Here is a 72,089-nt window from a genome sequence, read left to right on the forward strand (position 1 = left end):
TTGGCTCCGCGTCGAGCTCGTTCATGGTCGGTAGGCACTCGATAGCATCAAGAGCTAAGGGGGACACTGTGTTCTGTCTGGAGTAGAGGTCGGAGTAGTGTTCCACCCATCTCTCCATCTGCTGGCCCTTGTCTGTGATGGTTTCCCCAGTGGAGGATTTGAGGGGTGCCGTCTTGCTCTGAACTGGGCCCAGTGCCTTCTTGATGCCATCGTACATCCCTCTGATGTTCCCAGTGATGGCGGCAGTCTGAATGTCTTCACTTAGCTGCATCCAGTACTCGTTGGGGCAGCGCCGTGCCGTCTGCTGGACTTTGCTCCTTGCAGCTCTGAGGATCTGAAGGTTCCTCTCGTTTGGGGTCCGCTTGTACTCGGCGAGAGCAGCGCGCTTGGCTTCGATGACAGGGGTCATCTCAGTCGTCTTGGCTGCGAACCAATCATGCGACTTGGTGGTTTTCTTCCCAAAGGTAGTCAAGGCTGTATGGTGTATGGTGTTTCGCAGCTCCTCCCACCTCTTCGTTGCAGATTCCTCGTGCCCCAAGGTGCCAAGCTCCTTCTCAAAGGCGGCGGCGAACTGCTCCACAAGTTCTGGTTGGGCCATCTTGCTGGTGTCAATGCGTGCCTTTCCTTGCTGTCTGGCGCGGTGGAATTTCTTTGGCTGTATCCTGAACTTGCAACACACCAGTGAGTGGTCTGTGTCACAATCCGCACTCTGGTAGGAACGGGTCTGTAGCACGTTCTTCAGGGAGGTGCGTCTGGTCAGGATCATGTCCAGCTGGTGCCAGTGTTTGGAACGCGGGTGGCGCCAGGAAACTTTGTGTTGTGGCTTGGTCTGGAAGTAGGATTTGGTAATGCACAAGTTGTAGTACGTGCAGAACTCCAGTAGACGCTGTCCGTTTTCATTCATCTTGCCCACACCAAATTCACCGAGGCAGGACGGCCAGGAGTCATGATCGGCGCCCACTCTGGCGTTGAAGTCGCCAAGCAGAACTAGTTGTTCTGTGCTGGGGATATTTCTGACAGTGGCTGCTAGGTTCTCATAGAACTCGTCCTTGGTTTCTGGGGTGGCGGCCAGCGTTGGGGCGTAGACACTGACGAGAGTGACAGGGCCTTCAGTGGTGTTAAGGCGGAGAGTCAGGAGTCGCGCAGAGCCGTTGCTGCCTGGTTCAACCATCTTCAGCAATGTATTCCTAACTGCAAAGCCCACTCCGTACTCCCTGGGCTCGTTGGAGCCCTTTCCCTGCCAGAAGAACGTATAGTCTTTCTCTCTCAGTGTGCCCGAGTCAGCCAGTCGTGTTTCCTGCAGGGTAGCGATGTCTACGTTCAGTCTCTTCAGCTCGTCGTTGATGACGGCGGTCTTCCTGGCGTCGCTGATGTGTTTGAGGTTTTCTGCGAGGCCGGTCATCATAGTTCGTACGTTCCAGCTTCCCAGTTTTAGAGCTGGTATTTTTCTTTGTTTTGTTATGCCTGGTGCGAGATTTGCAGTCTGCCGTTCAGATTTCTCCTAATCCCCATGCACCCAATGGGGCAAGCAGACCGTGGCGGGACAGCACCTTATTGGCTTGGGGCTGCCCAGCTTGAGGCGGGCGGTAGCTGTCCAATGGCATCCGAAAATCCCTCCCACCGTCGAAAGCAATCCCTGGCGCCAAGCTCTACGCCAATCGAGCGATGACTTATAACCGGTATCTATTGCTTCCCGTGTTGTGTCGACGCCGAGGGCGAAGCTGGAGTGTCCTCTCCAGTGTATGGTCTGGGTTTTGGTACGTTGTGGTAGGATTCTAGCCTGGGCAGGATGATATGGAGGACGGGCTGTTGCCCATGCAGCGTGTCCCCCCTCTCCACGTCGTTGGTGGATCCAAAGGAACAGCAGGCTGTTACAGTTTGGCACCAGCGCCGTCGCAGGAGCTGCCAGAACGAGGTTGAAGCTAACGACGAACTGCCTTAGGGGCTCCAACTCCGGATTTTTCCTCAGGGTTGACTCCCGAAGCCTTTCCAGTGAACGGGTATGCCGCAAGGCAGCGGAGGTTTGAAATCAGGGTTTTCCTTCCCCTAGGTGGACTGCCTTCCCAGGCTGTCGAGCCCCACCTGCCCGAAGCAATCTGGTTTTAAGGCGCCAGAGACCCGCCTGCACCCCTTCTCCTGTCAGTAGAAGCAGTCCAGCGACGAGCACGCCAGGAGCTGGACTTAGTTGTCAGAGGCTATTTGAGCACGCACGCCATATGGGAGCATTTTATAGGTAGTGGGAGCTTATCCCCAATACCACCCCCGGCTATGACAACCTTGGAATATATATATATATATATATATATATATATATATATATATATATATATATATATATATATATATATATATAGTGGATCTAGGAAAGGTTGTCCGAAAATATATACATATATACAAATAGTTGTGACATGTGACTACATATTTCCATCACGTGTCATATCTAATTACGCATGCAAACGCTGCAAAATTGCTTCAAGGTTATTGCTTAGTTGGGATATTTTTGTTGTAAAATGCCCAAGCCGTATTCAGACGATATAAAATGGGGGATTGTGTGGCAAAAATTATTTTATAACAGGTCTTCAACCAGAGTTGCTGTCGATGTGTTTGTTTCGCCAAGGACAGTAGATCGCGTTTTCAACCTGTTTATTAATAGGGACCTTAAGCATGTAGGACGGCAACAGGACGACGACGCGGCTGAAATTCTCCTTTAAATAAATGCTATGGCAAAGTGGTTGTTGTATATTATTAATTGTACCGATTCAGTGAGATATAAGGCGTTAAAAACATTGTGTTTATGTTTAAGGACAATTCTATAGAGCCTAATTCGAGGGAGCTAGGGCTCGCTGGGCCTGAAATGCAACCGTTCTAGGCAAGATGTAAAAAACGACGTTTTCCCGTTGTAAACATGCAGAACGAAGACGACGTCTAAAACCCATCATGGGTCTTTAAATATTCATTTCTTTTCAATGACCCATTGTATTGATAGCCGTCGTCGTCGCGTTCGCGTTCACATGCTTAAGGTCCCTAATACTGGCAACGTTACGTCGCCCCATAAGTTTGGCAGGCCTCTTTGTAGCACAACACTTTACCAGCATGAGGAACTGGCAATATTTGAAATAATTCTCAGACATCCAGAGCTATAACTTAGGGAAATCGCCTATTAATTAGAAAACGCTGACATTCGGTGATAAACAGGCTCTCAGATAAAATAAATGAAGGTATATTTTACTAATAGCCTGTTGTCACATTGTTTACGCTGTGCCAGCTGTGGATTTAACGAAGCGTTCGCAGCGTTTGCATGCGTAATTAAGTGCGACACGTGATGGAAATAAGTGGTCACATGTCACAACTATTTGTATATATGTATATATTTTCGGACAACCTTTTCTAGATCCACTATATATATATATATATATATATATATATATATATATATATATATATATATATATATATATATATATATATATATACATACACCTATTTGCAAAAACGTTGGCCGTAGATGGATAGATAGATAGATAGATACTCGAAGGCTAATTAGAATTGCATATCATTACATTAGCATGGGATTTCTATAATATTACACAACATATGCAATTCTAATTAGATTTCAAGTATCTATCTATCTATCTATCTGCGGCCAACGTTTTTGCAAATGGGTGTATATATATATGTATATATATATATATATATATATATATATATATATATATATATATATGTATATATATATATATATATATATATATATATATATATATATATATATACACATATACACCCATTTGCAAAAACGTTGGCCCCAGATAGATAGATAGATAGATACTCGAAGTCTAATTAGAATTGCATATGATTACATTTGCATGGGATTTCAATCATATTACACAACATATGCAATTCTAATCTGCGGCCAACGTTTTTGCAAACGGGTGTGTATATATATATATATATATTATAGGCTTAGACATTCTTTAGACATTCTTGAAATTCAGGCTTACAATATTAATGACGACATTGCGTACACAGCCTTAACTTAAACAAACACTCCTGCGCCTTTCATTGCAAGTTAACATTATCCGCGCAAAGATAATTAACATAAGGCCTGGGGTCCACTAGCTTTTTAACTTTGGTAACACCAAAATGTATTCTTGCAAATCAGTTCAATTGGCAAGTTATTCTGAGTAAAATGAAAGGTTTGCACGAATGTGCAGTGTCGCAGAATTCACTGGTTTCGTTCAGTATAAATTGACCTGCACACGCTGGTTTTACGTTTATCTTTAATTTACAACAATTTTACATAAGAATTCTCGTACAACAATTTAAACAATCTAAAACAATCTGAAACAATCTCCCATAATACAGCTCTACACATTTACTTATAGTCCCGGTTCGGAAACCGTTCCGACGTACTTAAGCTTCGTTTACCTCAAACCACTAACTTGGCACAAGCAAAATTAATAGTTTGGACATCGTGCCCGTTTTCATATATTTTGGCAAAAACAACTAGCTAATACATTTAGAATCGTTTCCTGTTATTTTTCGTTATTTTACATTCATCCTGTTTGTTCCATGCATTAACACCATTATATAGTAAATGTATTTATCGTTAACATAAACACACTGACAACCACGCATATTTACTAAGATATACACACATACAAACAAACACAATATTTCAAACATGCAGTTAGTAGTTACGAACACCAGACACACCGAGCGAATGACCACGATATATAAACTAACCAAATTTAGGCGCTAAAACTGATTTAAATTCTAGAACAACTGAATCTTGTGCAATAATTTTACCGTCTGGAAGCAATTGGCACTTGTCATGACATTTTAGGTTACGAAGTAATACCTTTATGGTAAGAATATTAGGGCAATAAAGCTGAGTCTAGACCTAAATAAGCATTAGAAAGCTTTTGACGGAGTTGAATCATGTTACATGATCAGTTGGAAAGGCTGCAGGCGTGAAAGGGTGCAAGTTATGAGCTCTTCAACTTATTATGAAGCAACTGCATTACAGATAGCTATATATGCCTTATTAAGAACGGTCTACGTCGTACTGTACCACTTAACAATTTTTTAAAACAAAATTTTTCACGCAACTGATAAAAAAACTGAAAGACACAACTCTCGAACATAGAAAGTCAGGCGGTTGTAACTGATTTGCATATTTTAATTTATTGACTTAGATTTTTTAATGATGACTGATAACGTATTGAGGATTTTGACGTTCACGTGCATGTACCTGCGTATGCATGACCGCACTCGCTGGACGCGATTGTTAAAAATAACTTGAAAGCCTATACTAATTCCTTCCTGATCGCTTAATGTTTCGTTGTTTTGTCTAATACGATGAAGATTTGATTTTTAGATAAAATATTTTACGTTTTATTTCGTTAGGAATTTTTTCAGGTTAGAGTTCCGGATCGAATTAAGAGCAACTGTTCTCTAAAGCGCCTGGGTGCGAGGCTGACGCGAAACGCTCACTTTCTACTGTATTTATTTATATATATATATATATATATATATATATATTTATTTATATACAGGGTGTCCCAAAAAAAAACGAAAACTATTGAAATCACCCATAACATTGTAATTGTTAGAGTTTGAAAGCCTAAGCACTCTGTTGGGACCCACAAGTGTGTAAATGTTCGCCATAAGCATTTTTATGCATGCATATGATGCAGTAAAATTTGCTCGTACGCGAAAATGATATTTATTAACAAAATTTAAATGTGCATCTCAATCACCATGAGCTTCGACATGTCCCCTTTCTCTTGCAACACAAAGCATTTATAGCATTACACTTAGTTGCATTAAATCCCCACGGGTTAAAATTCGTGCACACGGCATTTAACAATGAGTGATTTAAATAGTTTTCGTTTTTTTTGGGACACCCTGTATATATATATATATATTTAGTGTTGTTTGATACCCTTGGTCTGATATTCATTGCTTCCGAGACAAACTTTTTATATATATATATATATATATATATATATATATATATATATATATATATATATATATATATATATTTATATATATATATATATATATATATATATATATATATATATATATATATATATATATATATATATATATATATATATACATATATATTTGAGTTCACTAGTCTGAAGTCAGTAAAAACACCAGACACAGTACTAAAATGCGGTGCCCGCAATGCTCGCCTAGAAATAAAACGTCCGCTCATTTCTAACGACATCACCAACTTACATTCTCCTGTCGGCCGCAGCCTGCCTGGTTGGTTGGTACATTAAGGTCAAAATTGCGCCGTTTTAAAATCTTCAGAGATAAAATATTTAGGCTAAAAATACTATCTAAAAATACTATCAAAATGAAGAGAAACGTGAGACGAATAAACTGGTGTAGAGCCGGAAACTAGAAAAGCAACGATACAGAAGTCTAGGATTAAGCGTACTGCATTTTTAATTTGTTTAATAATTTTGAGCGATTTGTCATAAAGTTCGCTAATTGAAACTATACTTTAAAACCTTCGAAATAGAATATATTTGGCTCAAAGTACTATAAAATAAATCGTAATGTAAGACCGATCCACTTATTTTTGGACGAAAATTAAAAGAGAAAACCAACGATATGAAAGATATCAAAGACCAAACTTACTATTACTAGTAAAGTATAGCATAGTAATTTTGAGCGATTTGTCAACAATTCAATTTCGTTTGTCTTTCAAACGTCATAAATCGCTGCGAATACTCTTGTTTAGTAATATATTTAAGACCTGTTGGTATTTTTGTCCTTCTTGGGTGCATAAAGCAGAGATACACGCAATTATCAGAGTTTGAGATTGAAATTGAAAAAAGAACGTTCCTTTAAAAAAGGAATTTGGCAAACGTACAACAAGATTAATGGTAATAATTAGGAAAAAATTCCAAGCATTCCAAGCATGTGCAAGGAATTTTTACTAGGCGATTAAGGAAACGTATTGATGCGAACAAACAAACTCACAGGCAGAATATAATGCGGTGCCAAACTTGGCGCGGGCACCGCAATTTTTCGCGAAGCTTGGAATCACGCGACACCTAGAGTCAGTAAACAGTAATAAATTTATATTTATATTCCCCGAGCCGGTGCGGAGCACCGTGCGAGGGTACTAATTCCGCTCGGATATTTACACCCACGATGTGCAAAGGCGAAATCAAAGTTGTCCGCCATTATGCAATGGACCTCACGCCATGGACGGTCTTCTACGTTATGCGCATGCACGTCAATGAATAACTGTCATTTCGCAAAATTTTGATGAAATTTATAAATATATATTTTCATAAATTTGGAATACATGTATTTTTAATTAAATTAGAGGGAAAATCGAATGTGGTCAGGACTTTTCACGGTTTAACAAATAACAAGACCAAATTTTCGACCGAATTCACCGTGTCCGTGTATAATGAAGTCGGAAGATTTTACACTTGGTCTTGATAATATTTCACCCGGCACAGCTTTAAAAAGTAATTCTTTTGTGATTCTCAAATGTATTTCACTATATTTAAAATTTGAATGTGTTATGTGATATACGACATAATGACAAAAAAGAAAATCAAAACATTCCCGTGCAAAAACCAGTCGAGACGTAAAAATAAAACTTCGGAAGTCGTATGAGAAGTCTGATGCTATATTTCATGCTAATTAATATTTAAGATAATTTACCATAACACTGAGTATAGATGAGTAACTTAACTTCGAGAAAAAGGTAAGAATCTTGTCGTATTTTTGCCATTTTTCACAAAAATACGAGGGTAAACTTTGAGTGACTTTGATTCTTTAAAAATATACGGCCGTTGCGAGTTGCTATGACTACAGTGCTTCCACGTGCAGAAAAATATTTCCATACTTTTCTCAATTTCTTTTTCTTACATACCATGTACCCTCCAAAATCCAACCCACATAAATTTGCTAACAATCATGGTACCATCCCTATGCTTAACTAATTTCGTTTAACCGAGGCGAGGGGTTTCTGCATGCGTGTATTTCTAGTAATATTTTTATTTTTAATAAATTTATATTCATGTTATAATCATTTTACTGTATATAGCTCAGTGGTTGACAGGAGAATCAATCAACGAGAGAAATGGAATGGAGTCATGCTGTGTACACAAATTTGCCTTGGGCCTGTTCCCCACGAATATTCGAGAAAGCGGAGAATCCTTATCAATCTAGTACGAAGGAACGTTCTTTAACCCATTTTTTTGTAGTATATATGCAGAAGATCAAAAGAAAAGCCTTATTGTGTATAGCAATAGTGGTTTGAGAGGATTTTTTACCAATTTTTTAATGCCCGACTGAAGACGAACTGTTAATCTGCAACAATCCATACAGTACTGCACAAAGATCAAATGTTAATCGGTGAACTGTCGATATGGTAAGCGGATTATTTACTTATTTTCTTTAAAAACGTCAGTAAAAAGCTCAAAAGGAGACTTTAATCACAACAAATGTTCTGTATATTCGAAGAATCGTGTAAGTCAAGGGGTAATCTCGAGGGTAATCTCTTTGTATTATAAATATTATATTCCTTGTTTGGGTTGGGCGAAAATATCTCTCCAATGTCACAAACAGAGACAATTGCGTGGGGTCCTATAAAATATCTATAGAAGTTTTTATAACAAAATTCCGCGACTACTCGACACTAAAACGATATGGGTTTTATACCGCATTGAATACGAGTATTGTCGCGTTGGATGTATCTCAAAATTTGTGTGTCTCAAAATTTGAAAAGACATTTCATAATTATATCTGTTCCTTTCTGGTAGACATTTAAACTATTCAAATACGTCAACTGATAAGGAAAACATGCGTAAATTTACCTTTTGAAATGGTTCAAGTGTTAAGTAGGATTATCGGTCTAGTGAGGGTATGACAGATTACTGCATGAAAGAACTGAATTTGGTTCCTGTACTTTGTCTAATGACTAATGTATGTCAGAACACATGCACTTCTTAACAGGCTAAGACTCTATATGAAGAACAGAAACACATCTGTCACAAAATACTGCGATGTTGTATGCACTTTGTAACAAAGACCTTTAAATACAATATTTATGGTTTTAAATATGATTTGGCAATATAAAATTAAAGTGATCCAAGCATAATAATTTCCTTATTAAAGCAATTCAGTGAGTCGATGGAATAAGTTTGACTAATCTTGGTGTAATTTCCTCCCTGAACTATGATGAGAGCAGTTTCCCATTCATAAATGACGTATCTGGCTCTATGGTTGCATAAACTCAACAGCCACAGCACACAGTCACACTGTTTGAACAAATGTTAAAGGCCTAACAGATTAATGCTTCAGATTCATTTCCTACCAAAATAATAGAAAAAAAAAGCTAAAAAACATGACTATTTTGAACTTTACGAGGTGAAGCACAGATCTGTATGAGAAAGTGATTCTCACAATGGTAACTTTTTCTACCTAGGCTCCTAGCATGCATGTCTTAAATTAGGATGGGTATAGATTTGACTATTCCTAAACAAGCTTCACTGCTATTGCTTCGAAAAAATATATCTTTAACAGTATTACAGTCTTTAAATGTAACCAGTGGGTATAGGCCCAGACCATTGGACCTGCGAAAAATTGGATCCTGGATCTTTAGAAACAGTTGCTTAACAGCATACTTAGTTAGCATTTTGTAATTTTTTTTCAATATTACTTTTGAGGACTCTTATTCTTAGCAGCATATGATGGTTTACACTGGGTCTCAAATGGATCCAAACATTTTAAAATTATTTCTAAATAGAGATGGTGTAATTTATAGTGACATTGAAGAATTCAAAGTGTTAAGTCAAAATGTGTGTTGTTTAGCTGTGTTGAATTTCTACTTAACAAAGGTGCACAAATGCTCACAATTTCTTCTTAACAAAAGTTAATTTCTTTTTAACAAAAGTGCACAGATACTTTCAAATTTGATAAAAAACCCAAATATCTGACTTTTCATGCAGGGTAAATTTTGAACACACGCTAGGAGAGAGCTTTTTTCATCTCTGATCAAAAGTGGGAATTTTTTTTTAGTTCAAAGAATATACGAATGGCCTGTATTCTTTCTCGTAAATTATTGCTAAACAAACTTTAATAACTGATAATTGCTTAAAAACTAATGTGAAATTTGTTATGATAGATTTTTCAAATTAGAAAACGTCGTTAGATTGCAAAAAAAAACTGTTTTGCGGATGAAAAGTGGCGCCATTGTTGCCGTTGTTTTTCAAAGGCTCTTTTAAATCCAGACCGTCTGGTAGAGACAAAGGAGCTTTGCAGGAGATTATTAATATTTACGATTTTGATGTACAGCATTTTTTCTCAGTTGCGGATTTTCGTCACCAGAAACATGACCACCCGCTATAGACCCGCTTTTATCTCCCGCTTTTATCACGCTTTAGGTTCAGGCCCTAAAATACGTCAATGGTTTTTACCAAATTTTCATTCATCAGTTTTATGTAATTTCATATCTGCTCCCTCCATGCAGAAAACATATGGTAGCATTGTTTTGAAAATATATTGATGTAAAAAAATGTCGTACATTCTTGCGTAAATGACTATCATGTGGCCAGACGATTTTAATACTGAAAGTGTGCATCCTTGGATTAGAATATATGGTTTAAACGTTTCATTAGCTTTAGTGTTTTTTTTTTGAAGCTCAAATCTTTGTTTTGACTAGAAATTAGAAAAACATGAAATTTTAGACAACAATAATAGTGTCAGACAATAATATTAGGGCTAATATTAGTGTCAACCTCAAGGGTGGAAAACAGAACTTGTGTTTACATACTTTGATTAAAATCTTGTTGTTAAAAATTGTCCCAAGTAACTATAATTTATACATACAGTCCATGGGTTATGTATTAACGCTCGTTTCGAAATCTAGTAGCTACGACTACGAGATCTCTTCTTTTGACAATCTGCTGTTCCAGCTTCGCCTCGTCCTTCAGTTCGCACAACACATTTTATAAACAAAAGATATTATGTTCCGAGCAAAAGATATTTAATGAATCTCATTGTTGTACTAAATTTCGTAGTCGTGCCAAATTGAAATTTACTAATTCTAGATGAATGTTTTGAATGTACATGCAGTCGAATCTTTATTATCTTTATTTCGAGTTTATGTTTACATGTCGCGAATCGCCATTTTAGGCTATAGACACAAAACATAGCTACATTTGATACACATATATAAAGTGTGGGTCAACATTGTATTTTTTTTTGACAATTTTTGTTTATAAATATCTGTTTCAGGATTTTCTGCGATTGCAACTCATGAAGAACAGATGATGTGCATGGTGTTGGCTGCGGTTTAAATTGTTAGAACTATCGAACAAAAAACGAAAATACTGCTCTTCTAACGGCGAAAATGTATAGATCTAAGAAAGGTAACTTGCTTAATATATAGATATAGCTACTACCCATGCACCTGTATATACAGACCTTACAGAATTTTAAGGCTTGTGTATTTCGGGCCGCTTTGTTGTACACGAGTTTCGAACGTAAAAGTTTTTTTCTCTGAGCCGTGCAAAAGGGAGTAGAAACATGCAGAAAACGTGTAAAATTGTCTGGAATCTAATTTAAACGTGTAGATGATCTGTTGTCTGTGATGACCTTTAGGGTATATGCTGCTTCGAAGCAGCATAGCAATTCCTGATAGAGATCTATACTCTATGTTGGGCGACATAGAACATATGTCACCCGTTATAAAGCCTTCTTTTCATTCCGTTGTGCCTTGCCGCTGTCACGGCATGCGGCGGATGAAAAAGACTACAAGAGTTTCGTGCAGTAAATATGATTACATACATATACCCCACACAAAAGACAAGAGAGACTTAGGTCGACACACACCAGACGGCAGACGCGATCCACCAACTCGACGCGATTTTTTGAATTTTTTCGGTTTTCAAAAGCCTCTAATTTTGACAATGTTATGATATTCGATTGATGGTACATATATCTGGTACCCATATCTCTAAACACGTTCTTTCAGAGTTGAATTTATTTAACCCTAAGACAATCTTGCTTACCGTTTGGCGCTTTTAATAGTATTAGGTCAGAAGTAATTGGAGACTTGGTTCAATGAACAAGTATTCTATAATCGTCACAGTAAAAGATAAGAGGATTGTTATACTCTAATACGAAGATGCACATATAGATCATGTAGATAGATCATATACATGCATGTAGATCCAAACGCAATAAAAACTCAAAAAGGTGACGCCTTTTTCTAGCTCCTAGATCTCTCAGGCTACCCTTCAAAAATAGCAGGCATTGAAAACGATAACTGATTTATCTTTATATAAAGGAAATCAGCCTTCACTTTAATAATACAAAATCGGATGTATGAGTGTCTTACGCATATTCAACTTGAACAATGGAACATGATATCATAGGGCGTGAATTGCATTACAATTTACAAATAGATACGCGCTCGTTAATTGAGAATTTCTTAGTTTGTTGAACGCCTAATGCATACAGAAATATTGTCTTTCCTGTATTTGTAATAGTTCTGTTATTTCATAATTCGCTCGAAAATTGGGGCGTTGAAGAGCATATAAATCAAGGGTGGGTATTTCCAGTCTGTGAGCCATTTCTGGTTCATTGTATGTGTATAAAACGTGTGCATAAAAATACATCATGATTTGTTATTGCTGTAATTTACTAGTCACCCATGCAATGATACAAACATAAAGATAGATTAAATCAGTGGACGGTTCCGGCAATTTTAAAACTGGAAAAATGCCGAATCTGGAAAGCAAAATTTAGAGAAAATCCATTTTTCGACTTATGCACTTCTCATCGACTGCAGTAAATACCATACCCTTTTCGATGGCATAAAGTATTTCTGAAATACGTACAATACCTCCACCTTTTTCCGAAAAAAAGACGATGTTTATCGCTCAAATGCGTCGTTTTCGAACATGATGAAAAAGGGTACCCTTTTTCGTCGATCTTGTTGTTAAGAAGTAAGACGATAAAAGGTACCCTCTTCGGTCTAATACGTCATTACATCGTTCGATGAAAAAGGGTACCCTTTTCGATGACTTATGACCTTTGTAATAAGACGGAAAAGGTACCCTCTTAGATTGGAATTTGATCTGTTGAATTCAAATAGGATTATATAGAAATGGTGTGAAATATTTATACCATTGATATCAAGGTTGAGTGTATAATTTATTCTCTCTTGTTTTTTATTAAAAATGGCAGGGAAAATATCGAATATATGCTAAAGACAATGTTCAAAATAATTATACTTATCAGAATAGCGCATATTGAAACTGCACTGTTAATTCAAAAGAATCATTTTGACTCCTTCAAAGGAGTCGTTTTCTTGACCCCAGGACGACTCCTTGAAGAGAGTCATTTTGACTCATTTTGGGTTGACACCTGTAAAGAGTCATTTTAACCCTTTAACTGGAGTCATTTTGACTACCCATGGAGTCGTTTCAAAATGACTCTTGCAACAGTTAAAATGCAAATTAACTCCTCAAAAGTGTCGTTTTAAAAGAGTCATTTTGATTTTTGACTCTACTTTGGCATCAATTTTACTCTTATTTGGAGTCATTTCGACTCCTTTTTGTCATCAATTTTACTCTTATTTGGGGTCATTACGACTATTCTGTGGCATCAATATTACTCTTATTTGGAGTCATTCGACTCTTCTTTAGCATCAATTTTACTCTTATTTGGGGTCATTACGGCTATTCTGTGGCATCAATATTACTCTTAATTGGAGTCATTCGACTCTTCTTTAGCATCGATTTTACTCTCATTTGGAGTCATTTTGACTCCTTTTTGATATCGATTTTTCTCTTATTTGGGGTCATTTCAACTCTTCGTTGGCATCAATGTACTCTTATTTGGGGTCATTTGAACTCTTCTTTAGCATCGTTTTTGCTCTTATTTGGAGTCATTTCCACTCCTTTTTGACATCAATTTTACTCTTATTTGAGGTCATTACGACTATTCTGTGGCATCAATTTTACTATAGTACTGTACACCAATATTAGTTTCATGAAGCTTGCATATAATACAAAAGCAGAGTTTGAGTAAACGATGTTTAATAATGTATATGCAGTGAGTATTACAGCATACCATACATGCATCCCGCAAAAATGTTTCTTTGAAGAGAAATTATGTATAATAAATATCTATATATAAGCATGCAGGCTTTAAAATATCGGCCAACAGGCCGTCTATCAAATGTCCGGTGTCTTTAAAAAATGGGTTGGATATACATTTTTAAAATTAAAATATGGTAAATGGCCATATGTTAGCAGCAATTAATTAAGTAATGGTTTAAAATCGAAGTCTAAACGTCGACGGCTAAACGTTTTATACTTCATAGACATAGTGTGTATTTTTATATCAAAATTAAAATTACACTTTCAAAAACACTTTTTGAAGTTATAGCAAAGGTGTAATAGCCTTTCACAGGTGTATCCGTTTGCATAAAAAGCTGAAAATTAAACAAATAAACGGCATACAAAGCTGAAAATTATACAAATACAGCTCATCCTTACTGCGAAGCAAATACGAAAGAAACAAAGTAAACACGCACCCTTTGAAAACACTTATAAGCTTGCAGATTATGAATTATTTCTCTTACACGGCTTTCGGTCTTGATTGTATCCCTGTTCATCTTTGCTATCTGTCATGCTTCATATATCTTGTTTCTTCCCGTTTTACTTTGCACAAAGTTTATGAAACGCTTTTACAAAAAGGTTTACGAAATGACAGTTAAATTGCTGACGTTCTCGTTGAAATTCAAACTTTCTGTCTTAGCCAATCAGAACGTTTGTTGATTATTTGTCATTTTTTATATCAGCATATACTACTTTTCAGCATGAGTCAGAACTATTAAAATGGATTTATGTATAATATATTTTCATGTGTGCACATCCTGTTCCAGCTGACATTTTCAAGAAATATAAAACCTATATACATGCAGTGTAATATATCTTTTATATTTATTTTATTTTATAAATTGCCATGTTAAAAAGTTAAAATGAACTACACATAAACTACAAATGAACTACACACATGCAATGGCTGGAATCACCACACAGAGATATGTCTCCAATAACGGGGTTCCACAACTAACTTACAAATAGACAGACACAAACATACACATATAAGCAACTTAACAAATTTATAAGACTTTCTCGATACATGAAGAAACGATAACAACTAATATCAAGTGTATTTGTGTCATAATAATTGAGTATTTTTTTAATGTGCTGACTGGTTATTTGCTTCAAATACAAAGGATTTGTAATACATGTAACATGCCTAATGACTTCAATTTAATATTTTAAACATGCAAATTATTTGTTTTGTATATAAATGGCTGTTATAAAACCCAGAATGACTCTAAGAAAGAGTTCCACCACTCCAACAAAGAGTAATATGGCTCCAAGAACGAGTCACATGACTCCATGTGAACTCTACTTAAGAGTCTATTGACTCTTGCGAGAGTCTTGCGACCCTTCAAAAGAACTAAACGAGTCCTCCGAATTGTCATTTTAACCCAATGTCGGAGTTAAAACGACTATTAGAGTCGAAACGACACATTAGAGGAGCAAAAATGACATTTTGAATAAAGGTGTTGAAATGACTCGCCCTGGTCAAAACGACTCTTTTGAATTTACAGTGTGGATTTCCCTGAGGCTAGTCAATGTTCCTCGAAGGAAGCTTCTGGTTCTTATTCTGTTAAAGGCCTAAAACTAGGCTGAGAAACTAGACATTTTTAAGGCGACACAGCCAACACTAGAGAATGCATGTGCCGTATACTATCTGTGCCGCACGCTATAGAGTGCGCTGTATATACAGAGTAACTAAAAAAATAATTCTGGCCATGCAGTTGATGGAAACAGTCACATTGCATGGGCTACAAAGCCAAAAATACTTCGCTGCCTGTCTCTGCATGCAACTATAGTCTATCAAGTTATCAACTATAGTCTAGCCATAACATATATAATCTAACCATAACATATGTAGTATACGGTATATGCCCATTATCATAGTTATTATATCCTTTTCGCAAGGGCTATATGAATCTGTGGACAGGCTACACTTATATATAATATATATATCGATCGATTTAAAAAAAATTATTATAGACTGTGAAATAATGGTGTCCTCTTGCCATGCTTTAAACAGGATTAGCCGAATGCTTCTACCGAAGAAACTTAATTAATTAACCTCAGGGAAATCCTGCTTGAAGGTGCGCTAATCTGCCGTTAGTAATAATTATTTTGGACATAGTCACTCTTTCGCATATACAAGCGCTGGTACCCTTCAAAAAGACGAAACCTGCATACATAATTGGTTAGTAAAAGAGTTCTTTGGTTTGTTTTGCTTTCACTCATACGTGTCAAAATATATGAAATGATTGAAATCCCAGAGGCACAGAAATGTAACAAATACATAAATACTTGCGCAGGTTCCGTTTTTTTAGACATCTTGGATTTTTGATATTTTTCTCTAACTACTCTTTTTTACTGATAAATAAATTATACACTCAACCCGTAGATATCAATGGTATAAATATTTCAAACCATTTTTAATCCTCTTTGACATCAACAGATCAAATTCCAATCTCGTTATTACGGAGGTCATAAGTTCATCAAAAAGGGTACCCTTTTTCATCGAACGATGTAATGACGTATTAGACCGAAATGGGTACCTTTTATTGTCTTACTTCTTAACAACAAGATCGACGAAAAAGGGTACCCTTTTTCATCATGTTCGCAAACGACGCATTTGAGCGATAAACATCGCCTTTTTTTCGGAAAAAGGTGGAGGTATTGTACGTATTTCAGAAATACTTTATGCCATCGAAAAGGGTATGGCATTTACTGCAGTCGATGAGAAGTACATAAGTCGAAAGATGGATTTTCTCTAAATTTTGCTTTCCAGATTCGGAATTTTTCCAGTTTTAGAATTGCCGGAACCGTCCACTGATTAAGATAGCGGTGATTATAAAATTGACAAAGGAAAAGTGAATAAACTCAGTTTGTTGTTTTAAAAAAAAGCGGCGCCTTTAATAACTGATGACATATATATGCCAACGGGAGAATTAGGTTGTTGAAAAATATGAATGATGGAATAGAAAATCTTATAACGCTGTAACAAAGTGGTTTGCCTCACGCGTATTTTATGATAAAACACACACACTCAATTAACAATTACAATACAATTTAACAATCCCTGAATTGTTTTTTTTTGTTTTTGGCGCGAAATATACTAGTATTTGAAAAGTGTTAATAAAAGTGTAAATTGAAAAATTCGCAATTTTGGCTCCCAACAGTTGTAGTGCACAGCTCCAAATCTCTGACTAATTTTCCGCGATTTGATTTCGCTCATATGATACGGCAATTCGATCCTTCAAGAGGAACAAATAACCGTTTTTTTTTATGCTGTTCGATTAAGTTTAGATTTAATTGGGGTCAGAATATATTTAATACATGTAGATTCTGGTCCTATTTTAATAACATCGTTGCTATTTCGCTTTTTAACAAGATGTGGTCGTGTATGGGCACGTTGAAATGTCAGTTCGGCACAGGGATGACTGTCACGTGCGTCGTGGGTAAAGTCGTGGGTCATAAAAGCTTTTCCAACCAAATCAAAAGTTGTTAAACATTTAAATAGCTGGGTGGAACACCCTAACCACCTTTTTGTATCAAAACCAAAAGCAGTATTCATAATGTAACCCGTTCATCACACCTGCATGAGGCTATCTGTTAAACAAGGAACGGGGAATCGGGGAAAGGAATGGGGAAAGGAACGGGGAACGGTAAAACCAGGAATGAGAAAAGCCGGAATCTGTAAAACCAGGAATATGTTCAATATAATATAATAATAGATAATAAATAATAGTAAAAGGAACAACATAATTTTATATTTGTATTTAGCATTTTTTATAACCAGCAAAAAGTCTTAGATACGTCCGGTGATTCATGATCGAAGACACCTATTGCGCGCAAATCTTAGCGAGGTTCAGATTTGACTCCCACTAACCACTACCATTAAAGGGAACATGATCCAATCAAATGCGAAAGAAAGGTAGTGGTAGTGGTAGTGGAAGTCAAATGTGAACCTCGCTAATATCGACAATCAAAACGAAACAAACCCGCGTAAATAGCTTCAAAATTTTAGTTGTTAAGCAATAAGTCTGCCTATACAAGTAGGCTATTATGTGAGCGGTAGCTGTCTCACACCGGGATGTTTAATCCAAAATTTTGCGTCAATCGATCTAAGTGTTTTTGCTTAAGAGATGCGTAAAATACTGGGCTAATTTGAAGCAGACCAACATGGAACGTAGGATATCGCAGCAAAATACATTCACGTCGAAAATGGAAATGGACGTTTTGCACTTCCGCATTTCTCATCAGTTGTCCTGTTAATCTATCTCGGTATTCCCGAATATCGCGACAAACGACAGCAAGATCATCTGGACAGTGCTGTGGCGGATTTTGGATTGCAACACCACATCTATATTCCATAGCACCTTGTTACTTTCGTCCCTTGTAACCACTTCAACTGAAAGGCACTCGCGGGCAAACGACTCGGTTGATTAGTCACAGGACAAGGTTTATTATTATTAGACTATGGTAATAATATAGAAGGGGCTTGGCTGAAATATTTTAATGAACATAGTAAAAACTAATTAACTAAAATAGTCATACTTGCATGCATTTTTACAAAGCTGTTTTATAAATAGAGTATATATACCAAAGTTTAGATATAGGAAAATTTTTATATATTTTATAGAACTGATTGATGTAAATTCTTATAATATTTTTAATGTAATACCGCTGTAATTCTTTGCCAAAGGCGGTAAATAAAATCTATTATTACTCCGGCGTCAGCGACGGAGTTGTTGTTTTGTTTTTGTTTTTTTTTTTTGTTTTATTTTTATTTTTCGTCGTCGCAAGTGTGTAATGGCGCGAAATATTACTTGTATTTAAAATGTGTATGTGACTGTATTTATCTACGTCCCAGTCTTACCTCCCAAGAGTTCTGGTGCACAGCTTTGGCTAATTTTCCAATGCGCGATTCGATTTCGCTCGCATGATACGGCAATTTCTCCAAGAGGAACAAATAAACCGTTCTTTTCATGCTGTTCGATTAAGTTAAATAGAATTGGGGTAAGAATATATTTAATACATGTAGATTCCGGTCCTATTTTAATAATATCGCTGCTATTTCGCCCTTTAACAAGATGATGTGGTCGTGTATGGGCGCGTTGACACGTCGCGTTGTTTGCACAGGATCGGAGATTTAATATAACTATATAAGCGCAAATTCCAAAGGCAAACTGTAAGACGAAGCGAATGTATCATGCGGTTTATTTACATTTTTGAACAATTGAACTTCTATACTGCGATGTGCTTCTGAATTTCGCGATCGAACATTTAGGTTCGCAAGGCATCTAAATGCGAATATGTATGCGAAACAATACGCGAACTGTATTGTTTATGTTCAGAAGCTCTATATTGAAGACTGGCACGTGCGCCGGAGTTAACGCCAGAACGGCGTCTTGTTATTATTAGTAGCTCAGTCCATTCCTGGTTTTACAGATTCTGGCTTTTCTCATTCCTGGTTTTACCGTTCCCCATTCCTTTCCCCGATTCCCCGTTAAGTTCCTTGTTTTACAGATAGTCTCACACCTGATGCAGTAAAATACAATACCTCGCACCTCATTGTTATTGCGGTTTGATAAAAGCAAGGGAACCGACAGTCCGACACTGTCGCCGGTTTATTCGATACTTATTGTGGCCATATTGCTTGCAGTTTAAACCCTAAAAGCATTCTACGGTTTTATAAATTTGGTGAATTCGGAGACTGAATAATAATATGTCTAACGGTAAACAATCACACTCTGATGTTGTGAAAGGCGAGAAAGGAGAAGTAGTTGATTGGATTTCAGCCTACCGAGTCGAAGATGAGAATTTGGCTTTAGAGAAGGCTTTGAATTTATGGTGTGATATTTTATTCCTGATACTTAGGGTAATTATTTAGAAATGTGGTGTTTTGGCATGTAGTTATATAACTGGGTAACACTTATGATTGAATTGTAAGTCGTCTTATGGTCTGCTGTCAGACACGTTACCTCTGCGTGGTCGAGTAAAATACTGTAATCTCTCATTTATCACTGCCGTTCGGCATTTAGAAGCCCGCTTTCTCGAGACTTAAGCTAATTCAAGCTACTAGTGTTAGTAGGATCTTTTTGATGAATTTTAAATCTAATCATATAAAGAAAGCGGACAAGCAACTAAATCATTGATACTTTATCTGATGTAAAATCATGTTTTCAAGGCTTAGCTATGTTCTGTATTTTTTTCAGTATCAATGCTCGCGTTATAAGCGTATTTCTTTGCTCTATAACATCATGAATCCTGTTATAAATTATTTAGGTATATTAGTTTTATAAAATTCGTTACTAAAGCAAAACAACCAAACAATCGTGGGAAGTGGTTACGCCCTTGCGCATAGATATGAGGAACATGGTGAAACCACTGAAAACAAGCAACGCGTAGATACCTAAGGGAAGTGGTGGGTAGGTAGGCTGTGGTCAACCATGCGAGGAACTGATGTAGTTATGGGGAAAGTATGGGCAGTCAATAAGTCAATGCGTCAACACTCTGAGAAACAAATTTCTCATGGTTGAAACAGCGAACAGTATAAATAAGAGAGAAACAGCGAGAGAGAGAGTTTGAAAATGATCAGACTTGTGATGAGCAATAGCTCATGAAAACGAGTTGTGGTGTCTTGTTTAGTATACAGTCCCAACGAACGAGAACCAGCAACTATGAAATCCCTTTCAACTTTAATTCTGTGCGCGGTAATCGCCACATTTGTTTACATATTTTAGGAAGCCAATCAGAATGCCTAAATTTTGAACACCTCATGTAAAGTGGTATGTGTTGTACTTTTATCAAAATTGATGCATTCTGATCAGTATACTGAAAATGTAAACAAACTCGCTGATTGGTCTAAAACGAAATTCCCCCTTCCTACAAATGGTGGTTTGGGTGCTCTACTCGAGCTATTTAAGTGTTTAAAACTTTTGATTTGGCAAAAAAAGCTATGTTAAGACACGACGCACGATGATTATCGATCAGGTTGGTTACGTCAGAAAGCACTTCCGGTAGCCAGGGGCGCACATTAACAAAAATAATGGGGTGGTGTCCTTTGTTCTGGGACCGAATTTTTTATAGCGTTCGTGCTCGATCAAATTGATAGTTGCACGGGCGGATGCAGACCGATATCCAACCGCTACATAGGAGGATCCGGGGGCATTCTCCCCCGAGAAATTTTTAAAATTTGAGGCTTGCTAATGGCATTTCCTGCGTTTGTCAGCAACAAATATTACTCTAAAAATACCTTTACCGGCACTCGCATTTAAAGAAAAATTATGCGGAAAAATACATAAAATCGACAAATACCGTTTAAAATTAAATACTACGTTCGATATGTAACCGTTGACCATTACTAATATATGTTATTCAACCTTTTGAATTTGAAATATTTACATACAAGACGAACGATTAACCGCATGAATATTAAATGTTCAGTCCAATTTATTTAAAGTCAGATTGATTATCAGTTAACGTTATCACTGACCTTTCAGACATACAAGCACAGATCTTTTGAAGATCCAACTCTCAGTAAATTGGGCTTTGAACATTTTCACGAACGCATTGTTATTATTCCCAAATCTGCTGCCCGCGGCACACTTCGAACCTTCGAACCAAGATACATTTACTAGTATGAAGTCTCGTTCGAGATATCTTCTTGCGATTAAAACGCTCAAAGATTCGAACAGAGTACCACTGCATGTTGTGAAAGTTCGCTCAAGTCGCTATGTCGACAAGGAAAGCGATACACCCCCCCCCCTTAATGTGCGCCCCTGCCGGTAGCGTTTTAGTTGAACTCTGCTGAACAATGGTGCACATACAAGCTACAGCTAGTGTTAAAATATCTTGCGATCGTTGCCCGGATGTCTCAAGGTTTGTGATTCAAGTCTATATTTAAGCGTCTCTTTGTTGTATAACTAAAAAAATTCCAGAGAGGAATGCGCAAATTCTAAAGAGACAATACGCATGAACCTCTGTGTTTGCTTTTGCATTTCGTCACCAATAAATAATGGCAGCATTGTTTTCAAGGGAAATGTTAATTAGAGAGGGTACTGAATGGTTTGTTATAGAGAATTGTAGACCGAAATTATTATACGTATTGAACATTATAAACTGTACAATGAAATGTCTTGTGGGTTAGGTTTGTTCAGCATTCGGCAGAGTTTTGAATAGCGTTTTATTTCGTTTAACCTTGAGTAACCTCATATTTCCGGTTACAATTCGTATAGTTTTCAACCACTGCAAAATTCTGCACGAATAAATCCGATAGAAGGCGCACTCCTATAAATATCCCCCCTTACAATATTTCCATGCACACAGTTAATCGATTATTAATTATTATTGTTCAATTATTATTTTTCATCTATACGTAAAAGTATAAAGACGTGCCGAGTATTCTGCAAAAAATAACGGTGACCCTAGAGTATACAGTGACATTTACACTTGAATCGCGGAGCTCTTTAAGCCCGGCGCACACGAGAGCTGTTAGCTGAGCAAAAGACCTCGCGAGGCTGTTAGCTCAGCAAGGCTGTTAGTTGTATATGACGACTAATGGCTGCCATGGCTAGATGTAGAAAATGCATTAACGTTGCCAATTTGTTTAACTCAGTTTAGAATTTTTTAAATATCTGCAATATGATTCCATGAGCTTTTTAAGGACGGATCTTTCAGTGGAGTTTTATGAAATTAAGTCAGGATTAAATTCACAGTTCTTTTATACTCGTGCGCATTCGTTAAATATCAACTTTTATATAATAGTTGTATAGTGCCATTACGCAAAAAATTGCTTTATCTGTAGGATTTGCGTTATATTCACATTTTATAGATGCGATAGTTCAGAGGACTATACTAAATGCTGCTTATCTTTCATTGATGTGGGCTGATTTTAGATAAAAACGTTTTCGAGAGCGTAACTGAGTAGACTCCAAAATGTCGAGGGTATTAATGAATACTGGATTTAATGAATACTGGATATGTTCGAAAGAAATTCCTATTACCGGTTAAACTTCTATCCGGCTACTTGGAAACGGAGCCTCGATTAGCATAGAATTGTAACGGACTCTGACGAGGCATAGTACATGCACTAAAAGCTACCTATATAAACACGTAAGGGCGCAAACTACAGCTTCCATAAAGGTTGTCATTTTTTACATTAAACCTATACTCTGAGCGCGTATTTTTAGCTGGCAATAAATTAATTTCACTCGACCTTGGCTTGAAGGTTTTCCGCTAAATGTCATTTGTTTTCCGTCATGACTCGACGGAAAAGCAGGATTTCCGTCAGATTTATTTCAACTCATTGTAATGCAATCGTCAATTCTTCAATAGCACTATATATTATCACATTATGGAAAACTGCTCATATAACATAGATATTAGCAGCTCATATAACATAGTTTCCGTACAGATTTATTATTCAGGCATTGCTAGTATATGGTGTTGAGATAAAACGCGGATCCGGAATTGCGGAGTACGGAAACTATATCTGCTAGGCTATCGCTGCCTTCTAGGATATCGTATAAAAAACTTTAATTCTGCTTATAAAATATGAAAACTCTTATCTTTGCCATTTACCCAAAACCCGCAAAACAGGTTTTACTAATTAACGGAAAACTACTTAAACGTCAACAACGTCAATGTCACGTGGAATGTCACGATTATTACAATTATAATTATTTTATACGGTCGAATGTTGCATGTTGTATGGTTGGTTAAAGTGCATATGACATTACCATTTTTTCACCAAAAATTCGCAAAAATCAGGCGATTCGAATGATATGTATCATTCTCCGGTCTGATAAATCCTTCTGAGGATATTGTTCCAATACACCAGATGCTTAAAATCAAATGTATAGTGGAGATTTGCGCCCAGAGGCAGCAAGGAGACGAAAGAAATGGATAGACTTCGTTAAATTCAAGCGCGCTGGATGGCGCGAACATTTTAAAGTCTTGTGACTTTTTGGGAATTTTCCTGGTTTAGAACAACGCACATTCCCTCGACTGAAGAGAGACGAAATTGCATGGGGTTACCCCGTATCCAACGATACAAATTGCGGTCGAAAAACAGATTGCCTTATCTGCGAGATCTGCAAGGGCGATTCGACGCAAGGTGAGAATGTTACAGTTACCCATGTTTCAGACTTATTTATCGAGAAATTATGTCGGTAATTCATTAGGGTTGGATATTTTAAATGCCCTTTTAGATTATGACAGAAAGCGCATCCCATAGTGAGGAATCAGAATCATCTGTTACAACAGATTGTGACACTGGCGCAAAGAGCACATTATATAGGACATAGTGACATTGTTTACATTGCTATATATAGGCTTGGGGTTGTTTCCATGAACACTGGTTCTCATATGAGGTTGAGAGGAATACATAGAAGGCCACTGGGACAAAGTGTTACCAGACTTGTGTAGAGCATATTTAGAATATCCAACTCTAATGAATTACGGACATAATTTCTCGATAAATAAATCTAAAACATGAGCAGGGTAACTGTAACATTCTCACCTTGCGTCGAATCGCCCTTGCAGATCTCGCAGATATTAAGTCCGTCTGTTTTTCGACCGCAATTTGTATCGTTGGATACGGGGTAACTCCAATTTCGTCTCTCTTCAGTCGAGGGTATGTGCGGTTAAAATGTTTGGAGTAAACATGGCTTTGACGTGACGTGATGGCTCCCATCCAGCGCGCTTGAATTTAACGAAGTCTATCCATTTCTTTCGTCTCCTTACTGCCTCTGGGCGCAAATCTCCATGATACATTTGATTTTAAGCTCTGGTGTGTTGTGGAAGTTGGAACAACCGTATACGAGTAATACGACACATCTAGCCGGCATTTTGCAACGCAAAGTATATGTCATAATAATGTCATATGAACTTTAACAGTGGTTGCATAGTTATAGATGAAAATACTGTTATGCATAGGCCTAATCGAAGGGGAGCAAAAAGCCTGTTGCGAGTTACACGAAAACGAGGCTAGTAAGGTTTTCTTCTCACAATCATTTTTAATTTCGAAATTTTCGAAATCGCTGTTTCCGATTTTGTACGAATATATGCCTCACAAAATGGACTTAGCTATTAACAAATACGATCTACAAACTGACGTGAACACGCAGTAATTTGATTTTGCAAGTACGAGTTTAATTATAGCATATAAAAAATTGATTTCCTAGATTTACAATTCCAAACTATCTTCTCTCTATATATATATCTACTATTGCTTTATAATACTTTCCTTGCAACTTGCAATGCAATTCTACTCCTGAGACAAATACGAGCATTTCTTACGATCTGCTAACGTTCTCTTAGTATTTCGAGCATTCTCTACAAATTACCATACGTCCAAATTATATGTTTCTGTTTCGTTACTATTTTTTTAGGCTAGCAATAAAACCGTCTTTCTTAGAATAATTTTATCTCGCATTATACAGCATTATTAGGACTTTAAACTAAAATTTCACAGGCTAAAAGATTATCTACTTTGCTGATTATATCGTGTTGAACACATCAATGTTCAAATTTGGCGAACTGTCATGAGAATCGCGGTAAAGATTGGTTAAGTTCAATAAGTTGAAATTAACTGTGTCACAACAGCAAAAAACACTTCGGCGGAAAATATAGTTAGTATCCTAATTTTTACGATATACAGGGTGTGTAAAAAAAAGTTTACACTTGGAAAATATCTCCAGACGTACGCACACGCATCGTTTGGGAAATCGTTTGGTATGTGTAGGTAGTTTTAGACACCTCATGTACAAAACGTTTGTAAAAAACAGTGTTTTGTGAGTAAAAAACGTGTTTTTAGAAGTGCATTTAAAAACGGCTCGCGCACAAATTTTTGCGTTTTAATTTTAAATCTGATATATAATTTAAATCTGATATTAGTCTTAGAATGTTGAAGACTCCTGTTTATTTAGTTTCGTTCAAAACAGTATTTATAGTTCTGCTCTTCATAGCAAGTGACAACAAATTACTAAACAAGAGCAGTGTTTGAGATTAACAGAAATTTAGTTTGTGAACTAACGTCTAAATTCCTTGATGTTTTTGATATTTTAGGCTTGTCAAGTTAAACTGCATTTTCAGTTACCTATTTTTGTGCGCAAACCGTTTTTATATTCCATGCTAAAAACACGTTTTTTTACTTGAAAAAAGCGCAGTTTTTTACAAACTTTCTGTACAGGAGGTGTCTGAAGGATGGGCTCAAACTCCCTACACATACCAAAAGATTTCCCTAACAATGCGTGCGCGTACGTCTTGAAGACATTTACTAAATGTAAACTTTTTTTGATACACCCTGTAGAATAATTGAATGTTAAACTTGAATATATCTTGACAATAATCAACTCCTAACTGTAGTTCAATTACATCCGTATGTATAATACAGTTCTACACGATTATTTGTAGTCTGGTTTATAAACCGTCCTGACTATCAACGTTCTCATCTAACTATCAACGTTCATTTAATATTTGGCCTAGTGACTGAATTGGCACGACCAAACTACTTTGATCTTCAAATTCATTTAACAATCCTGGCATAAACAACTCCTATAATTACCGTTAGAATCATGTTGTCAACGTTTCCTGTTATTTTACATTTATCATGACCTTTCCTTTCCTATGATGCAGCACTTGAATTTCTGTGCGGTTGTAAAATTTAAGTAAGGATTGAGTAGAAATGGCTCTTTACAAGTGCTTAAGAACACTTTTGAAGTGTTAAAACAACTTTCGTTATACATATAACAAAGAGTTATGATCAGTTCTTTTTAATGATTCCGATAATCGACCTTTTTATATAAATACTTTATATTATGTAATGTGATTTACGCGCTTAGATATATTGCCATTGACGTTATTTGTGCGAAAACCATGAACAAATTATGGTAAACATATTCCATACAGTTTCCATAAAGCGCTCTAATTAGGCCTGTCTCAGACGTCGAACTTTTCATGTGCCGAATCGAATGCAAATTAAGTTAAACAAAGACTTTAGCTCATTAACATTAGGTTCGGCACATGAAAAGTTCGACGTCTGAAACGGGCCTAAGATTGGTTACGACAAGCCGCTATAACCGCAAGAGGCAATTAAACTTCGTATTCTGTCATGAATGTTTAATTAAGTTCTCTTGTGGAATAAGTTAAAGTGCCCATGTCATAAAATTGGAATTTAGATTTTTAGAATCTTTGTTTGAAATGAGTTAGTAAGTTCTAAATCAAAACTGAAATTGGATTTTTATTTTTCGAGTTATTGCCATCTAAACATTGATTTTGTTGGAATGAAAACTCTGAAAACCGCGCAAATGAGACTGGTGCGAAACAAGGTGTTTGACGTCACAATAGGAACTCGTTCGACGCGACAATTTAGTAACTCTATTGCATAGAGTAATAAGTAGAGGCTAACTGCGCAAAAAAGTGGTTGTTCTTACTTAACAGACAATTCTGTATAAAGTGACTCATATATTATCAAAATGTGTTGTGAAATGGCTTTAATAATTGTACGTTCCTAGCAACAGTCGTGCAATAATTGCAAATCCGCCATGAGTCATGACCAATTGAGTCACTGTGTTGTAAACACGTTTATAGGCAGTGTTTAAGTTAACAGATAAAGGATTTACCGAAGTAAATAACGTCTCAAAAGATGCGAGTGCGCACATTTTAGTAAAGACAGCTAAAGAATGTTGGTAAAAAAGATGCCATAATAAAAGCAAAATGTACTGGGTTATATTTATATACACATGATTTGATATGTTTCTTTTGCGCGAGACGTGTTAGATTTCTTAGTTAATATTGATAACTTTAAGTCTCTCATTTAACTTTTTTTTTTGAAAGCGCATGGGAACTCCACTCATACTCTAGCTCAGTTGATTTGTAATGAAAATAAACCAGAGAATCACACAGGCATGCGTGACTTAACTACACATAAACACATTGTAGAAATACCGGCACTCATGAGCCACAGGAAAACCTCAATCATAATGGTATTAATATAATATTTATATAGGGCAGTAAAATGTATTAGGGGTCCGCGTCCGCCTTTTATCTACACCCGGGTGAACTGTATGTGCGCAATTACGAATGACGATCAACTAGGACGAAACTTAAGTACAATTGCCAGATTACTACCATAGAATCTATTTGTAATTTGAATACTGTATATCTAGCGTAATGATATTATGTTCTGGGGTCACGGAAAGCAAGTCGCGCAATCAAGATAATAAGAAAACATTTGCTATTTACTGACGCCTATACGATCAAGTCTTCGTTGTAGTTTCGATGCCATGATCGTTGCACGATTGCTCCATTTCGCGATAGCTTTTCAGCTTATCATCGGCATCTGGTTCGTTAATGTATGGTCCAAAGTTTTCTTACTGCCTGACAAGGCTGACATTGAGCCGCGTTCATGGTCTTAACTTTTGTTTTTTCTTGGCATTGCATTGGCAGGAAAACATTCTGATCGGTGTCATTCCTTTGGTAACTTCTCAATAGCTAAACTTGATGAAGACATATTTCTGCCACGTTTAATAACCGAATTTATAGCTGGCATAAAATCGCTTCTCCTGTACTACATACTATTATTTATTTAGGGCGCAATATGCGAGTTCCTATTGTGACGTGTTAGTTACCAGTTTCCGACTGTCGCGGATTTCAAAAACTTTTGCCGTTAAAATTTGAAATTTTCAAACTTTATCGCTTTATTTCTCCGCGAAAACAAACTCAATTTCAAATGTGATTACTATTTTCGTAATCTACGTTTCACGGCGATTCTAATGAGATAAATTCCAATTTTATGACATGGGCACTTTAAGGTGGACACAGACCGAGACCGGATGCGATGCGGCAAACCAACGCGAATTCTTAGTTTTCAGAAGCACATAAATTAATTTCTGGAAGCAAAATTTGGGATCTATGGACGCCAGAGTAGTTAAAATGTATCATCGTTAAGTAATCTACAGGAGTATAATGATAGTTTAAAATTTATTGATTTGCTTTTGGAAAATTAAAAACTTTGAAAAATCACGCCGCGCTGCCAAATCGCGTCCGGTCTTTGTGGGCCTTTATTCAATACTGTTGGCAGAGAAGTGCCAGGCGGGAAGCGTATTTGGATAGTAAATGAAGTTAAAAATACTTACAAACTATTACAATAAATAAGAAAGCTTTGGTTTATAAAAACTACATGAAGTGTTGATACAAAAATTATATTTACAATGAATTTCAGAGTGTCTGGTCGAGTATTTTCAATTCATGTCTGCTAATTGATATCAATTTACAAAGGGTAAAAACAAGGATAACGTAAGGACAAAACAGTACATAAGTGGATAAGGTGTGATAATAGTGTGATGATGTTCGTCCTTGATGTTCGAGATCGAAATTGACCATAACTTCATCTCAGGTTGATGAACAACCATAACTGTGGGTCCGGAGGTGACTGCATGGTGAGGCCAATCCGGGCCCGAAAGGCTCGCCCACACGTAGGACAGGTGTGAGTGAGTGGGTGCATGCTGCAGTTGTAGTGAAGGAGGCTCTATCCTTGCGTGCGGCACGTTTTCTCTGGGCCTCTGTGGTTCGTCTGGTTTCCTCTGTACGAGCTTCTGTGGTCAGGTTGCTTCGCCAAGTTGAGCGGTCCAGGCCGAGTGTCTCCCAGGTGTTGAGGTTAATGTTCATGTCAAGGTGAAAACATAGACAGTTAGGAAATGAAGGATTAGAATAAATTGAGAGGCGGGATGTCTGTTTTCTAGTGATTAGAGATACTAAGATCCCAATTCTACAGGTGTTCTGGTATGTAGATTACACGTGGTTTGAATCACATACGACGAGGAAATAGCATCGAAGCTTAAATAGATAAACTACTGACACCAGATCTCAGGTAGGGAATTTACGGCGCTACCAAAACGGTTTATTTGAAAGAGAATCTGAAGAGTGTAACGCGGTGAAGGCAAAACAGAAATATAGTTTTCTTAGGATTGGGGATTTATAGTGTCGAAAGTATTTTACGTGTAGTTCATCACTTAGTCTGAAGAGGTCTTAAGACGAAATGTCACTACCAAATATCTTTTTCTGCTTTTAAATTGTTGAAATGGTTGTTGTAGAAGTCTGTATACGTTTCATGATTATGTGTTGAACAATATATTGACTTATAAAATTATTCATAGTATGTATTTAGAGTTGTGTGTTAGTAGGTGAACACTTTGTTAGATAATAGATAGATTTAGTAAAAGGCATGCCAAAAAGAAAAGTTCTTTTTCTTTGTACGTATGAAATAGACTTTTACACAAAGATCTTGTAATGTAATAAACTTGTTCGTTACTCAAGATTTTAGTTATAGAACTGAATATAGTTGGCAGATTCACACTAGCTCCTAAGAATCGGGGATCATTGTATAATTTTCCGATAGACCTCAGGGCTCAGACAAAGAGAATACCAGATTCTTATTACTTTTTGAAATTGCGTGATTACAATATCTACTACCTATAAGTTCAGCACAACGGGAATTCATGCCTGTTTTACATGAAATTGTATATAGAAACATTTGCATGCATTGCGTTTGGAAAAAGCATGCCAAATTCAATTGGACAACACGAGATTTCTCAACAAACCTAATCAGGATATGTTTTATCAGTAAAATTACACCTTTGTATATGATAAAGTAAAATTGATGATTATTAATTACTATTTAATTTCTGCCAATCAGTTTAAGCGTAAAATTTCGCACCTAAAGATGAGGTCGCGTTATTGAATTTCCTCGTTATTGAGTCGTATCATAGAGTCTAGGTAATTGTCGAGAGTCGAGAGTAAAATGTCAAGAGTCGATTTCGCGCACAAAATGATGTTTCTATTTATGTGTTAGGTTTACTTTTACTTATTTTCATAGCACGTTACCTATGCCAAGAGACTATGGTGACACTGTTTTTAGTGCAAAGTTTCTGTGAAACTTTGCAGTATTGTGGTGAGTGGCGAAAATTAACATCAGACAGTCAGACAGTCAGTCAGTCATAGTGTAAACTCCGGGGGGCGGAGTGTTTTTATGCGTATAGTAGCTTTTTGTATATAATCAGTAATTTAAAGTTTTTAAATCAGTTTAACTTGCTTTATTTATTAATTCTCTACATCCCTTTTGCTAAGTTCACCAAAATATTGAGGAATTTTGACGGTTACTGTAAATTTTAAAGCATTGCTTTTCCGCGGTTTGGGTTTTGTTTCAAAGGGATTTGCGCAGATTTACCCCCAGAACACCCGATTTTTTCCTATACGTCGCAACTGCGCATGTGCCGTCGAGCCTTCAACATTATTCACGATGTAAAGAAACGAGGAGCGACGAGCATTGCTTCAAAACATTCCGAGCGTAAAAATCGTGCAATTCTTTGAGAATCTACGCAATTTATCAACTTATGTTATGAATTACGAGCATTCAATTCGACACAAATATAATTTAGAAGGTTTATTCCATAAATAGAGCTAATAGGTTAGGAAGAAACGACGCTGTGTTGTTTATGTATTGATAGATCTCTTACACGAATGACGAATATATATTATGTCGATATATAGCAAGTCGATACCTGGTATTCTGCATACAGTACATAAATGATACTATACAAAACGGACATTTTGTGCAGTAATCAAATCATTTTGGCGGTATACAGTATTGATTATATGTATATTGTTTTGTATCGATTTAGCTACGCGTCGAAGTATCCACATCATAGACATAATATGCACCGCGGTTTATTTACATTATTTACAACGCAACTATTTTGGCTATTCTTATAAAATGACGATAAATTGTTGCCATCATATAAATGTAGTGAATGTAGTCACAGTTGTTTGACGAAGAAAAGAGACTAAACTGAGAAAATCGCGTCCGGTTTACATGGGCAACTAAAATTATAATTTAATAGTGACAGTATCCGCGGCTAACGTAACTTGAGTACTTTGAATAATTTCCTTTTGATTAATGTTTAACCTAGTTCATTATATTTTTACTGGCATAAGTCAAAATGTTTATGTTGGGAAAACGTGTTGCTTAGGTACTACAGGGCATGAAAACTTTGCACTATCCTTGGATCCCTAGTTTTTATCAATTGACGCTTTATGTTTCAACTTCCGACATGGATGCGTCAAGTGACAGAACTCGACGCACACCTTGCGCTTTTTGTCTCGTTTATGAAACGATCGATTCTGTCTTTAAAGTGTTGCATAAATATAAAAAAATGTTGAAACGGTTATATTCCGATATTTTGAGCGGTAACTCGGGCGAGGAAAATGAATACCAAATGAGTCCGAAGACGTGGCTCTGGCGAAAGCCCTAGAAGCGAGCAACGTAGGCATAGTACAAAATATGGACTGGATTGGACTGGTCTGGACTGGACTGGTCCATATTTTGTTCTCTGGACTCAAAATTGGACTCAAAATTGGACTCAAAATTGGACTCAAAATTAGTCTGAAAACTGGACTCAAAACTGGACTTCAAATTCTCAAACTGGACTCAGCTAAAATTTCAAAAAAATTCAAAAAAATTAATTCATCATAGAACTTTATTATCATTACTGTCACATTCAGAATGACCGAAATGGACATATTCCGAGCAATTATCCATCTTGGTACTCTTGCAATTGTTCATTTAATATAACACAACAAAAAACAGGCCGTCTGCGTAGCATGAGTTCGCCTGCCAGAGCTATAATTATTCAACGAAGTAAATATAACACCGTAGAGGATAGACACTGAAAACGAGCACGATATAATACCTCTTTGTTTCATACGAATACTGTATATGTGTCAAATCTTAAGCCCCGCACAGACGAGCAAGTTTTCCTTGACAAGTTTTTTGACACGTTCACTTGCTCGTCTGTACGACGAACAAGTTTTCCTTGACAAGTTTTCCTTGACAAGTTTTATTTGTTCGTGTGTACGTAAAAAAATTTTAAAAAAGACAGCAGAATCCGTCCAGGAAACTGCCATAATAATTCTTAAAGCACCGAATTTCAAGACAAACAAAAATTATGAAACTTCAAAAAGCGGCTCGAATATATTGATGCGCAGTAGCCTACTGCGCATTTCCTTGTCAAGTTTTCCTTGACGGCCGTACACACGAACATTTTTCCTTGTTGAAAAGCTGGCATGACTAGCTTTTGAACAAGGCTCCTTGTCAAGGAAAAATTGTCAATTTTCGTGCGTACACACGGGCAAATAAAACTTGTCAAGGAAAACTTGTCAAGGAAAACTTGCTCGTCTGTGCGGGGCTTTAATGATGAGTTTAAAACGAAAAGCAAATGATAACCACATAAAATATCGTAAGTCACATGCACAGGCCTTTATTGAACCGAATGTCTTGTTTCTCGTAACATTGTGTTACTTGAGACCGAAAGGCCACGACTGATGATCGAACTCATCGAAGTGTAGTTTGTGGCGGATGCCGTGCCTGCCATATTACATGACGCCTCAAACACATTGTTATACCCTTCGAGTCAGAAAAACAAAAGCTAAGGCCGCAAAATATTTTATACTCCTTATTTACGCATTTTTTTTGCAAAAATGGGGTTAGGGTTAGTCTGCACAAACAAATTCTTGGGATGCAGAATACGACTTCCCTTGTTTGTGTCCATTTTAATTGTGCAATAGCAGTTTTTATGACACCTCATCTATTGTGAGTGTTTCAGTGCGGTAATTTCTTGATCGTTTAAACACCGAAAAAATTTCATAAGACCGTAAAGCAACTTCGTTGCCAATGGCCAGTTACGAGTGTTAATCTAATAGTCAACCTGTTCATCACACTTGATGTAATGAAATTAAATACCTCACACCTCGTTGTGGCGGTTTTGTAAAAACAAGCGAACTGGCGCTGTCGGTTTATTCGATACTTATTGCCTGCAGTATAAGTACTGACAACATTCAATTATTCTCACGTGTTTGGAAACCCCGGTAAAACACTCGCACTCGTTTATGAAATATTACTTCATATTTTCACGTGTAAGAGCAATATCATATTATTATAAACTGGCTTACATTGTTTGCACTAAGCCTCAGCGGCTCGACTTCCAGCTTTGTAAAAATAAAAAGTGTAATAATAGTGCGTTTTATTATGTGCACCCAAGCATTTGTGAATGTACGCTTTCTAAGCTTTCGATCAAAACTAAACGACACTTTCAACGAATATTCTGTCATTACTGTGTCCTCGATCGAAGCTAAACGACTGCGCACATATTCTACGCGATCAAAATTAAACGTATGTGCGCATATTCCATGAACTCGACTGCGCGTCAATATGACTGCGCACATATTATATTTGAAAGTTTAATTATTAATAAAATATTATGTTGCTAAAATGGGTTTGGGCAATCGATGATTCACAGACTCCCCGCATTCTCTTAAAGATAGCCCTCGTTTTAAGTTAACCTGCGATGATTTTGCAGTGCCTGCCAATCTACTGCTTTTATTTATAAACTTTCTCCGCTAAAAAGGGCGACTTTAGCTCGATTAAAGTAGTACACAACAATTTACCTCAAAATATTGGACTGTTATTGTTTTTTAGATCATTTTTACATACCTTATTTTTATAAAAATGAACAACAAACCAAAATTTTTCTTCACACGAATGACCTTGACCATTATCCAGACTCTATGCATGTCTGACGAAGGCTTTTTTGAGATGATAACATCTCTGTTTATTCCCGTCAAGTTTTGCTAGGAAATTTCTCAAATCGCTATTTCCATTTTGTATAAATATATGCATCACAAATAGGTCTACTTATTAACAAATATGATCTACACGATCATTCTATAGTTATGCATATTAAACATATTTTCTTTATTTACAATGGTTTACAATGCCAAACTATCTTCTCTATATATCTACAATGAGGCAGTGTTATTACACTATGCAACTTTCCTTTTAACTTGCAAGGCAATTCTACTCGTGAGGCATCTAAAGTTGACATTTCTCATCGAACATTTCTTACGATCTACTAACGTTTTCTTAGGATTTCTAACGCTCTTTACAAATTACCATCCCTCCAAATTATAATTGCCTTGCAAGTTGCATGTATATATTATAAGTGTTACGTGTTTTTTTTAGGGTCATTTGTTGTTCATCGTCGACACATGGATGCTCGTTTCATTATCATCATGGTAGTCACATCCCAGCAAAAATCTGGAACGAACAATCCATTTTGAATCTTTTCATGCATGGCTTCAAATATCGTGGATTGAGGCTTACTGGTCGTAGAATGACATCAATCCAGTTGGAGGTTTGAGCACGAAAGTCGAGGTACACGATTTTTACTTCTCTTCTGATAGTTCACTCGGCAATGTCCTGTTTCGCCCAAAACTGCCCAATGTTGTTGCTACTGCTTGGGTGTTTCTCTTTTCGTTTCTTTGTTTAACTGCTTTCATTTCTGTTGTTTTATTTTGTCTTATTCATTAATTTCAACTTATTGTATTGTCCATGTTGTGATGCACATTATATGTTTTTGTCCTGTCTCATTACTATATTTTAGAATTATTTTATCCGGCATTACCGGACCAATTTCAATTTCTTGTACTGTCCATGTTGTAGTGTACATTATATATTTCTGTTTCGTTACTATATTCTTAGACAAGAAACATTATTTTATTCGGCATCACCGCATATCTTGCAAAAAAATAAAATATAAAAATAAACCATATGTTCAAAATAAAACAAAATAATTTGCTTATTGTAGTTTACTATTTCAAAAATCTTCATTTTATGAAATGATGTACGTGATGTTATCGTAACGTCGTAAAGTTGTCTACAAACTTTTTTCCACTCCGGCCAAAGACTTTTTAGTAAACAAAAGTCAGCGCAATCCTATTTGGTGAAAGTATGAAGTATGTTGAAAAATTTTTCTTTCGGACATTGTCGTTGCTCGTTTTAGCTTTATGAGACGAAAAAAACGAAAATATAGTCAAATTTGCTTTTCAATGAAGAGAAATCTTATTAGTTACAAAAGAGTTTACTCTGAATTCTTTGTTTAGGGCTCAGTAATGTTATTGGACATTATACGAATATTAGGAGTGCTAAACTAAAATCTCCCACGCTAAAAATTTATCTACTTCTGATTATATCTACATCTGCATGATTACATCGCGTTGATGACATTAGTCTTAAACTTTGGCAAACTGTCATGAGAAAAACTGCCATGAGAATCGCTGTAAAGATTGGTTCAGATGAAATTAACTGCATGTGTCATGACAAAACAGCAAAAAAACCTTGGGAAATATAGTTAGTGTCGTAATTATTTACGATATAGAACAATTGAATTGATAAACCTTAATATTATATTCAACTCCTAACTAGTTTAATTACACTCGTACGTACAATACAGTTCTACACGAATATTTGTAGTGCCGAGTTTATAAACCGTCCTGGTTTGGCCTTCATTTTAACGATCCTTTGGCATAAACAACGTTGTAAGGATAGGAATCCAGCAGATAGAAGCCATCAATATACCCACTAATAATATGATTCATAGCTCTAAGCTTAGCCAGGGGTGGTTTCATAAGTTTATTATGTTACGAACCTGATCATTTATTACAAGAGCAAAGAAAGTTTTCACTATATTATATCATAGGAAATAGGATTCATACGCTTTGGCACGACCAAACTACTTTGGCCTTCATTTTAACGATCCTTTGGCATAAACAACGTTGTAAGGATAGGAAGGATTGAGTAGAAATATAGCTCTTTACAGGTGCTTCAGAGCACAGTAATGGTTCTCCTAGTCGGTTTATGTCAAACAAAACGACATTTTTGAATACATATATATGTTTAAAATTCCAAATATTATGCTCAGAAAAGGGCGAAGATAATTACCGCCAGCCCCTACATAGTCGCTAACTTAAATTGCTGAATGAGATATTACCATCCTCTCTATATATACAAGCTACATTAATTGCTGCAGTGTAGCGAGTGGGGGATATGAGGAGTTGGGTTCAACTTTAGATGAGCTCTGCCTTCTGCAATATCACGCTAAAACTGATGTAGTTCATAAGTTCGTGGTTTAGGTATTCGTTCTTGTGAATGTCTGTTTTACATATTGCTGCTGGCAAATGACCCATATTGCGTGCACTCCATTATCTGTCGGTCTTTTAGATAAGAAATCAAGATATAGATAATTTTAATTATCGTCGGCAAGGCGTGTCTCTCTGGGGATACAATTTGCTTTGTTAGTGTATTTATAAAATTCAGATTACATATAAAGTTTGTATTTTCTTGGCAAATATTTTGTTTTATGTAATGCGATTTATGCGCACCGATATATTGCCACCCATGAATTTGGCATACAGTTTCTGCATAGCATCCCATAATCACACATTGAATTTTACACGACTTTGGGATAATTTAGCCGGTTTATTTATGCCAAACAAAACGATATTAATAAATACATATGATTATATCCATCCTGAAAAGGGTGGGTATAATACAGTAATACATATTCACCAGTCTTCGTGACCGTATAAGCGAACATGCATGGGCAGAATGGAATCTAGATAATTGTCGAAAGTAGAGAGTAAATGTCTTAGAGTCAAGATTGAGTCGAGAGTCGTAAAACCCCAAATATATTAGCACGCGCGTTATTGCACCAAATATTACAGCAGCATCGAATTGCTTCCGGGGGCAATCGAGCGCGGCACTATTTCTCGCGCGCTATTTTAGCAATTCGATGCCACTTGCTTACACACTTGGTATCATTAAAACGCCAAATAATTCCGCCAGTTGGCGGAACCGCCTTAATTTTCTTGTTCGTCGAAGAACACCACAACGGTGCTCATGTTATCTGCCCGGCTGTGTCGCTCACGCCATTTCGCTAACGCTCGACACGTTAATCAAAAATTGTAGACAATATGAATTGTGGTGCGCATATAGATATACTATCAGATCTTGTGCATACTAGGTTACCTGCAAGGTAGGGATTGCTGCGAGCATTTTAGGGTCCAAGTAAATTGTTATATGAAATATTAGTAAACTAAATCCGCTTTAACTAATAGCAATAGCAGGTTTAAAACACGTAAAGTGAACCTCTATTAAGCGTTAACTCGCTGGGGCTGTACATGAATTTATACCTGTTAGGGAGAAGACTGGCAATGACGTCATTATAGGTCAATATATGCTATGTAATGTATTATTATTTCTAAATCTTTATACAGGATAAAAACTTCAGTTTCTACACAATATTTATACAATAAAATACAGTGTGACAACTGCTATCAACGTTTGTCATGTATAGTTCGTATGAAAAACATCGTTGTGTAGTTCAACTGTTCAAGTTCTAACTTTTATCTCGAAATTGTTCTGAAATAGGCTGCTGGTTTATATTATGATTTCGCGAGTAAATTTGTTAAGCAAAAAGATATATGTTCAACAAAGTATTTGCTGCCCAAAGGATTTTGTAGATTGCAGTCGGCAAAAACGAATCGTCTGAAAATAGCCATTTTTCAATGTCATAAATACCAATTTCTACGATGTTGGATAGAGATACGAGTTGCGGCTCGTTCAAGTCAAAGTCTTTAGAAGCAGCTAGTTTTCAAAATATTTTAATATACGAATCACAACAGGAGTATTAAGAATAATAGTAATATTACGCAGAATTTTGCGCGCATAGCGACATTTTCCACTGCAACAAAGTTGACAGCATTGTACTTTCCAGTTTCCGCGCGGAAAATATTGTTCGGACAAAATTCCGCCTAGCGAAAATACAGGCCCTAAGCAGTAGCGCATGTTTAACAAAATAGAACATTTTTTGATAAGATGGATATTTGTTTTTGAAATATGTTATTTGTCTTGTTGTATGAGTCCACGTAAATGTTTGGCTTCATGTGAAGAGTGACAAAACATCATTTGATACTTTGATTTTGAACTTTGAACGCGCTCGAGAAGACGTGTAATCAGAAACCACGTGAAGATCCGGTAAAAGCACTAAATAACAAAAATATTTAGGCATTTAGCTCATTGTAAAATAGAAATAAAAACATATACCTATGTTTTAAAATAAAATAAGTCAAACATTGCACGAATCTGAATAACTCAGTCAGGCAATTTAGACGATCAATTGCATATTTTATCTGTGACTGTGTCATGTTAACACGACTCGCAAGCGTCAAGCCGCATACTTGAAACATCACTTGATGCAAAATATGGAAATAAGCAAAAGAATACAAATGCCAATGGATAAAAAGACTTCTGTATGTAAGACTTGATTTGCTTCACAGCACTGACGGCTCAACTGCTCAAGCAAAGCGAATTAGCCGTTAGCACATTGGATAGTATATATTGTATATATAGTTTATCGTATATAAACAGTATGAATTTAGCTGCGATCGATTGTATATGCTTTTAGCGTTTTATAAATATATAGAAGTTAAAAATTTGTAATCAACTGTAAACGTAACATATGAACGAAAGACAAAATATCTTACCTTGAATATTGAATAGTCAAAATAAATCAGAAGCTTTAAAATTTGACAAAAATTTGAAGATCCTGTCCGTCGAAATCAAAAAGTACATGGATATGAGCGAGTTTAAAATTTGTGTTCTGCGCATAAAAAACGCGCACGGCCACAATTCCTTGCGCTAAATAAAATTTAGTTCAGAACCCCTTTTTCTGCACAAATTAGACTGCTGCTACGCTCGCTCGCTTCAGGCTCGCTCGCTCCGCAGCAATAAGATATCTATGGTTCAGGAATGTGTTCTGGAATTCAAGAAAGACAAGCAAGGATGGACAAAAGATATAGATAAGAGAGTGTTTCCTATAACTATCATCCTTCATGCATATACAATGAGACTTTGAATTCGTTAATCACAATATGACGAAACATGCAGTTTCTAAAAATGACCTGAAAAAAAGCGCGGTTTGACATGGGAAAACCGCTGCGGGGTTCTCGCGCGGGTGTCACGAATATGCCATGTTACTACGAGATAACTGTAGCCCGAGTGATCGCCTGAGTAGGCGTCTTGTTTAATTACACTCGTACGTACAATACAGTTCTACACAAATATTTGTAGTGCCAGTTTATAAACCGTCCTGGTTTGGCCTTCATTTTAACGATCCTTTGGCATAAACAACGTTGTAAGGATAGGAACCCTGCAGATAGAAGCTATCAATATACCCACTAATAATATGATTCATAGCTCTAAGCTTAGCCAGGGGTGGTTTCATAAGTTTATTATGTTAAGAACCTGATCATTTATTACAAGAGCAAAGAAAGTTTTCACTATATTATATCATAGGAAATAGGATTCATACGCTTTGGCACGACCAAACTACTTTGGCCTTCATTTTAACGATCCTTTGGCATAAACAACGTTGTAAGGATAGGAAGGATTGAGTAGAAATAGCTCTTTAAAGGTGCTTCAGAGCACAGTAATGGTTCTGCTAGTTGGTTTATGTCAAACAAAACGACATTTTTGAATACATATATGTTTAAAATTCCAAATATTATGCTCAGAAAAGGGCGAAGATAATTACCGCCAGCCCCTACATAGTCGCTAACTTAAATTGCTGAATGAGATATTACCATCCCCTCTATATATACAAGCTACATTAATTGCTGCAATGTAGCGAGTGGGGGATATGAGGAGTTGGGTTCAACTTTAGACGAGCCCTGCCTTCTGCAATATCACGCTAAAACTGATGTAGTTCATAAGTTCGTGGTTTAGGTATTCGTTCTTGTGAATGTCTGTTTTACATATTGCTGCTGGCAAATGACCCATATTGCGTGCACTCCATTATCTGTCGGTCTTTTAGATAAGGAATCAAGATATAGATAATTTTAATTATCGTCGACCGGCAAGGCGTGTCTCCCTGTGGATACACTTTGCTTTGTTAGTCTATTTATAAAATTCAGATTACATATAAAGTTTGTATTTTCTTGGCAAATAATTATTTTGTTTTATGTAATGCGATTTATCGCACATATATTGCCACCCATGAACTTGGCATACGGTTTCTGCATAGCATCCATAATCACACATTGAATTTTACACAACTTTGGGATAATTTTGGCCAGGAGTAATGGTTCTCTCAGCCGGTTTATTTATGCCAAACAAAACGATGTTAATAAATACATATGTTAAAATCCTCTAGAGGAACAGTAATACATATTCACTAGTCTTCGTGACCGTATAAACGAACATGCATGGGCAGAATGGAATCTTGATAATTGTCGAAAGTAGAGAGTAAATGTCTTAGAGTCAAGTAAGCCGAGAGTCGTAGAAACCGAAATATTAGCACGCGCGTTATTGCAAAAATATTATGTTAGGTTTATATTACGAGGTTTAAGCAGCGTCGAATTGTTTGCGGGGGCAATCGAGCGCGACACTATTTCTCGATATGACATTCGAGCACGGCTCTCACGGCTGGCGCGCTATTTTAGCAATTCGACGCCAATTGCTTACACACTTGGTATCATTAGAATGCCAAATATTTCCGCCAGTACTGGCGGAACCGCCTTTTCGTGGGCATGTTGTAAAACACGGACTTGACTGCATTTGTAAAACACGGACTGGACTGGACTGGACTCAAAATCTGTAAAACACGGACTCAAAATCTGTAAAACGCGGACTCAAAATCTGTAAAACGCGGACTCAAAATCTGTAAAACGCGGACTCAAAATCTGTAAAACGCAAACTCGACAATCAGTTGTACAACATGATGATCATTTGTTATATTTAATTTAATAGCAATCTAAATGTTTTTACGTTAATTTACTTTCCCATTGTTGAAAGGTAAATTTCTCTACACCAAAATAGCCAAAGTTGAAACTTGAGTATTGCATCATAATGGCATACGGCTCACTGCAAAATCCTATAAACGAACTTACGTTACGGTGGCCCTTAACGCTGTTCAGGATTTTTGCTTCTTTTACGAAGCGCGTCTGGGAGTCGATGTTTAAGCCCCGCACAGACGAGCAAGTTTTCCTTGACAAGTTTTTTGACACGTTCACTTTTAAGACTTTTAAGTTTCTTGACAACGACATTTTGTTGCGAAGTGCTACCATATGTAGCCAAATATACCGACCCAAAACTGCCAGATCCAAGTTTTTTTTTCTTTGGAAATGCTTTTCCCGGCAAATCTCGGAAGTTCTAAATCCTTTTGTTTTAAAACAGCTTTCGGGAGCTTAAAGCTCCCTGCCATTTTAAAGTATACCTCTGAAGTAACTTGGTTTTCAGTCCAGACTATACACGACAGACTATCATACACAACCGTCGCATGAATGCAGCTGTTTGACAGTTTGTATTTCCGGATACGAAATAATATAAGCTGTTACAATTTAAGGTTACAGCCTGTACGAAACTGTTGATAGCTACTTAAAAACAAAATCTTTAAAATTGAAAAAACTTATCTATGGGTTTGAACGCATTATATAATACTTATGAATTTGGTGTAGTTACTTGGGAATCTTGCTAACACTCTGAACTGAAGTAATAGTATAGCCGCCAGAAAGGTGTGAAAACTGCCAAATGAAATATGAAGACCCTGCGGTTAATTTCCTTTCAAATCAAACGAAGAATCATTAACCATGCAAGCCAGACCCGCTTGTAGTTCAAACTTAGCGTTTTACAGATTTTGGGTCCGCGTTTTACAGATTTTGAGTCCGTGTTTTACAGATTTTGAGTCCGCGTTTTATAGATTTTGAGTCCGTGTTTTACAGATTTTGAGTCCGCGTCTTACAGATTTTGAGTCCGTGTTTTACAGATTTTGAGTCCAGTCCAGTCCGTGTTTTACAAATGCAGTCCAGTCCGTGTTTTACAACATGCCCTTTTCGTGTTCGTCGAAGAACACCACAACAGTGCTCATGTTATCTGCCCGCTGTGTCGCTAGCGCCATTTCGCTAACGCTCGACGTTTAATCAAAAATTGTAGACAATATGAATTGTGGTGCGCATAGATATCTTATCTTGTGTATATAAGATATCTATGGTTCAGGAATGTGCTCTGGAATTCAAGAAAGACTAGCAAGGATGGACAAAAAATATAGATAAGAGTGTGTTTCCTATAGCTATCATCCTTCATGCATATACAATGAGACATGGAATTCGTTAATCACAATATGACGAAACATGCAGTTTCTAAAAATGACCTGAAAAAAAGCGCGGTTTGACATGAGAAAACCGCTGACAATTATGAACTGGAAAGCCGCTTTTTATATAAAAAATAATAACTAAAAAATACTCAATTTTTTAGTCCTCGTCGACGTTGCATCCTTTGTCATTACACATGGTGCAAATCCACGGAACATCTTCCTTCGGAATATGATTTAGGCCAACACATTCACTAAAAAAGTAAAAAATGAACACCAATTATTATTCAAGTTGTTAGTCAGAACAATTATTTTAGACAAAGATAGCAATGGCGGTTGTGACAACTGTGTTGGTTGTAGCAGTTGTGGGGATTATAGGGGTTGTGACAACCGTGGTGGTTGTGGTGTTTGTGACAGCTGGGGAGTTGGGGCGACTGGGGGGTTGTGGCGACTATGGGGGTTGTGGAAACTGTGGCGACTGTGTGCGTCGCAGTGGGTACGATGGTTTGGATACAATGGCGGATTCAGTCTAACGAACAACCCCCATCAAAAAAAATTTTCGAACGGACACCGAGTTGTATTTAATTATTCAATATTTAGACCGAAAATTTTATTACCTGTTTCGCCCTATACAGGGTGTATCAAAAAAAATGTCCCAAATGTAAAAATTCCGTTTTTCAGGATATTTTGCAGAATTTGGCAAACTTTTGTTTTCCTAGAAATAGTTAAGACTTATGTGGTATACCTAGGCCAAGTTTGGTTTTTCATTAACAAATTTGGGGGTGGTTCCTTTTCAATGATATTGAGAGGGCTTGCGCGCGAAAATGTGATGCTGAAATTGAGATATCATTTAGCTGTCTAAAAGTAGGAAAGCTTTTTAATAAACTGTCAAAGTTTCAGGAAAAATAATGCAAACTGGGAGCAACGCGCGACCCCTAAAAGTGACAAATATTACATTGCGCGCAGTAGATTAAATGCATCGTTGATTTTAGCGTGACCGATCTCATACAAGGTGGGCAAATGAATAAATTAAAGCGAGAAACTGAACACAAAAACAATGCGATTTATTCGTGATGTTAATCCTCAGCATGTCCACCATTTCATTCTAAGCAAACTGCGGCTTGTCTGAGCATAGAAAACACTGAACAGCGAACCATTTGTCTGTCCATTCGCCTAGATTTGCCGGTGGTAGCGTAGGCGATTTGCAAAAAAGAATTTCGAACAAAATGGATAATTTGAGGCAGGACAGACAAATGTGGTTCGCCGTTCAGTGTTTACCATGCTCAGACGAGCCGCAGTTTGCTTAGAAAGAAATGGTGGAATTAATGTTGAGGATTAACATCAAGAATAAAAATCTTGTTATTAAATCGCTTCGTCTTCTTGTTCAGTTTCTCGCTTTAATTTATTCATTTGCCCAGCGCTAGCCTTGCGTGAGATCGGTCACGCTAAAATCAATCATGCATTTAATCCACTGCGCGCAATGTAATATTTGTCACTTTTAGGGGTCGCGCGTTGCTCCCAGTTTGCATTATTTTTCCTGAAACTTTGACAGTTTATTAAAAAGCTTTCCTACTTTTAGACAGCTAAATAATATCTCAATTTCAGCTTCACATTTTCGCGCGCAAGCCCTCTCAATATCATTGAAAAGGACACCCCCCCCGGTAACATAAATTTGTTAATGAAAAACCAAACTTGGCCTAGGTATACCAGATAAGTCTTAACTATCTATAGGAACACAAAAAATTGCCAAATTCTGCAAAATATCCTGAAAAACGGAAATTTTACATTTGGACATTTTTTTTGATACACCCTGTATATCAGTATGCCTAGGCTAAACAAATACATGCACAGTGTGCGTGTAGTCGTGTTTAGTCGACATGGTCAGCCTCTAAAAAGAAGCCTTTAAGGTGAACGTCTGAACGATCTGGTTTTAAGGCGCCAAGGTATACCCGCCATCACACCGTGACAATATGTCAGGTGTTTGGTTAGAATGGGAGACTCTATGGAACATTTCATGGACATGAGATTGTTCAGTTCCTCATATCACTCCTGTCAGTTCTAACCCTTAAGTCCCCTCCCACGGGGCCCAAAAAACTCTATGATAAGAAATATGGTAAAGTCGTAACTTAAATTTTAGCAATACGGTTGTTTATCTTGGCCGTGGCCTATAAAAAATTCAATCTCTGCATGGTTATCTTCTGCAAATTTATTAATAATATCTGAAGTACTTGGAACAATTTCCTGATGAATTCTCATCATTGCCAAACCATTTAAACGGTAAGAAACCATTGTACTCTTCATGTAGTTTTTCAGTTCTCACAAAACTGATATGGAGCGTTCGCACTCGCAAGATGTTATTGGGAGTGTAGCAAGAATACGAAGGATTACTTTGATGGTTTCAAAGCCTTCAAACTTGTGGGCTTTCAAAGTTGAAGAGAGTGAGTGGTAGAGATCCCTCATAATCCTCCCAGTATGTTTGCAAGAATCCAACGCTAAAGGATTATGAAGGTCATCACGATAGACGGTAGCCGCTATGTTAAACTTCTCTTTCCAATCTAATCCCATTGCTAAGTAGTCAAATCATTTTAGATGGTACAATCCAAAGCCCATTATAAACATTCACACTCTGTGTATCGAAACGAGCTTGCAATGCAGAGTTGAGGAGGTCTATAAGTGGTATGGTATAAGTTCTCTTATAATACTCGGAAACAGTCTTATAAGGAGTATTAGCGCGAGTTGTCTGTCTACCTATTGTCCTAGGTTTCCGTTCATCTATATTTAACTGCTTTGCAAGAGACAAAGCTTCATCGTACCATTTATCGTGAAATTCTGTCGTGAAATTCTGTCACAGAATTTCTCATAGTAAGGCAAAAATTTTTCAAAGAAGTTATAAAGTGGATACCGTCCATGATATCTATACTCTTTCCTTGAAGAAGCTAAGTAACACCAAGCGTCGTGTCTAGAACATTTCTACAAATGACTAAGGCAACAATGGACTCAAACTTTACCAAAAGATCGAGCATTTCTGAAGCATCAGAAGAAAGGCTAGGACTAGGCTAGGACTCCCTATTCGAATTTTGCTTCAATTCTCTTAAGGTGTAAAACACGGAACAATAGAAGTTGAAAAGTATCCAAGCCATCAATGCGGTCTACCCACCTCGTACGACAGACATCTACTAACTTCATTTTACTACTACCAGATTCCGAACTATGTAGCTGAATGTTTCTTTCGAGTGGTATTTGACGTGTCTGCAAGGCGTTAAAAAAATCACACACCTTTTTCGCCCGCTTCAACATTGATTTCACGTCAATAATATCTATTGATTCACCAATCGCTAAATTTAAACTATGGCTATAACAATGGGTGAAAAGAGCTTTCAACCTAAGCAAATGTGCAGAAAGACCATTGATATGTCCAGCACCAGCACCATCGTGTCCCTGACCTCTACAATCAGATATATAGGAACATCCAATTTATCCAAAGCATCAAGAATAGTCTTAGCAAGTTGTTCGCCTTTCATACCCCACGAACAATGAAGAAAGCCAACAAATTCCTCCATTATGTTCATTTTCTCATCAAGAAAGCGCAACGCAAGGGACATCTGCTCCTTGTTAGAAATGTCTCTAGCCTCATCAGCAATAATGGCATAAAATTTACCCACATTCAAGTCAGCAATAATCTTATCAGTTATGACCTCGCCGCGGGAATTTACGAGCTTATTTTGAGATGTCTTTGATATGTATGTCTGATTTTTTCCACAGGAAGGTGCATGATTACACATGGTGCAAATCCTCGGAACATCTTCCCCCAGTATATATGATTTAGGCCAACACATTCACTAAAAAAGTAAAAAATTAACACCAATTATTATTCAAGTCGTTAGTCAGAACATTTATTTTGGACTGTGGCAAACTGGGTATACAACAGCGTAGAGACGGCTAGTTACTACTAGTGATAAATTATAAAGTTGTATAATATTTCCACGAAACTTACTTGTGATACCACATATCACACCCTTGTTGCATTTCACCCGTCTCCCCGAGGTAGGGTCCTCTTTTTTGCATATAATCCTTTTTCTTGGACTTTCCCAATCTTCTTAACCTATTATTGGACACTATTGGATATGATGTTTCAAAAAATTTTTTCATTGTTTTTCTGTAACTTTGTTACCGAAAAAACAATTTATAGGGGGGAAATTGCTGACATCAGCAGTATAGTATTTCCCAATGGTTGCCATATGGCAACTATGAACAATGATGGAATAAATCATAAAATATTATATTTGAATGTACAACCAATGATATGTGTTATTACACTTAATTGTTCATATGCTAAGAAACAATGCAAAATTATATAAGTACTTACAAACGTGCCTCCCTGTAACCTGTTTATATATCCACACACAATGCATGGTTTTACATTGTTTAGCTGCAGATGTCCCAATACTTTTCATTTATTTCGTGTGAAAATCGTAAAAGCAATTGCGTGTGTTGTTCAAGCGAAGACATAAATCACATTTCTTGCAATAGGCACGACTGTAGCTTGTTTTACATAGTCTACATTTGTTTTTCTTTGTTCTAAATTCTGGCCCATGAGCAACATTGTCATAGCGAACATCTTCACATGGAACTGGAGCTGGTTTCTTTCTTGCAATAGGGGATGGTGTGTCTGTCGCTTTTCTCTTTCGAGGTCGACCTACACTATTTGGGACTTTTCCACCTCGGCCCAGACTCCACCTCGATCTGCAATTGCGACGGACATGAAAGTATCCGAGGGGATTGCTTGCTGAAGTTTGTCCCAGCACACAAAACATTCTATCGGATACCTGGATGACAAAATTTTGAATGCTAAATATATTTTCATAAACCTCTTCTGCTCGAGGGGAATACTTGATTTTCTTATTTGAGGGTTCAAATGTTCCTCCCAACGCGTGACCACATTAGCGTGACCACATTAGACATTACGATGGTTTAGAGCGATCAAAGTATGCTGCATTGTGGAATTGCGGATCCGGAATGCGAAATTGCGAAAACGGAATGCGGAATTGCATATCCAGAATGCAAAATTTGCGGATGCGGAATTGCGAAAACGGAATTGTTATTATGCCTAATGGTCTTCATCATTTTAGCTTCTTTAAAGAAACGGCATTTAGCCTCTGTAGATTCTCCCTGAGTTTTCTAACAACTGTTTGGCCGTCATCTCCATAGCTCACTCAATAAACAGTGCCAGATTTTTCATAAACATTTAATTGTTCGTACCCAGGGTACGAGCAGTCGGGGGCATTGTATTCGCTCAAAAATACCATGCTCATATGGTATAAAACAAGTTCTGTGATTTCAAAAGTTTATTGTGAGATATAATATATTAACTAAAGTTTTCAGTATTGTCTAATTGCATTCCTCACTGACATAGGATGAATGCTTTACCTATTAACATTGATGTTTGCTATCATGAAAACAACATAGACCAAACTCAAAACTAGATTGATACTGCCAGGAATTTAAGTCCTTCCCCGCACAAGTCAAGAAAAAATGATAAAGTTCGGGTATGTGACATTGCACTGTAAAGTAACAAAGGTCGCAAATAGTATATTTGCTATTTGTGCCAGAGGCTTTGATAGATTTATTGGCTCAAAAGCTTTGGTAATCAGTTTATAAGGCAAAAAACAATTTTTTATAAAAACGGCTTAGATACTATAAAATAACGCTATAAAATGGAAAAATCACTCTCCCGATAAATGAATTAAGCCATTCACAACGTCAGACGTTAAAATTTAAACGGAAAGCCGAATATATTTTGATTGTTCGAAAGGCGTTTAGCTTAATTATATATTTATTGAAAAACTGAGCTGAAATATTTCAATGTAAAATTGTTTTGTTGTCAATGGAAGTACACATTGAATGCGTAAGATGCAGGTTCAGTCATTCACAAGATGTATGAGAGTATTTTTAAACTTTGGCTAATCCACCGTTTAGGCGGCCTCTTTAAGCGGCCGCAGTCTATTATTTCTATTTTGGGCTAAATTGGTGTGATTTATTCGTCAAATATAAATTTAGGACGAGTTTTCCGTGAAAGAAAAAAGCTTTGACGAAATGCTTTTTGAAGGCGTTTCCGAACATCAATATCTTTTGACTCATCCAAACTGCCGATGTATGTAATAATAGCTTTGAACCAAACTGCCGATGTAGGTAAAAAATGAGGTAATATAGCATGCGTTTGACGAATTTGTACTCGCTCTCATCGAAACTTCACGCATAAAAATATCGCCTAAGTACTTTGCGACGGAACTGCTGCTTTTTTAAATGGGCGCCTTTCTTGTTTAAGAAGGAAGAATCATGCAATTAGCTTGGTAATACAGTTGACCGTGCCTTACTTGTTGATATGGATTCCTTATGCCTAAAATAATAGACAGCTTATTCACTTTTGACTGATTGAGATTCGTACTACTTGAGCAGAAGCCCCTTTGCATGAAACCAGAATAGCTTTTGCCTCTGATGGATCGTATTTAAGTATCTAGGACTTCGTTGATTTTTTCTTGCTTGCTCCTCCACTATACCTTCGGAAAGTCCTGTTAAGTATGTCCATGCATGGTGGAGAATGTGATTGGCAATCTTTATGTTTGTCCAAGATCTCATCACAAATGGTAACTGCAAGAAAGGTGCACGTATTTGTTCCGTCATCTATATACAAGGAGAACTTGTTGTAATTCGGCTGCTATATAAATGGATGTTTATTTTATATTTTAACATAGGTAATTGGAACCATATTGTAGTTCTTATATAGTTATAGGTCAATTTGTAAGAATGTAACTTATAAAACAACGAAAAATACTCACGTAAATGCCCTAGGAAGGGCCTGGTAATCTGCGGGTCATCGAGCAGCAGTACCATAGATGTAATCGTGAATTTCGTCTGCAACGACCCCTCAGCAAACTATCTATATCACTCTTTCAACATCAGGAACAACTTCACAGTGAATTCCCATCAGTGCCAAGCCATTCAATCGATCTTGCATCATAGTGCTTCTCTGGTAGGTTTTAAAATTTCTCAGGGCGGAAATTGATCGCTCACATTCGCAAGAAGTAATTGGCAGTGTCCCTAAAATACGATAATAAAATTTACTATTTTCAAATCCTTGCAAACGAACACATTTCATAGTTGAAACAACGTTATCTGGGAGAGGTCCGAAATGTGTTTCCCAGAATGTAAACCACTGCCTTAACTCAGCATCCAAGCCGAGCGGATTTCGCATATCATCATGATAGAAAGTCGCAACAATCTTAAACTGCTCTTTCCAATCAATCCCTTTCTCGCTCAGTGACATCATCTTGTCAGGTACAATACTTAAACCTTTGTAAACATTCACACTATCCAAATGAAATCTAGCATTCAAAGAGGTTTGAAGATGGTCTAATAAAGGAATAGTGAATCTGAAAAAGACTGGCTGGGAGGGTTTGATTGAGTAATTTGCCTTCCAACAATCCTTTGTTTCCTTTCTTGGACTTTGACTTCTTCAGCCAACTTCAATGCTTCCTCATACCAAGTGTTATGGTAAAAGTCAATGTTTGTCCTCATGTTGGTAACATCATTCTTCAGTGTGGCTATCAAATGAAACCCAATTATGATATCAATACCTTTCTCCTGCAACAACTGGGTAACAGGAACAGGTGGCATCAAGGATATTTCGAGTAATAACTAAAGCAATTATAAAATCAAACTTAGAAATAAGTGTTAGGAAGGGTGATGCTTCCGCAAAAAAAAGGCTTATACTCACACTAACATTGTTAACCATGTCCAGTAGTGTATCAATTAGTGGAATAAAAGGCTCTTGAAAAGTATCAAGACTTTCAATCCGCTCAACCCATCTAGTTTTACAAAGACTTACAAGTCTTGTCTTCTTTGTTTTTAGCCCAGTGTCCTTAATATGATCAGCAAAAGGCATACTACGTGTCTGGGAAATGTTAATAAAATTAGCAAATCGGCCAACATGTATAAGCATCTTCTTAACATCTAGTATAGAAAGAGTATCTCAGATAGATAAATTTAAACAATGGCTATAACAATGTGTATAAAAAGCTTTTGGGTTAACTCTTAAAATATGAGCAGCCAAACCATTAATGTGTCCAGCAACAGCCCCTGCCCCATCATAACCTTTTCCCCTGCAATTATCAATTGGTAATGTTTTTTCCGACCTTTGCCCGAGGAACAAAATAAGCACTTCTAGTAAACAGCTCGGACCATAAGTTTTGTGTTTCCTACCACCTTTAGAGAAGAGTTCGCAAACAATCCTTGCCGATTCATCTTCCTCTTTTTACCTTAAGCCGGTAATTCCCTCATCTTTTCTCCTTCTGTTCTACTTTAAGTTTTAATTTTGATTTCGAAGAAAAACAGGCATGTCTCGTTAGTATAGCATTCTACATCCTGATAGACTCTCGCAAAATTTACAGAATGAAATTTAATAATGTGAACATTTTCTTTAAGTTTTGTTTCCTTAAAGTCTCGTTTTCATCAGCCATGTTAGGGAAGATGCAGCACAGAAGCCCTATAATTTTTCTCATAAACATACCCCTTAAGGAAATCAACTTCATGGAATCCAAAGCACGTTTCATGTGAGTGCCGTTTGTATTGCTGCCTTTTAGCAATTATGAAAGGTGTCGCTTCAAAGCACGTTTTTGCGATTCCTTGTCTTTCTGCATTGCCACACTTATTTTTTCGTGTCTTTCCTTGGAGTTAAAAACTTTTTGAATGACTTCTTCTAACAGGACTCTGCAATTATCGGACTCTAAGTTACCCATTTCTAAGCAGAATACTCGGTTAAGAGACTTTCCGCTAGGAAATTATATATGTGAAAAGTTCACCAATTGGTAATGTTAAATCATCTAAGGCTTCTAGAATAAGTTTGGCAAGATTTTGACCACTTAGCCCCCATTTACAATGCAAAAAGCAAATGAATTCCTCTCTAACATTCATATCAGCATCAACAAATCTCAAAACAAGGGATAATTGTTCTTTTCTAGAAGGATCAGCAGCTTCGTCGGTAATGATTGTCTTAGCCAATCCTAATTTTCAGTTTTTTGCGCTTGCGCTCAAGTGCTATGACATAGAATTTGGACAACTTTGAATTCCGCTAGGTTCTCCCTGGCGGAATTAGTACCCTCGCACCTTTGAGTAATAAACTTGAACAACAAGGTATAATAACTCATTTATTAAGTCATGCTTTTGTAGAATTACATTGAGTTAATTAAATTACTATTTACGACACTGCTTCACAGTTACTATACACTGCCATGTTTTGGGGATATCCTTCTTCTTCATTTTCAAGCACAGCCTATAACGTGAAACGAAATGTTTAAGTGCATGCGTGCGAAGTGTTTTTTTTTACCTTTTGATTTAAGCTAGATATGTCTTCTTGCACCAGCCAAACGGCCAACTTTTGCATTCAATACACAAATATATATATATATATATATATATATATATATATATATATATATATATATATATATATATATATATATATATATATATAGTTATATTAAACAAGATGGAAATCTCAAATTCAGAATACTTACATATGAAACCATCCTTTACAAGAATCACAGTCAATCCAGGAAATCATTTGTCCACCCTTCTTGCTAGGCGGACTGTCTTGACCACAGAGTACATGGATCGTTAATTTCTTCCCCTTTATCTGCGACATGCAGAACTATATTTCTTGTATAAAAGTGTATAAGATATATAAACGTACGTATATATACATATAGGACCATTAATATTACGTTAAGTGTTAGAAAGGTTAAATTGATATTAAGTTAAGTATTAGAACCCCTATGGTTCCAGTGGCAACTGATTAATCATCAATAACTGTGCATGTACTTCAAAGATTAAGAAAAGAGGCAGGATCAACCAGTTGCAAGTGAACACGCACTGGGGAGTTTTTAACAATGGCAATACCTGCATGCATGTCCCATTTATTTTTAGCGCAATTCTCAATGAAGATTTAAAAATAAAATAATCGACCACGTTAATACCCATACCTCCTTTGAAAGACACCAGTAGCCTATCTCTTTGCCGTCCAATTAACTCGACTCCATAATATGCTTTGGGACTCCCTGCGTAGTAATCTTCTTTGAGGTAATTGTAATATAAAGTTAAGTGTTAGAAAGGTTAAATTGATATTAAGTTAAGTGTTAGAACCCCTATGGTTCCAGTGGCAAACTGAAGACACCTTTAGGGGCGTTTAGCATCAATCAGTTACACATATTATTAAAATACATAATGTAATATAATATATATGTTCTATATATAACATGCATATTTTATAATAATCCCTATCGATTAGTAGCAGTTGCATGCATGCAATATACAGCTCTGTGAAACTTACTTTCTTTGTATTCTCCTGGGCATTGGCGTAGAGGCCGTAGTGTTATATTGCGTTTTTAATAAAAAGAAAGAAAGCTTGTCTTTAACAAGAGTTAAATCCTAACTAAGGCCGTGACGTAACATACCGCTATCATGAAAGGCATCTCTCATGGCGTAGTGTCCTTCAGTTGTCGATATGGAATGAGAGATTTGCCGGGCAAGTTCATCGATGCTTTGAAAGACCGCCAGATTTGCCTGATTCAGCAACTTGTCTATGGCGGGACACTGCCGACTTTCGTATTTGTTTTCCAGTTACAGTCCTAGAAATAGACGGGTCAAGCTATATAACTACCTTAGTAACCCTGTTTGAAATCTGCGGAGAAGGTAGAGGATTCCCTCTCACTGTCAAGAAGAAGAGCGGTTCTTTTTCCTTTTTGCCTTTTTGCTGAATAAACGAATTGTCATTTGCGACAGGGGGTCTCGGTTTTTCCAAATAAATCATATCACATTTGTAAGTTCGCTCATCCCAAGACAGACTTGCTGGCCTCGTTCCTTAAAAAGATAGAGAAAAAATTTTAGTTACGTGTACACAAAATATATCTTTGTAAACAACAAAGTGTTTTTCCTGCTGTTTTTAAGCAAAGATGTATTCTTTTTTTCATAAGTTATATATGTCAGAGTTTTGTGACGTACTACTTCGCCCATTCAGTTCATTTTTCAAAATCAGTATGTCAAATCGCTTGAACTCGAAATGTTGCAAATTTTGAGGATTCGTAGTTCATCAATGATCTGTAGAAGCTCATCTTGTAAATCTCGATGCCCCAAAACTCACCAGTCTTTTTCCGACTTTGGCCCGGGGAACAAAATAAGCACTTTTAGTAAACAGCTCAGACCATAAGTTTTTTGTTTCCTACCACCTTTAGAGAAGAGTTCGCAAACAATCCTTGAGGATTCATCTTCCTCTTTTTACCTTAAGCCGGTAATTCCTTCATCTTTTGTTCTACTTTAAGTTTTAATTTTGATTTCGAAGAAAAACAGGCATGTCTCGTTAGTATAGGATTCAACATCCTGATAGACTCTCGCAAAATTTACAAAATGAAATTTAATAATGTAAAAATTCTCTTTAAGTTTTGTTTCCTTAAAATCTCGTTTTCATCAGCCATGTTAGGGAAGATGCAGCACAGAAAGCCCTATAATTTTTCTCATAAACATACCCCTTAAGGAAATCAACTTCATGGGATCCAAAGCACGTTTCATGTAAGTGCCGTCTGTATTGCTGCCTTTTAGCAATTATGAAAGGTGTCGCTTCAAAGCACGTTTTTGCAGCTCCTTGTCTTTCTGCATTGCCACACTTATTTTTTCGTGTCTTTCCTTGGAGTTAAAAACTTTTTGAATGACTTCTTCTGATGGGACTCTGCAATTATCCGACTCTACGTTACCCATTTCCAAGCAGAATACTCGGTTAAGAGACTTTCCGCTAGGAAATTATATATGTGAAAAGTTCACCATTTTCTAGCTATTGGGAAAATTGCCTTTTTTAAGTTAAATAATGGGAAAAAGTGCTCTTTTTTCCAGCTAGAATGTTGGGAAAAGTGCCTTTTCTAAGTTAAATAATGTGAGAAAGTGCTCTTTTTTCCAGCGAGAATATTGGGAAAAGTGCCTTTTCTGAGTTAATAATGTGAGAAAGTGCTCTTTTTTCCAGCTAGAATATTGGGAAAAGTGCCTTTTCTGAGTTAATAATGTGAGAAAGTGCTCTTTTTTCCAGCTAGAATATTGGGAAAAGTGCCTTTTCTAAGTTAAATAATGGGAGAAAGTGCTCTTTTTTCCAGCTAGAATATTGGGAAAAGTGCCTTTTCTGAGTTAATAATGTGAGAAAGTGCTCTTTTTTCCAGCTAGAATATTGGGAAAAGTGCCTTTTCTTAGTTAAATAATGGGAGAAAGTGCTCTTTTTTCCAGCTAGAATATTGGGAAAAGTGCCTTTTCTAAGTTAAATAATGTGAGAAAGTGCTCTTTTTTCCAGCTAAAATATTGGGAAAAGTGCCTTTTCTAAGTTAAATAATGGGAGAAAGTGCTCTTTTTTCCAGCTAGAATATTGGGAAAAGTGCCTTTTCTAAGTTAAATAATGGGAGAAAGTGCTCTTTTTTCCAGCTAAAATATTGGGAAAAGTGCCTTTTCTAAGTTAAATAATGGGAGAAAGTGCTCTTTTTTCCAGCTAGAGTATTGGGAAAAGTGCCTTTTCTTAGTTAAATAATTGGAGAAAGTGCTCTTTTTTCCAGCTAGAGTATTGGGAAAAGTGCCTTTTCTAAGTTAAATAATGAGAGAAAGTGCGCTTTTTTCCAGCTAGAGTATTGGGAAAAGTGCCTTTTCTAAGTTAAATAATGGGAAAAAGTGCTCTTTTTCCAGCTAGAATATTGGGAAAAGTGCCTTTTCTATGTTAGGTATTGGGGAAAGTGCTCTTTTTTCCAACTAGAATATTGGGAAAAGTGCCTTTTCGTATTTTAATTTCTCTTTATATGCAGGTGTAGGATATTGGGGAAAGTGCCTTTTCTTTTATTCAATTAAATATATTAATTAATATATTGTGAAAACGGTGACGCTTTAACGTTATTGAATCAACGGTGTTAATATTTTTCTTTGAACGAAGTTAGGATTTTTGTTGTTATTTACTGCCACTTCATTTTCACTAGCGAATAAACACTATAATAACACTTTTTCCTATCGCGAAACGTTAAGAGTATTCTACGATATTTACATAATTATATTCAGTACGAAACATTACATTCGGTACGAAATGCTAGACTGAGAATTCACGGGAAACAATTTTGAGTATTTTCTCCCCTCTGTACGATGCCAATATATTCAATAATAAAGCAATGTCCGAATCGATAACTTTTTTAACATACACCATACTTTTATCGTTTGCAGTTTAAGCTAAATAATTATATTAATGGTAACAATCCGTTTCTGAAAATGTCGATTTATTATATGTTATGTATTATATATTTTGTATTTCATTGGAATTGTCTACGTTTTCCAGAGACCCAGAGGAAAACGTCATTGTTTTTTTGTACGTTTGTCTGTCGTATCATGTAATCGTTTGATTGTTTATTTCGTGTTTGGCAGAACTTTATTAGCGTAGATCTGCTTTTATTTCGTAATTAGTTTTTGTTTGTGTTTCCTCGCTTCTCTCTTATCTTACATTGCCATTCTGTGACTATCAGTTGAGTTGTATTTCTCTGCACCAAAATATCCTATGTTGGAAAGTGGAACCACTATGGAGTGGTGAACAAGTTGCTGGACGCTGTTTATAGTTATCTCGCTAAAATTAGATCTCCCTAAATGGTTTGAAAAACAACCATGACCATGATGAGAAAAACCATTGAAAACAAAATTGACAGCAGAAGATTGGTCTCTTGGCAACTACGGAACATTTAATAGTAATTATTAATGCTCCTCCTATATATTATATATCGAAAACAGAAGCTGTAAATTGTTATTTAATAATATACATACAGTTAAATATAGTTTACCCATTTTGCACACCATACAAAATGACCACAGACAATACCTGTACCACAGATGTAAAGTATATAAGCCTGTATTAATTAAGAGGCCAATTGTGATTACTGTAAGTTTATTATAGAATTTAATAAAAATTAAAATTTGTTGAAATTTGTATTTAAAATATTTGAAGGGAATTTACAATCTAATGGCGAACTCTAATAACGGATTTCTAAGTGACCTGTAAAAGTGCAAAAAATACTGTTTCAGAGAAGTCTTAGACATAAAAATATACAATTTAATAAGTGCAGTTACCCCTTTTTTCTCATTAAAGGGTTTTCACTATTGATGCTTTATCGATTGAAAAGTTCGAAATAGGTTTTAGCTCTAGATTTGCTGCCTGCCAGATCTATACAATTTTAGTCTAAAGGCAGAATTTCCCAGTTTAAAATGTGCATTTAACCATTTCAAGAGACTGTAGGAAATCGCCTTAATTACTGAAATTTGGTCAACCTTTTAAATAGGCACGCTTTGGTTTGTATCTGGACTTTTTCACAAAACTCGATAAAATAAAACTGGCTAAAAAAATTTATTGTTGCTACAAAATTAATACAATGCAATATAATCGCCTTTCGCTCGTGTTTCGCGCGCTTTTCTTAACTCTCGCAACATTCCTGCGTGTTTCGTCACGCCATCCGGCAAACACAGAAACCTTTAAGGTAATTGCAATTACCTAAAACATGTTTATAAACATGTTTATTAACAAGACGCTTACTCAGGCGTTTGCTACGCTAGGAAGTAATTGCTGGTTTAGAAAGAATGTTGCCTCTAAAGCAAAGTTATCGTAAGCATAGTTTATAAATCGCAATTATCGGGTATGCGTATCTTTACTTATTTACATCAGTGTAGAGGAAAACCTGAATCTAATATTTGGTATACGTAAAGGTGCACAGTACATTGATATCGAACAAAAAGCCAAATATAGAGAAGACAAATGAAGGTATAATGAGAAAAATTACATATTCCATGAGGTGACACTTTACAGCCTTTTTTGAAACTGACTATTTTATAAAATCACTATCCAGCTCTATTATGCTAAAATATGCGTAATCTACTTTTCCTGAGATCGCTCTGAAAATGTTACAATGACATCCACCATAGAATAGCAACAATTACTCGTTTAAATTGTTGCATACAAGCATAGAAAAGCATAAGAAAACAAGTTCGCCAATATTTTTATTACAGTTCCAACATATTTATGTAAAACTTCAAAGGCTCCGCCGTCACATTATCCACAAATACACGTACATGTACCAATTTATCAAAGAGCGCGTTTGTGGCACCGACGACGGCAATTTTTTAAGACTCCGGCAGAGCCTTTTAAACCAAAACTATTTTATTTACGCCAATAAATCGATAGTGCCGGGAATATTTGCAATTTTTGTCAATAATCTGGAATCCTCTGTTGTCGGACAGGAGTCTTGTGTGTGACATATTTCTGTGTGATATCAGTTTATTTCCTATGAGTCATTCGTACGTATTAGAAAACATTGTCATGCATGCAGTGATATTATATGATACGCATCGACACGGGTATCATGCATGATAGTAAAATTTACGTGTAAAAACTAACAATTACAGCAACAAAATGTATACTATATTACTATATTAGAATAATTAGCATCTCGAAAAAGAATTTGAATTCAGCAGGTCGTATATATTCTCAGGAAATTTTGGGTATTCAAGGAATTTTGGGTAAATATAAGTTTCTGAGAAGCTCTGACTGCCGCGTGCGTTAACATGAACAAATGCACTGATGCTGCAACTTAATACGTAATTGACTAATTCCGTGCTGCCAAACTATGCAATAAAACTGTCGTATATTATACACAAACTTCGCATAACACTCTGCACAAATCTAATTTCAATCACTGCACAAATTGGTTAGCGTCATTGCGACCTTATAATCTCTGATGCCTACACACAAACGCACAACATGGTCACAGACAAGCGAAAATTTGCTTTTAGCGTTTCAAGTCAAGCACTCGAGGTTACGTTAAACACAACAGACCACCATTCATGGTTTTCATCCAATAATGACAATTTAAAGTATATTTATTCATTGTAACACTAAAGTATCCCCCTAATGGAAAAATAATTGACACTCCTTCGCAAGTCCAAAATAACGTTTACTTCATTTGATTTTTACATCGGAATAAACGACAGGAAACATTGACTGAAGAGAAATTAGGAGCAGTTATCAATCAGCTAAAGTTGAGGCAGACATTGAGAAAGCAAAGACGCACGTTTCGTCGGATAGTTTGAGTATTAGCAAAATAACATGAATATGTTGCTGAGGAATTTGTTTTAGGAGGTTTAATTTTAACCCATGGTAAAATAGGATGTGGCGTGGGCGTTGTGTGTCAAGCCTATGCTTGATTCGAATACCTCATTTTATAGTTATGAGATATGACGAAATTTTATGTTATTTCCTTACTTTTTATCGATTAACAATAATTGTATATATTATACACTTAATGTATGCTCCGGAGGGAAATAGTGAGTTTTGTTCTCCCAAGAGTCTGAATGTTTCCCGAGACGATTCGTCGAGGGAAACATTGAGACTCGAGGGAAAACAAAACTCACTATTTCGCGAGGTAGTGTACATTAAGTGTTATATAGGAACAAAAACATACATGTTACAAAACGATTTCATTAAAAAAAAACCACTTTACTTTGTTATGACAAGAAGCGGGCAACAATTTTTCACTTGTTTTTCTGGCGGGAAACATTGCATTTATTTAAAGTCATGTGACTGCGGATGAACCAATCACATTTAAAATACACAGCAGCTATATAACAATACCTATTTTACCAGAGGAGGCTTCGTTACGTGTGTGGATAAATTGATTGGAAACAAACATAATGCTACAAAATGAAGGTTCATTCATGCACTACACTTCGAATTCAATCCCCCAACTTTGAATTCGTTCCTGTGCCTATGTATTACCGTGAAGATTGGAAAACCGCAATTCATGCAGATTTGAAAACGCTTTTCAATACGAAGCGGTTTGTCGAGGCAATATAGGTACACATGTCACTCATGACAATTGTCACCTACACGTGTTCCTATTCTGTGGGGATATTTTGTCATTCTTGGTCAATTCGTGACGAACGACAGAATATCTCAGTATTTTCCCTGCAGACTAGGAATTATGTATAGGTGACAATTGTCAGGAGTGACATGTGGGCGATTGGGCGTGCTAAGTTAGTAACAGAGTGCGCCAGGCTTTAAACCAGAGCAATTTTAACTGACCAAAATATGTCATGGATGTTAATTAATGCAAGCATGGTTTTCGTCCATATCAACTTGAGTATTATTTTTGCGATAAAAGCCTTATTTACCTTGCCTAATGGAAGGATAATTGACGCTATGACACAAAATCAAAGTGATATTTACTTTATCTCGTTTCTACATAAAAACGTTTATTGACTTAGACGAGACTTAGCTAATAATTATTTACCCGGCTTGGGGTGTGATTGAACTTTCCGACTGAAGCACCGTCTTGCAATAAACCCACGCGCATACTTAGCGCTTTCAAATGCCTATATGATCTACTAAAATTTCATGAAAGAATTTGGACCTGAAAACTACTCCAGAATAAATAATCCGGGACCAAATAAACAACATACATGCCTGTCTATAGATAGATAAGATTCTCTGGTTCTGAATATCGTGTACGCATTGCCGTCAAAATAAAATAGTTTATATGCAGAATTCTTCTTCCTAAAAGTATATATGTTCGAGCGTTTCTCTTTATTTTATACAATGATGGATTACTAACTAAATTTTATTCAACAGCTCCCTAGTCTTTTTATCCTCGGAAGAAAGGTCTCAAGGTCTCAAACGTTCAACTGAACGACATCCATTACTTAAGGGTTGTATAGAAACTGTTGTGAGTGTTTTGTTAAAAAACAACGCACGCGCTGACCATGCAATAAACGCGAAATTTCAATATTGAAATTTCGAGTTCATTGTATGGTCGGTATAAGTGCGTTTATTTGTAAACCAAACACGAACATAAATCTAACACTTTTAATATACAATCTGAGTTCATTGATTGCTGCATTTAAGATCCAAGCATGCTGTCATTTTTAAATAAACCACGATTTTCATGGATTATTGCGAATAAACTATGATTCCCATGATCTGTCGCCAGGCAACAAGAAACCACGTGATTGATTTTGATAAATCGCGTGAGTAGATTTATACCAATGCATGAAGCTTGTATATTACTGGTAAATTATATTACATTACATCGTATAATGGATATATATACGACACCATTAATTATGCTTCTAGGACTTGAAAATGATCATACAAACGTTTCAATTCTCTCTGTATTCTCCCTCCCCTCTTGGCGGCCCTGCACTTTGCAGCTGCATGCTTTCATGTCATCGAGAAGTCATGAAAATGCCTCATTTGAAGGCGTCGTAAGATTGACAACGCCGCTGCGTGGGACCACAAGTTATGCAACCTATTGTCTCGCGCGTGCTGTTTCTTTGCTCATGTCTGCCTGTCAGACGGGAAATGAGGAACTCGTCTGTAATGAGTAAAATCTTATTTACAAACACAGTGGTGATTAAATGATACTTGTATATTGTTTAATCGATCCGCAAAGCTTGTTTAGTGTAAATGTACCTTAACGGCAAGATTAATCAGATACGTATAATTGTAGAGAATCCGCTTTCGAATCATAACATGCAGACACTCACGCTTTCAAATCATAACAAACACTCATGCACGCCAATTTTTGTTGCGCGATTTGATTTTTCTCACATGATACGGCAATATCTCAACCAGGCACGAATAAACCATTCTTTTAATGCCGTTTGATTAAGATTAGGTTTAATTGAGGTAAGAATATATTTAATACATGTGGATTTTGGATAATATCGCTGCTATTTCGCTGTTTGAAGATGTGGTTGCGTATGGCGCGTTGACGCGATTGAAGATTACGATGAGCACTAACGCAGCCTCGGAACATTTACCGAATGTAACACATTATACATGCATGTTACCCGCTAATATAAGCGATAAGGTATCACGTAACAAAAGTTTTGAATAAAAACACGAATTCCAAAGTGTTAGACAATAAAGTGCTGCAGATTTTTTCAGTGCAGATTTTCTGCGGACTTTTGAGGAGGGGGGGCAAGGGGGGTCTTGTCGCGAAATCACAAAGGTGTTTTTAAGATTTCACGAATCACGAAGAAGATCATTTCATTTTCACCACTTTGCAGCGGAAAGACTGGGAAATTAGGCGGAAAGCTACTGTTTTGATTATTTAACCTTTAGTTTAGTTGGGGACAAGTATTTAATCTAAAAAATTATAAATATTGGTAAAATATTGGGGGAAATAAGACGTCTTTGCCAGCGTTTTAGGTCTTCACGAGTCACGGAACGCATTTTAATCACGATTCACGGAATGGTATTTTCTTAAATCACGCATCACAATACAGAAATAATGCTAATCACAGATCACGAAAATACCCTTGCCCCCCCTCTTTGAGGGGAATTCAAATGTTCAAGCGTTTGTTGTGTTTCAAAATGGTTTCTATTTGCATAGACTGGATAAAATTGCGTTGTCTACATTTCCCTCGAAGGCAAACATGTCACAAATTTATGTACAAAATTCGAATGCATTTAATCTGTAGTTTTTCCTGATTGTGTGAAAAAATCCAGATACAAACTAAAGCGCGCCTATTTAAGCATTGGCCCAATATCGGTCTTTACCATTTGTCTTTGGATTGCCAGATCTGTCTCGGAAGACAAAGTTACCTAAACCGGTTTGCAAAACAACGCGTACGTCTAAAAACAGGACAATTCCTTTTATCTTTATTTTACAGTAAGTGTCTGATTATAAATATACTAATTTGCGCATAATATAACATAATATATTAAGCTCGATCTTAAAATCCCACATGGCTGTTACGTGTGGATCGCGATTAAAAACTATATATGTAGCTACATGCGCCAGTTCAATGACATGTGCTAGGTACTTCGCCGGGGGTCTTCGCCAGTGCGCTAGACCATAAGTTCTCCCTATATGTGGGATTCCTATGACGCCAGCATCAAAATACAGAAAGTCGGTAAGCTGATTAAATTGGAAATTATAAACTCCCACTTCCCACGGTAGCTGAACCCTTATGTAATATGTCCGTGAATAACCATCCACCAATATATACCTAAACTGTTTCGAACATCATGATTTTCATCTGCTAAAAGCATGACTAACTTTAATATATCCTAGGCAACTCGTAACCATTGGTGATTATAATGAGATAACCTTTGTCAGCCAACTAATAATAGCAGCAAAGGCTTTCTTATCGTAGAGAGTACACGAGTAACAATTTTGTTGCCTGCCCTCTTTCTACCTCTCCGTGTTGCTTAAATATGTTCGTCTTATATACTACGATTTTTTTATTCTAAATATTTTATTACATTATAGAGGCAGCAATAATTATAAGTTTTAAAAGATGTTCAAAGTCATACTCAGTATCGTAATCTTGGCTGGTGTTGCGATGCAGGCGAGCAGCCGTAAGTGTGCTTCGTCGATCATCTTGATCAGCATTCATGATGCATATTATATACTATGATGTACAATCCTATTTTGTCGTTATTATCTATTCCATTGGCAAATAACCATGTCTAGGCCCAACAGGATATAGTATTTTAAGTAAAGTCTTGTTAAGTAATTGTCTGCTGTTGACGTGTATTCGTGTATTAACTAGGTGTATTAACTAGGTGTATTAACTAGGTGTATTAACTAGGTGTAATAACTAGGTGTATTTAACTAGGTGTATTAACTAGGTGTATCAACTAGGCGTAATAACTAGGTGTATTTAACTAGGTGTATTAACTAGGTGTATTAACTAGGTTTGTTATATAGGTGTTGTATATTTTGATTGTGATTGGTTCATTCGTAGTCACATGACTTTAAATAAATGCAATGTTTCCCGCCAGGGAAACAAGTGAAAAATTGTTGCCCGCTTCATAGCAAATAAAACAGTTATGGAGCCGAAAACAAAAAAACAACGTTTCTCAAACTTGTCAAGCGATGAAATTCAACTTTTAATAGAAAAAAAGGATTCAGAAAACACTCGGAAGTCAACAAAAAATGCTGTGGCCACCTTTATAGCATTTTGCAACGAAATTTCTTCGGACGAATCTCCACCGAGAGACCTTGATTACATTGAAGGACTGTCGAAAGAAGAACTCGACAAGCTTTTAGCTGCTTTTTACCCAAATGCCAGGAAAAAGAATGGCGAAAACTACAAAAAATCTGCTCTTATGGGTTTGAGGTTTGGTCTTCAGAGGCATTTTCTACTTAAAAGGAATATCAACATCATTAGTGATCAAGAATTTGCTAAATCAAATCAAGTTTATGAAGCAGCAATTGTTGAACTGAAACGGCAAGGTTTTGGCAATGTCGAACATCACAACTCCATTTCGCGCGAGGATCTCCAAAAAATACAGTTGTCCTATAATCCTGCTGTGCCAGACCCGAAAAGTCTTCAAAGATTTGTTTGGTTCAACATCATGTTTCATCTAATACGTAGAGGAAGAGAAAACCTTCGACTTTTCACGAAGCAGTCGTTCGCCATAAAGACTGACGCGACAGGAAAAAAGTTTGTTTATCAGGCGACAGACGAGCTAGACAAAAACCACAGAGGCCATGACAACGCCGACGATTCCACTGGCGAAGGTCGTATGTACGAACAAGACGGCCCATTGTGTCCAGTGAAGGCATTTGAACTGTATTTAGCAAAGCTACACCCTGAACTGTTTTGTTTATGGCAGAAGCCTAAATCGAAGGAACATTTTACTGAAGCCTCCGATGTTTGGTACTGTAATGTTCCTGTCGGTAAAAACACTTTAGGAACTTTAATGAGCCGGATTTCCAAGGATTTGGAACTTTCACAAACATATACTAATCATTGTATTAGGGCGACAGCTGTCTCTTTACTTGACGACTGTAATTTTGAAGCTCGTCATATTATGCGTGTCTCTGGGCATAAGTCTGAGAGTAGCATTCGCTCGTATTCAAGACGACTCTCAGAGATGAAACAAAAACAATTTCACATTCGCTCAGTAGCGCTTGTTTTACAGAAGCTAGTACTTCAAGTGAAATTGTACTTGTAAACGAAGCTCGAAACGAAGCAGAAGAAATTGTTTGTAAGCAAACTACAAACAGCTCACAGTCACCTATATTGACTCAGAATTTTGCCTCCCACAGCCAAGAAACGGTCAATTTTAATTCTGGGGCTTTTGCCGGAGCAAATGTGACCATTAACTTCTACAAAAAATGACATTTCAAAGCGAAAATATTGTTTGTAATTTAATTTAATCGTTGGCTGCATGCGAAGGTTTTGAGAACGCTTGTTTGTTACATTATAAAGTCGGGTCACATAGGCTTAATTGTTGATGGTAAAGTGTTTTATATAAAATTGTTGTGTAACATGTATGCTTTTGTTCCTATATAACAAAGCACTTAATGTACGTTCCCTCGGGAAATAGTGAGTTTTGTTTTCCCTCGAGTCTGAATGTTTCCCTCGACTTCGTCTCGGGAAACATTCAGACTCTTGGGAAAACAAAACTCACTATTTCCCTCGGGAGCATACATTAAGTGTATAGTATTAACTAGGTGTATTAACTAGGTGTATTAACTTGGTATGTATTAACTAGGTGCGTTAACTAGGTGTATTAACGAAGTGTATTAACTAGGTGTATTAACTAGGTGTATTAACTAGGTGTATTAACTTGGTATGTATTAACTAGGTGCGTTAACTAGGTGTATTAACGAAGTGTATTAACTAGGTGTATTAACTAGGTGTATTAACTAGGTGTATTAACTTGGTATGTATTAACTAGGTGCGTTAACTAGGTGTATTAACTACGTTAGTCCTAGTCAACTGGGATGTAATTATCATGCAAAATGAGTGTAATTTGTTACGGAATGGTTTATTATGTTCAGTATCTGCATATTATAATAGTTGTAAAAGCAGGAAATATCAACTGGTATGGAGTGAGTAATTTGATTATTGCCACAAGATGCATGAGTAAATATAATTTTTGGCCTTTCGAAAATATCAATTACTTTTGCATGTAATAGCTTAGTGTCAATTATTCTGTCCGAACTGTCAACAGTGGGTGCAGGTAAACCTGTAAAGTTACATATCTTAATATCCAAAATTTAAGCTTAAAAATAAAGGTGCTTTAGGCAGCTGCAAAGCTGTGGTCAACTCCACAAATAAATAATATATGATAGCTGGAGCGAGCTTCTAAGACCAACCAACAGTTCACACTTACAACGCTGATTGGCTGGATAAGGATCATCCCACTCGGGTTGATGATGTGTGCAAGTGTCACTCAACCGTCACTATCATGAGGGAGTGAACAACACCAGAAACTTCAGTGGACCAACGGAGTAAAAGTCATATGAAACGTTGAGAAACTCAACAAGACAAGAACAGACAAAGAAGACACGACAGTAACGACGAAGAATTGAAGGAAGAGCTGATCAAGAATCGAACATTAATGAACATTAGTTGATTGATTGTAAAAAATTAAAAAAGTCTACTTAACAAATTTATACAACTAGCCCATGGTCTTGTCATCACTACATGTTTTTGTTTTTCGATCATGATCCTTCCCTTGTATCAAATCTGTTCGAAGAAATGCAATGAAATTATCTAATTGTAGAAAATGTACCAAGTTGCAGCACCTCTCTGAATATGTTAGCGCAGGATAAATGCGGGGCTCTAAAAAAAGATCCATTCTTGACATGCAATGGCAACGTCGGGGTGAACTCGTATTTTCAAGATTGTGTCAATAAAATATGTGGTGGAAGTTCCCCTTTTCCAAAAATATATTGTGCAGAATACGTCAAATACGCCGAGGCTTGTAAAATTGCTAATGTCATGTTGAGACCAAAATTCCCAGATTGTGGTAAGTTCTGTTATTTGGAAAAAAGATCTCCTACTATTAAATTCAAATCAAATTGAGGTTTTTCTATATATGTATCACGTATGTGTATATTTTTAGATCAGTATATTCCTACTCCAGGCCCAGTGCATCCGGGGTGGAAGTAAGAAAGAGGTCATGCATATCCACGATGAAGTAGAAAGAAACCAAACGAAATAGACAAACACCAATACCAAGAATTGAACTATTCCTAAATAAAACTGTTGTTAAAACGTCTTATATGATTTATATACTATGCTTGTGACAAAATTATTCAATACAGTGATTGGAAAACGTAGGTATCACCTAACATTGATTATCTATAAGAAACTATAATTTTTACGGTTGTGATATAATTCTTTTCAAATGTGAATGTTAATGATAATTTAACTTCCATGTGTTATTGCTGCGGAGCGAGCGAGCCTGAAGCGAGCGAGCGTAGCAGCAGTCTAATTTGTGCAGAGAGGGAGTTCTGAACTAAATTTTATTTAGCGCAAGGAATTGTGGTCGTGCGCGTTTTTTACGCGTAGAACACAAATTTTAAACTCGCTCATATCCATGCGCTTTTTGATTTCGATGGACAGGATCTTCAAATTTGTGTTAAATTTTAAATAGTAAAATTTATGTCTCAGAGAAGTGTGCCTGTCGAAACACATGCACTGATGCTGCAATTTAAAATTTGACTAAGAGCTTAATTGACTGATTCCGTGCTGCCAAACTATGCAATAATACTGTCGTATATTACACACATACTTACATAATTATGTTTTATGTGTTGATAACAAATGATGAAATTAATATCGCATGATAACGCATGCACAAAACTTCTGTCTTCAATCTTTTGACACTGCTCAAATCACTGCACAAATTAGTTAGCATTGAAACTTTATATAAATCCCTGGTGCATATACACAAACGCACAACATGCAAACAAGCGATAATTAAGTCATGCACTCGAGGTCATATGTCAAACACAACAGGCCACCATTCAAGGTTTTCGTCCGACATCGGCAATTTAAAGTAGCACTTAAGGTGGCTCGATACAGTTTCTTGAACTTTTTTTTGGGCTCATTTTAAACAGGGATATTAAGCACCTAAATATTTCACTATAAGGCTAAAAATTGATATGCTTTGCAGGAAACATATGTAGAGCGGAAATATTCTCAGAACCTTTGCCGGGCACCCGTTACCATGGAAACAGAGACGTTTCAAAATGGCCGCCAAACAAGGTTTTATCGTGTTTATATCACAAACGAGTTCGGTGACCCCCAATTTTTTTTGCATTAAACGTTTACGCTATAGATTATTTATCTATGAAAAAGTTTTAAAAAAAATTCTAACATGGGGGAATTTTTTAATAAGCAAAAATAACGTTTTTGTAAATAGAAAAAAATCTCAATGTTAGAATTTTTTTAAGACTTTTTTATAGATAAAGCATGCACAGTGTTACACACATGCATAAACAACAATGGCGTCTGCGTTTGCTAAATTTTCTTTGTTTGCTAAATTTCAGCCCGGCAAAGATTACTCATATAATCGTTTGCTAAATTTTAGCCCGGCAAAGTGGGCTAGCCCGGTCCATGTAATCGGCCCCTTAGCCTCGATTTCAACTCCCTAACTTTAAATTCGTTAATACCGATAGTAAAATAGATTATATACCTTATTTTCCCCTCTCGTACACAACTTATACTTGACTGTCCTCTGTGTTATCAGAATTGCGTAGCGATCATTTTCATATTATGCGTTAACTTCGCGATTATACTTTTATTTTGTTTGCTTTTTTCAAAAACATATTTTGTCTCGCCAAGTGATTTCAACGCTTCCTCCTATCGATTTTAATTTAAGATAATTTATACTATGGAGATTAAGTTGATGTAGCTAAACCTACTAAACCATATTTATTAATCAATTTCAAATGACCTACCTCGATTAACTTGCCGTAAATGTAGATGGTTTCATTGTAATATCATTTTGTAAATCTTTTTGCAAAATTTATTACTCGTGCTCTAGGAGAGCATGAGTCCAGGTTTCGTCGTGTGTCGGTCGCGTTTTGGACCTCGATGACCCAGAATACATTGCGCACTTGACCCAGTAATGTATGACGAAATGTAATTATCCGACAATACAAGCCACATTTTACAAACAATACCGCAAAGGTATATATGCACAGAAGACATTAGTACTACGGTGCAACATTTACATGCATATTGATTGCATGGTGCGATGTATATTACGAGGTATAATTATCCGACAATACAAACCACATTTTACAAACAATACGAAGGATGCAAAATATATATGCACATAAGACATTACTACGGTGCAACATTTACATTCATATTCCTTGGTGCGATGTATATTTTTAAATTTCTATATGAAGCAAAATATATGATCGATGTTTTCGCAGTGTTAAACGTACAAATGCATATAAATTATACCTATTAATACCTGTTAATAAATGTTTGAACCTTCGACTGACATTACGAACAATACGAATCAATACTATTGCAACTAGTTTTTTGAAAACTTTCGTCGGAACTAAAACACTGCAGCTATCAATACAATGCTTCATTGAAAAGAAATGAATAATAAAATACCTATGGGAGTTTTAGACGTGATCTACGTTCTATTTACGACGGCAAAACGTCGTTTGTTACGTCCTATGCAGAACGTCTGCATTTCAGGACGCAGTGAGCGCTACCTCGAATTAGGCTCTATAGAATTGTGCCTAATGTTTTCGACGTCTTATATCTCGTTAAATTGGTACATGCAGTTGATAATATAGAACAACGCTTTATCATAACATTTATTTAAAGGAGTATTCCAGCCACGTCGTCGTCGTGTTGCCGTCCTACATGCTTAAGGTCCCTAATATAGAAGCATTGACACAGTAATAATTTATGTCACGGCTTATAGGCTATATTATAGGCTACCTATATAATCGGCATTTGTGAATTGTGATAATAATGTAAATGTATTATTTTATACTTGTGTGATATATTTTTGTCGTGTAAGTCCTCCCAGGCCCGGGGTAATCACAAAGCCTTGTCTTACGCTATAGGTTCCCACAACGCGCCAGGATAGTGTCCCTCAAGTAATGCTATTAAATCCCTATAGAGCACAACCCTAGAGCACGAGTGTACGCCTAAGCCGGCGTCTTGTTTAATAAAGTGGTTGTGAACTTTGTTGTCGCAGAAAATGTGAAAGACCCAAATATCCAGATGTAAATTCCTCCATCACTCTTGTTTAAGTTCTAGTTTATTTGATGGCCATATATATAGCTATCTCAGGTCAACAAACTATAAACATCCATCAGAAGTTTAAGAATTAAATCCAACTAAAGTGGATCGTTTGAAAAGACCTTAAGACCCTTGCTGACATTGAGAAAGCAAAGATGCGCGTTTTGACGGATAGTTTAAGCCAAAGCTGACAAGCAGATAATCTAGTCCAGATAAGATATTATCTCTGAAGAAGGTTTATTTTAATCCACGGGTAAGTAGGACGTGGTGTGGGCGTGTCATAGGCTTGACTCTAATACCTCATTTTATAGTCATTTACTCGAAAACATATATAATGAGATTTCACCAAATTTTGTGTTATTTCGTACTTTTATCGATTTACATTCAATAATTGTATGTTACCTCTACCAGAGGCGTAGAAAGCTTACAACCCCCTAACTTTAAATTCGATCCCTACATAATAGATAATAATCATTCGTAAGATTTAGGTGGGAAACCGCACTGGTACATGCAGTTTGAAATAACTGTTCAACGCCAAGCGGTTTGTCGGGGCAATTTTGGTGGTCGATGTAGTGGTAGTGGTTAAACTTTATAATTACGACATTTTCTTCATACTATTCAGTACTCTTGATGTTTGCTAACCTTTTACTTTCCAGGGCTTTTGGTGTCCACGTTGTGATCGCGAGTAGGTAAAAGTTTTTACTCAATATTAGGGACCTTAAGAGGCGACGACAACGCGGCTGAAATGCTGTTTAAAAAATATTGTTATTTGAATAAATTTACAAGTGCATGTAGCGCTTGATGCGTCTCGAAATGCTAATATTGTACACATGACGTGAAAGCCAGACATTTGCAGTTGTGAATAGAACGCATGTGGATGACGTCTGAAACTCGAATACAGATAGGAATATAATTTTTCATTTCTTTTCAATGGTCGATCATTGTATTGATAACTCCAGTCAACGTATTCCCTTCCTACAAATTTAAGGTCCCTACTCATGCATCAGTACCCGCACTTGAAAATTGAGTATAAGGTTAAACCAGAGCAATTTTACCTAAAATATGTGTCATGAACGCAAATAAATGCAAGGTTTTCGTTCCCAACGTAACTTGAGTGTTATTTTTCAATTGAAGTACGATTGATCTTGTCTCGTGGAATGATGATTGACACCATGACATAACACATGACATTATGTTAAATTTACCTTGTTTCTTTATGAAAACGTTCATTGACTTCCACTTGACTTAGCTAATATGTACCATAACTTGGTGTGGGAATGTGCATGTATGATTGCTGCCGAGCGTAGCAAGGCAGCACACTATTCTTGACACGGCAGAGATTTCTCCAGAGTTCATTCGACCCAGTCTTCCGCGCCGAACTATGTATAGTCGAAATCTCGATTCGTGTCCGTTTGTCCGGATGTCTGCATTTTCCGGGCCAAAGGACGATCATCAAGTCACTTTTAAAATTGGGGGGAGTGGACAAAATATTAGAGCCGTCGGTACTGGACAAATGGGATATGCAGGGATATGTTTTTTTTCTGCTTTCATACAGATACATATACATGGATACATATACATGAAGGCGATGCATGAACGTTCATTGTTCAATCTTAGAGGAGTCCTTTCATGCGTTAATCGGCTACATGATTCTCAAAGCAATGTTCTCATCTTAATCTAGAGCGGTGCTTTCATTAGTTTATCGGCTTTAGCTTATATGGTTCTTATATGACAAATATTGAATATATTA

The 72,089-nt window shown here is 36.6% G+C and overlaps 1 protein-coding gene and 1 long non-coding RNA gene across 2 annotated transcripts; both read left to right on the forward strand.

The window, feature by feature from the left end:
* The first annotated feature begins 8,162 nt into the window (after positions 1-8,162).
* On the forward strand, positions 8,163-36,044 carry LOC114535606. The gene is made up of 3 exons (XR_003688335.1): positions 8,163-8,419; positions 11,287-11,420; positions 35,251-36,044. It is a non-coding gene; the product is annotated as an uncharacterized LOC114535606 (long non-coding RNA).
* A 28,383-nt stretch (positions 36,045-64,427) lies between these two features.
* LOC114535592 lies at positions 64,428-65,279 on the forward strand. Its single transcript, XM_028556872.1, has one exon. The coding sequence runs from the start codon at positions 64,428-64,430 to the stop codon at positions 65,277-65,279; it is 852 nt and encodes a 283-aa protein (XP_028412673.1).
* Positions 65,280-72,089: the final 6,810 nt, after the last annotated feature.

This window comes from Dendronephthya gigantea, unplaced genomic scaffold (genome assembly GCF_004324835.1).
Source record: "Dendronephthya gigantea isolate DGI-Jeju-01 unplaced genomic scaffold, DenGig_1.0 000121F, whole genome shotgun sequence".
Lineage (NCBI taxonomy): Eukaryota > Metazoa > Cnidaria > Anthozoa > Malacalcyonacea > Nephtheidae > Dendronephthya > Dendronephthya gigantea.

Coding starts and splice junctions, on each gene's coding strand:
- LOC114535592 (XM_028556872.1), top strand. CDS start 64,428: ATGGGTTTGAGGTTTGGTCTTCAGAGGCATTTTCTACTTAAAAGGAAT.